Source organism: Lygodium microphyllum, chromosome 13, assembly GCF_053477565.2.
Source record: "Lygodium microphyllum isolate KBCC chromosome 13, Lygodium_microphyllum_v1.1.10, whole genome shotgun sequence".
Classification (NCBI taxonomy): Eukaryota; Viridiplantae; Streptophyta; class Polypodiopsida; order Schizaeales; family Lygodiaceae; genus Lygodium; species Lygodium microphyllum.
Window position 1 is genome coordinate 58,388,470 of NC_141147.1, and position 72,089 is coordinate 58,460,558.

Here is a 72,089-nt window from a genome sequence, read left to right on the forward strand (position 1 = left end):
ATAAAGGCTGTCAGAGATATAATGTGTCAGTAATCATACATCTGGTAGGCATAGACATCATGTGCATAGAAGATCTTAAGGTAAAGAGAGGAGAGTTGCTAAATACATAACCCACTAAGAAAATCTCAATACATAACCCAAAATAATTTAAATATCAGTGACAACACACTAATAGACATAAGTGCCAGGTCCAACATAAGTGATCAAATCAACCCACTATAGGATAACTATATCCAATACATATCAAGAGAGCATGCACATGAAGCATCCAATAGTCTCGGTAAAAGCAAGATCAAGCTCAATTGCATAAATCCAAAGCTCTATGTAGCATCCATAATAGTGCAAGTAACTCCCATTAGAACAAAATTAGATGCCAAATGATGCAAGCTCAAAACCTCAAGTACATGACATCCGAGTATCCAAGATACATAAATATAAGCTAAGACATAAAATCCAATAGTTTCTTCAAGCTCATAATTTCATAAGCCACTGAAGTAAAACCAAGGCATCTAACCACATCCAAGATCATGTAACAAAGCCCAAATCTCAGCTCAAAAGCATGCCATAGTATATTGAGAAGTATACACAACAATTGAAGTAGTGGTACATTCACTAGGTATACACAACAACCGTGGGGCCAGCACCCCAACCCGATAGTAAGGGAAATATTCATTCCTTGGGATATTCCCTAGTTGACTAGGAAAGACTCATAATATGGTTGAACATGTGACATGACTACCTTCCTAGACTATAAAAGAAAGATCCCTCTAAAGCCATCATCAATCCAATCAGAGTTTTTCCAACTATCCTTAAACTCTTTGCCTATCATCTATGCAGATCACCATCTAGGCTTCATTGTGGAAGCGCATGGGTAGACAGAGTCATTTTTGTATCACTTTATTTGAAATTAAAGCAATCTCTATTTTTCTCATATTTGATGTGTGTTCTCTACTCCTTGTTTAGATTTTGTTCATTGTGTCATGTAATTTCTACATGGTATCAGAGCCCATGCAGCTTTGAGAAATGAACAGTACTACACATGAGAGGCAAGGGCTTTAACAACAAAGAGGAGAAATGTTGTCTGCTACATCAAGTAGTGGTGTTGGCACATTGGGTGGTGCTTTTGCTGTACTGGGAATTCAAACATTGAGGATTCATCCACCAGCCTTCAATGAAGGTAAGTTAGATGGTACAAACTATACTTTGTGGAAGTTTAAAATTACAACTATCCTTGATTCTTATGACATTCTGGAGATGGTATTGGGAACTGACCCAGAACCACAACCCATCCTCGACCCATCAAATTTGAGTGACACGGTTCCCCTAAATGTAGATCTTCTATGACCTTGGAAACAAAGAAACACAGATGCATTGTGTGTGGGCCTTAGTTAGAAGTTGTTCTGGCAATGTTTTGACCTTGATTCAGCATACAATCAAGGTATCAGAGGCTTGGAATGTACGAGGAGTTAGTATGAAACACAAAATCAAACAATGATTTAGAACTCGAAGAATCAACTAGCAACAGAGAAGTCTACTGAAGGAGAAATAATTTAAGCATTCATCACTCAGTTGAAGAACCTGTGTGACCAGATTGCTAATGCTAGGATACAAAAGACTAGTGAGGAGCTAGCTCAGAGATATCTTCGGATTTGTCCACCAAAGTTTTATGGTTTGGTAACTACCCTAAACACTGAGATGAGACCCCAAGCTTTGACATTTGAGAAATTTTGTACATTACTAATGGAGGAGGAGTTGAGGCTTAAAGCCCAAGAAGGTAGCAACAGTCGAGATATTACAGTTTTCACCAATGCAAAAGGCAAAGGTGGTTCCTCTACCAATAGTGACAAAAAATAGAAGGGTGATAAGAAAAAGTTTCAAGGAGGGTGCTTCTATTGCAAGAAGAAAGGACATGCAATTGTAGATTATTGTGTCGAAAGGCAAATGAAAAGAATCGTATCATGAAGACTAAACGGAAGGAGATAGCCAATACAATTGAAGCAGAGTTGGAGTTATTCATAGTGACCATTAAGGAAATGTGTTCCTTGGCGTACGAAATATCTAACACTGACTCATGGGTATTGGATAGTGGCTCCTCCCACGAACTATGAAGCCTCTACAAGAATCCATCACTACTGTAATGATTGGGAATGATGCAAAATTCCCCGCCCTGAGGCCACATGTACTATTTCCTTTGTTACTACAAATGGTGAATTCCAAAATCTTTTAAATGTGTTGTATGTTCCAGAGATTAAGAAAAATATGCCATTAGTTGCTTCTATAACTTATCTTGGCCATGAGGTGAGATTCACTAAGATAGGTATAGAAATTATGGACAGTGCTAGCAAAGTTGTGGACAAAGGAAAAAGAAGGAGCAACATGTATGAGCTAAGTTCTTTTACAACCACCATTGGTGTGGGCATAAGTAAACTTCAACATGAAAGATTTGGTCACATTGGTTTTGCAGTGTTGAAGGAGATGCATAAGCAAGGTATGGCTGCTCACCTAACTAAAATGAAGAAGCCATGTGAAGCTTATATGATTGGCAAGTAACAGAGAAAGGCATTTCCACAAGAAAGCAAGAATAGAGCGAAGGCTCCTCTAGAGTTGGTGCATATTGACTTGTGCAGTAAAATGCCTACAAAAGCCTTGGGAGGATCTTCTTATTTTATGTTGATCGTCAATGACTACATTAAGGAAGACATGGATATACTTCCTTCTTGATAAGGCTCAAGCTTTTGGTAAGTTTAAAGAATGGATAAAACTTGTTGAGAATGAAACATGGAAAAGTATCAAGAAGTTTAGAATAGATGGTGGTGGTGAGTTCAACTCAAAGGAGTTTCAAGACTTTTGTAATAGCAAAGGAATTAAGTGTCACGCCTCATATACCTTAGCAGAATGGCATTATTGAACACCAAAATCGTATCATTGTGGAAATAGCAATGTGCATGCTTAAGGGCAAGGGATTGCCTAACCAATTTTGGATAGAAGCTATTAATATTGTAGTCTATATTCTCAATTGGAGTTACACAAAGGCTCTTAAGGACAAAACTCCTCATGAGGCCTATTTTGGTAGGAAACCATGTATCTCACATTTTAAAACTTTTGGATGTAAATGTTATGCACATGTTCCAAAGGATAAGAGAAACAAGTTAAATAAAAAAGCACAAAATGTATCTTCTTGGGTTATAGTGACTAATGAGCAAAAGGCTTACAAATTATATGACCAAGAGGCAAAGAAGATGATAGCAAGCCATGATGTGGTGTTCAAGAGGAGAATATAAGTTCTTCCACTTTATCATCCAGTGAAGTAATCCATTATGAACCTATCCCAAGAGTTGTCCCTACTCTCAAGGAGGAGGAAGCATCATCTTCGGATGATGAGGACAAAGTTCACCAACCTACAAATCATGCCATTGGAAAAGCCATTGCTACGATGGGTGAAGTAGCTCTATGATCACAACAATCCTATGCCTACCACAACTAAGGAAAAGGTAGATGGACCAAAGAGATCAATGAGAATTGATGAGCAAAGAAAGACTTTTTCTCACATAGTCAATACGGCCTTAATGGTGGTTGAGATTATGTGAGAAGTAAAGGAGCCAACAGATGCGGAAGAAGCACTTACCGATCCAGCATGAAGAGGAGCTATGCAAGTTGAGTACGATAGCATAATGAAGAATGATACTTGGGAGCTACTAAATTGACCAAAAAAGAGGAAGATTATTAGCACCGTGGATTTGAAAGGTAAAGTACAAAGCTGACGGTAGCTTAGAAAAGTACAAAGCTAGATTAGTTGCATAGGGATATAGCACCCCTATACTCCACCTTCATACTCGATAATGCAACAATGGGATGTTTCTTAGTAAGTCATAGCTCCACTTTTAAAGGGAAATACACAACCATTGGTGGACTCCCTATTAAATACACTACCTACCTAATCTACATCAATATAACCACATAACTGCACCACCAAGTCAACCTCATAAACGATACCATAATCCAACATGGCCTTAACATACTGCAAGGTATGTCGTCTCACACTATCCAAATGAGGCTTATGAGGGACTTACATAAATTGACTCTCTAAGCTAGCTATGTAGTTACAATCTAGCTGGGCAATGATAGTGAAGGCCAAACTTCCCACCATCTTCTTGTACATTGTGGGATTCTCCAATGTCTCACCTACATTAGTAGTTATTTTTGCATTCTGATCTAATGGCACTGGGATTATATTACAATCAACCATACTATATTTTGTCACCATATCCAAGATATACTACCCTTATGGAAGCCATATCGCCTTAGGTATTTGTATCACCTCAATGCCAAGAAAATACTTCAGCTTTCCAAATCCATCTTGTCAATTTTTTACTTAAGAAGACTTTCATATGCTCCACCTCTTGCACATTATTATGCCCAACAATCATCCAAATACAAGGTAATCACAATAACACCCCTATCACTCTGATGGACATAAAGCAAGTGATCTACATTTTCAACATGGAACTCAAAAGAGATAAGATACTATGATATTTTGTCATGTCATGCTCCTGCTCCTGCTGCTTGTTTTAGTCCATACAAGGATTTGCGTAGTCTACACACATAATCGAGGTAAACCATGCTATCATAAGCATGTAGCTACAACTTGACTTCTTCATATAGCAACAATGCAAGTACCTCGTCCCAATCAAGGGGTTCTAGTCTTATAGAAATAGATGTGTCAAAAGCTTTGTACTCTTTACCTAAACCATTCAAAGTAATTACAACCATATTATCATCCTCGACCTTTCAGTGTTGATTGCTGAAATGACTTGATTTTTTGGCTGATTTTTGTTGTTTTTATGGACTGAATGGTTGGTTTTTGATTGATTTTGTATGTTGATTAGTTAGTTTGGAAGTGTTTGATAGTTAACCCTAAAAATTTATATAAAAGGGATGAAAATGAATAGAAGAGGCTATTTTTTTGTGTGCCAACTTCTTTTACTTTCTTGCCTTTTGTGAGCTAGAGAGAGAGAGAGAGAGAGAGAGAGAGAGAGAGAGAGAGAGAGAGTGTGTGTGTGTGTGTGTGTGTGTGTGTGTGTGTGTGTGTGTGAGAGTGTGTGTGTGTGTGTGTGTGTGTGTGTGTGTGTGTGTGTGTGTGTATGTGTGTGTACAGAGAGGGAGTGAGGGAGAGTGAGGGACCATTGACCTGCCATAGTGGATACATGTCACAATGCCATAGTTCACCATTAGTGTCCTTAAGGTAATTTCTTACTGAAAGGTAAGCATAAATTTATTATGCTTTCTTGGAAAGAATAACATGCTTAAATACAAAAAGAGCATTTTTCCTTCAAGCTGTCCATTCATTCCAAAAACTTTTGACTTGTTCCTCAGTCATGAGTTGACCTTTATCCGCTCCCTTCCACCCTTGGACATTGATGGATGTTTTATTTGTGCGTTTCATTCATCTTGCTTGTTTACATATTTGATTTTACCTTATCATAGAATTTCTCAGTAAGTTGTCTTGGCCTATTTTAGATAAGATTGATTACGTTTGAGAAGCTCATGATAGTTTCTAGAGGAGATATGACGCCCTTTGTGGGTTTTTTTATGTCTTCAAGATCTTCTTTGCTTGATGGATGTGTTTGAGCAACAACTCCTTGTACACATACTTGAGCCAATGGCAAAGCTTGAGTCCCTCTTTTGAATGATGTACCTTTCCATACTTGTAGGTATTATCAATTGGATATCATCTCGATCGATATAGCCATGCTGCCTTATCAAGCTTATATTCCTCCATAGGTTGGTTGGTTGGCACATCACAGTCACCTTCACTCTGTCAAGATCTCCTCAACAACCATGAGCTAGCTCCCCTGCCAAGCAAGACGGCATACCAAGTGTTGTGGACCTTCATGGGACTCCAAGTAACAAGTTTAACAACGGCACATACACACAACGAAAAGGAACATAAAATCTATCAATAAGGAATCTCATATTATTCATAAGAAAGGCATAACATATATAGTGTGCCTCCAAGGCTACACCCTCACAATTATGCATATGAAGGTTCACTACAAAGGGTAGATCATTTGTAAAGTACCTCGCTTGAGCACACTACTATCATATAGGAGCATTTGTATCCAATGCCAAATCATACATATATAGTCCCAAAAGGGAAAGAATAAGAGGTGTGACAAACAATTACCTCTCTTTTGTCACTATATTACTCCCATCTTGCTACCCCTGACCATACCTATCTATTCCTCAAAATTGAGTTTGCAATATGGCAATGATGGTAGCAATAGCTTTGAGATTGATTTTTTAAATTTTGTAAAGCTTCAAGTAGGGGATATAACAGTTCTCACACAATGAGTGAAAATCCAAATTAATATATTACACCAACACCATGGCCAAAATACTAGATCACTTTGTCCTTTTTGTTTAGTCTACAAACACTATTTTCTCATTTTCATTTAGAGCCTATGTCGAATGTATACTTGTATTTTTTTAAATCCCTTTCATTTGATCTCAAGTTTCAATTGAAAAGAGTTAAAACAGACATTGTATTTTCTCATTTTCATTTAGAGCCTATGTTGAATGTATACTTGTATTCTTTTAAATCCCTTTCATTTGGCTCAAGTTTCAACGATTGAAAAGAGTTAAATTCTACACTTTTGCTATGACATGAAAATTAGTTATTTTATACATTAATGCCACTATAGAGATTGCAAATAAGGGATTTGAAAATTGAATTATCAAACATTTTATTTCTTGGAATGAATCAGCCATACATTCTCTCTGCCATTCGGTACCAATTATAGATGACCAACTAACTAGCTTTTCTATTCAAGCAGCAACTCATTACTATGGCAAATTTTTAGCTTACATATCAAAATATTATTTTGGCAATAAAGAGATTTGTTGGTTCAGATCACATTTATCCCATGTTATTGAGTTAATTTCAATCATAAGTTGTTCAATTGTAACATGGCAAAGTGCCTTTGAACCTCTACAACGGGCCCAACCCACATTCTTACAAAAGCAAAGCAAACCATGGTAGTTATAAATTTGCAGTTTACTAGCTGGGCATTTTGCTATACCAAGAATAAATACCTTAATGTGATATGCATAATAGTTAACAGTCGAATTTACAAAACAACTTGAGAATCTTGATGATACGGATGCAATTAAAATTACCAATGTTCAGTATAACACTCACATTCACATTGAAATTTACCAAGATAAGATGTGTTGTATTGGAGCTTTTTGTACAGTAGTAGTTACAAAAGTAGTCAATTACTTTCTCAATGAAAGAAATCAGGCAGAAAATTTCATCCATCCAGTCCACAAGGGAACACATTTGTGATGTACAGAATAGTATACAAAGTAATAAGATCTTTTTACAGTATCTAACAATAATCAGATTAACAGGCTGCTATAAAACCCAAGAATACACTGCCTCTGTCAGACAGCATAACTCGTAGGGCGTAGGGCGTCTCCACATGTTAAACTTCAGAAGAGAGAGAGATGTGCAAAATATCAGAACCCATTCACATAGATTAGACGAGCTTAAACAGATCCTCTAAGCTGCGGTTCTCTGTGCCAGGAACAGAAACCACCTGTCCATATCAAACAGTCCCTTAGATTATATGGGTTTAAACAGATCCTCTAAGCTGCGATTTTCATGTATTAGAATGACTTTAATCATTCAGTAATGCCGTAGAGGGAGAAAGAGACCTCAATAATCTTTTCGGATGCGTCTGATGCTACAAGAGCTGACACACAAACCTCCACAACCTGCAAGAATAATTCATTCTCTTTTTTTTTCCGTGAGTAAGTGTATATTAATGTTGGAATATTTTACATACGACCTTCAGGCCATCCAAACAGAAAGAAAGGATAAATTCCTTCATTCTCTCTCCTTTTTTCCATAATACTCTCTCTCTCTCTCTCTCTCTCTCTCTCTCTCTCTCTCTCTGTGTGCATGCGCATGAGCATGCATGTGTGTGCGCATGTGTGTGTCTCACGTGCTATACACTAATGGGAAGCTGGCACCCCAAAGTGGATAGTAACTAAAACCACGATGTGTGTCTCTCTTTCCTGCCTGCAGGTTTGATGGAACACGTATCCTAAACGTCCAAGTGGTGGTAGTAGACATCCACAAAATTCCCTCCATCAAGATTGTTGCAGGAGATCCATCCACCCAACAGCAACTAATTGTCACTCTGCAACTGAATGAGTGCCTCAGCGTCATCCAATTTGGCCCCCAAGCATTGGATGACCTGCATTTTTGCAAAAACACCACCTGACAAGACACCCACCAGAGTCTACACCTGCACAGATGCTAAGAGCTTCACTAAAGTCTAGTAGTATCAGGGCTAGGGTAGCAGCCTTTCTCAGCCTCAGACCCTCTGGACTACCACAAAGCCCTCTGCATCCATTGTAGGGATAAACTTTGACCTTCTTGCAGCAGCCAGGATCACCTCACACACACCTCCCCCCCCCCCCCCCAACACACGCGCACCCCCACCCACCCCCCTGGGCCCCCATGGCTGCCCCACCCTACTCCAAGAGTTCAAAAAAAGAAAAAAAGATGGCTTGTATTACTGTCTCCAGCACATGACCTGCACACAAGGTCGAGAACTTTTGGACTCCTGCAGAAAAGCAGACGTTAGAGAGGTTGAATATTGGCGGTGCTGAACTCCTCACAAACAGCAGGCAGCCTGCCCATACATTGCGGCATCCATACAGAGTTGTTGGAAGGTTGACCTTGATCCTGACAGTGTTGAACTCTCCAACAAGCAGCAGGCAGCCTGCCCGAATGTTGTGAAATCCATCAAAAAGTTGTCAGCAGGTCAATCTCACTTGCAGCATCACTCTCTATGCCACCAATTGGTAACTTTGGATGGACATGATGCAAGAGTTGACCTCACTTACAACTCCACTGCTCTACACCACCGTGGTAACTAAAGATGGGCATGCGGCATTTCCTCACACTAGTCCTTGGAATGATCCTGCGCATTTCCTCTTACAATGATCCTTGGACCATTCTGTGCATTTCCTTAAGGAGTGGCTCACTACAGTCAAAGTGTTTCGCCAGTAAGGAATGGTTTTGTGCATCATCTTACAAAATTTTCCTTGTTTGCACTCAGCAAGACTCAAATAGAGTAAAGATTTAATAATAGTAACTAATTCTGCTTTGCGCATCAAAAACGTTGTAAGCCAAATAGGGTCGTGGATAACTAGATTAAACAGCTACGTTTGCTTCTTGAAGTAGACTACTAGGTTTTGCAATTGTCTGATCTATCACATTTAGTAGCCATAATCCCACTTGCTTTATGCAAAAACCAATCCAAAAAATGATGGAAAAAATCCCTAAATTTTGGGCTGCTTTTTGAAGTACATGTTTATAAAATCAGCAAGGGGAAAAACAGAGAAATAAACCAAAAATGGACGCTTAAATAAATGAAGGGACTGCATAGATGCAATCAGAACATTGAGAATAGGTTGCTGCCTAAAAACACAATTTCTGAAATTCAGCAGGTGACAAGCAGCACAAGGGGCAGCATGGCAGCTCAACTGCCAACTGAGACAGCAGATTGGGGTCAAAGGTTGGGTTGGTGCCTAGGAAGCCATCCCCAAGGTTCGGAGTCAATCCAATGAAGATTCAATCGGAATTTGAGGATACTTGACAAAAATAGGGAAACTTCGGGGAAATTTTAAGGTGTGTGAAAAGGGGCAAAATGATGAGTGAGAAGTGATAAAATGATAACTAACTGGAGATAAGTGAGATTGGGGATATAAGATAAGTGAGAATTAATCAAAGATAAGTGAGGATTAGAGAAAGCTTATCATCAAACTGCAAGGCGCAGATGTGATGTCATGCACACAATGTTGATGGTAGATGGAATGACCACAACAATGACCAATATGGGACTGATGAGCTGCAACCAGCCTTCCTTCTCAAAGAGGGTGTTAATGACTTGATTAATCAACAATTACAGCAAGCATAAAATTCACATAAGCTGAAAATGCAAATCTTACCGCTTAATCTTGGACAATGGACAACCTATTGGCCCCAAAACATACACACCCCTTGCAGTATTTCTTTATCTTGAATTGCAATCTAGACGGAAGACAACGAGATTCCATAAATCTCCTTTACTCTCCAATTGCCTCTTGCTATCATAAATGACCAACAAGCCTTCAAACCAATTTGCCCCTTGGTTTGTTTAGAAATTGGCCTTCTTCAATTGTGCTCCGTGGGTGACCTAAAATTGCCCTAATTTCAATGACTAAAATTCAAGTCTCTAGGCCTTCAATTTTTGAGCACACTTCCCGAGTGGTGAGGTGACTGTCAAATCCTAATTTCTGCTATAAATTAGGGTTTACAACAAAGATTAGTCAAAATCTCCACCTCCAAAGGCTAATTTTGTTAGAAATTGTTGGGGAAGGATGAGAATAGGCTGAAGGATGAGAGAGGATGCTGAGGGAAGATAAAATTTAGACTTCCGTTGTGAGGAAGGAGAAGAAACCAACTGCTGCCCTGTCCAGTTCTTCTACACTCAACTCTTACTATTCCTCTCTTTCCTTCCTTGGCCTTCAGATTCACTAATTTTTTCAACAGTCCTCTCATCCTAGGGCACAACTCCATTAATTGTGCAAAATATATATCGGCCTTCTTTTCCATCATATCTCTTTTTAGGTATAATCACTTTTCCATTCCCCCAATGGATTGTCGGAAACACGATAATGTTTCCTAGGTGTATATCCTTCTTTGCTCTCTTTCTTCTCTCCTTTATTTATCTTTCTCCCTCTTTCTTCACCAGCCTTACTAGTCTCAGGCTCATCTCTCTCTACATTTCTCCTCCTTTTGGTAGCAGGCAACACATCTACTCTTTTGTTTTCCTGTGGGCATGTCACCAACTCTTGGAGGGTCCCCTCCTCGCTAGAAATGGCCTATCGACTATTGCAACAGCATTGCATGTCCACTGGTCAGGGGAAGCACGACCGCTATAGCAGGGAAACACGTCCACAAGTCCACCATCTCTCTCTTTTTTTTTTCGTAATGGATGTCCACCATCTTTCTCTCTCTCTCCCGTCCCGTCGTTCATTCGTCTCCCATCATTCTCCCCGTTCATCGTTCATTCGTCTCTCGTCCGTTTGTCTCATGTCCGTTCGTTCGTCTCTCGTCCGTTCGTCTCCCATCCGTTCTCTCCCGTCATTCTCTCCCATCGTTTGTTCCTCTCTCTCTCTCTCTCTCTCTCTCTCTCTCTCTCTCTCCCCCCGTCCCGTCGTTCATTCGTCTCCCGTCGTTCTCCCTGTTCGTCGTTCATTCGTCTCTCGTCCGTTTGTCTCATGTCCGTTCGTTCGTCTCTCGTCCATTCGTCTCCCATCCGTTCTCTCCCGTCATTCTCTCCCATCGTTTGTTCCTCTCTCTCTCTCTCTCTCTCTCTCTCTCTCTCTCTCTCTCTCTCTCTCTCTCTCTCTCTCGTCGTTCATTCATCTCCCGTCGTTCTCCCCGTTCGTCGTTCGTTCGTCTCCTGTCCGTTCGTTCATTTTTCGTCCGTTCGTCTCCCATCCGTTCTCTCTCTCTCTCTCTCTCTCTCTCTCTCTCTCTCTCTCTCTCTCTCTCTCTCTCTCTCTCTCTCTCTCTCTCCGTAAACTCTCTCTCTCTCTCTCTCTCTCTCTCTCTCTCTCTCTCTCTCTCTCTCTCTCTCTCTCTCTCTCTCTCTCTCTCTCTCCCCCCCCCCCCGTTCTCCCGTCCGTTCTCCTATCACTGCCCCGCCCGTTATACTTGCTCTCTCTCCCTCCGTTCTCCCATTTGATTGTCTGTTCGTCCTTCTTCCCGTCCGCTCTCCCTTCACTGCCCCATCCTCCGCGCTCTCCCGTCTGCCGCCATTGCCTGTCAGTCAATCACGTCACTCCAGGAAAAGGACGAAGATCACACCAGTCTAGGAAGGGCCGAACAAGAAGGGAGTTAGAGTTATATTCGAAGGCCCTCAATTGTGTTCACACCAGTGGATCAATATGTCGTAATCAACTTGTGCCCGACACAACAAGACAGAGTTCGCCCCCAAAATGGAGAAGATCCAGATAGAGCAGATGATTATCAATGCCATCAACAAAGCCAAGGAGTATGACAACGGACTGAGCGTAGTGAACAGGCAACTGAACGATAAGATTAAAAAGCTGGAATTGAAGATAGAAGCCCAAGATGAGGAGATTCAATCACTTAGGCAGCTACTGACTGACATTCAGCTCAGCCCCAAGCTAGAGGAAGGAGAAATTCAACCTAGCATGACCGAGGAGCTCACCGCATCAAAGAGGAAGTACAACAACTCCAAAAAAAGGAGGAGGAGACGACGAAGGAGGCTGTTTCTTGGGAAGAGATGCTCAAGAAAACCCAACAGCAAGTAGAGGAGGCAGAGCAATGGATTCAAATTGCAAAGAAGGGGAAACACCTAGCACACGCACTTACAACCACCATAATCAATGGCACATTGGAGGAGGAACAAAAAAGGAAAATGTGAGCACCCCATGTTCGGGTGACGGAGCTGAAGATGCATGAAAAAGTGGATGAGGAAACCAAGGTGCTATACACGTTAATGAATATTAAGAAAAACGCGCATGTCTCTGCTTCGAGAGTGGGCAAGAAAAGCACAAAAAGGGATGTTAAGAAGAGTGCTAGGGTTTGGACTGAGGACACACAAAGTGTACGACCACGACAGAAACAAAGACACAGACATAGACACAGAGGGCAAAACTCAAACCTTGAACACAAAACTCAAAACTCAAACACAAACAGAAGAAGGGGGAGAGAGAACACAACTCTGAAGTGAATGAATGCTGTAAATGAATGTAAGAGTGTACAGTGTGCTCAAGGGCAGAGCAATGTCGGAGTGTGACGTCCACCGAAGACGGATCCCAAGTCTGTGACCACCAGTCGGAGTGTAGGAGTGCTGAATAGTCAATGGCAGCAGGCTGGTCACCAAAACGCAGCAGTCTGGAGGCTGGAAACTGGTGAATGCAGCAGTGTACCACCGATCAGGGGCTAGAAACTGTGCACAGTCTGCTGTAAACAGCAGGCTGAAACAGTGTCTGAGAGTGTCAAGGCCTGCAATGCTGAAAACGCAGGCTGACTGACCCTGGAGATGATGGACAGCAGGCTGAACAACAGTCTTGGACAGTTTGGAGCAGTCGCCAGCAGGTAAGAGCTGTCGCCTCCAGCAATGGACATGCTGAAGATGATGTGGCTGCAGTCGATGATGGCTGGACAGCAGATGGAGGCGGGCTGCAGGCTGGAAACTGGGCGCCAACAGCAGCAGAGTGTGTGTGGGCTGGTGTAACCTGCAAACAAGGATCATTGCTGAATGGGGGCAACCTGTCTATTTATATATGTGGAAGGGCGCCCCAAAAATTAGGGTTTCCACTAAACTTTCTCGAACCGCTCCCCGTTTTAGGGTTTCCATTGAACTCTCTCGAACCGCTCCCCGTTTTAGGGTTTTACTCTAAAAGAGCATTTTTAGTGTGTTTTGGGGCTGTTTAAGAGGCTAATCAGCAAGTAATGCATATTTTAGCTCAACAAGGAAGAGCTCAAAAGAGCGTGCACTCATTCTCCGCTTCCCCACCATGGAAGCTAGGAGAGACTTCCTAGCTCAACACCATACATTGAAGGGGACCGGTGTGTTTTTGGGTGACGATCTCACACCAACCCAACTAGCCCACATGAGGGAGTGCATGTCAAAAATTAAGGCAGCCAGGGAGGAGGGCAAACTCGCCTTCTACAAAGGAGGGAGAGTGGTAGTCATGGAGAGGCGCCACAAATGATGGCATGAGACCTATGGGACCTATGGGACCTATGGAACCAGCCTTGCAGTGGCAGTCTGGAACTGTAACGAAGCCCTCCGATTGGATGTGGGAGCTTTTGAGGAGACATTCAGAGGGAGAGATATAGTATTCTACTCAGAGACACATCAGGGACCACATACTACACTTCCACGGGTGATAGGCTATAGGTGGGAGTCAGCTTGCAGGAAGGAGACACGTACAAACCACAGTAATCGCAGGTTGGGAGGAGTGGCAGTGTTATTCAGGGAGGAGCTACAGCAGATGATCCAGGTAGTCCGCAGAGATGAGCAAGCCAGATACATGTGGGTGAGAGTGCGTGGTGAGGAACACACTTTGTATGTTGCCATATGCTATTTTCCCCCTATGACGTCCCAATACGCCCCACCCAAGGGGCAATCACCATATGTGGCTTTAGATGAGGATATTTGGGAGTTCTCGAAGGAGGGAGAGGTTATCTTACTAGGAGACTTTACTGCGAGGACAGCCTCCCATCAGGTGTCTTTCTTTGATGCATCTGAGGAGACGCTATAGGAGCAGGATGTGTCAGAGCTACAGTTGGAGAGGACATCTCACGATATGGGGGAAGTCACCGAATATGGGAGATACCTTGTGGAGATGGGCACAACACACAGGTTGGCCATTCTTAATGGCCTGGCTAGATATCCCCTAGCCGGCATCTTCACATGTTATCCTCACCGACATGGTGCCAGCATAGTAGACTATGTTCTTGCCCCATCGATGCTGATATCTCACATCCAAGACCTCTCAGTATCCCCACGCCTTCTCGGAGTTGCAATGGATCATGCCTATCAATCATTCACCATCGACCTCCAATTCACTGACATATAGACCCATCATGCAACTCACCGGCACTCGAGATACCTCTTTTCCAAAGAGATAAGAGGATACCTATGAGGCGGAGATCCTTAGATTGTTACATGATGCAGACCCCGACGTTCCATTACAAGAGCTGACTCAGCAGTTCAGTAGGCCCTGCATATCGTTGCACCCACACTCACAACCCATACAAAGAGCCTCCACCGGGGTGACACCTCGAAACAGCTGGTATGATGATGAGTGCCGTGAGACCAAAGCATGGCTACAAAGAGAGATAGCACTAGGGTCCACTACCCACAGACAAGCACAAATACTCTTTAGATGCCTCACACGGTGGAAAAAGAGAACATTCTTGGCCCAGCTGGAGCGAGACCTATATCAGTTATTCTTGAGCCAGGACTCTAGAGAGGCTTGGAGGCTTTTTAGAGAGCATTGCCCGACCACACCTATTACGTCCACCGTTATCTGGGAGGAGTATGCAACTAGTCTTTATACTGTGGGGGATTAGCCACCTCTTCCTGACCCACTTGAGCCTTGTCCAGAGACCACCACTTTCTTTACAGAAAGTAGGGTCCGAGAGGCCATTAACAGACTTAGCAAAGGAAAGGCACAAGATCACGATGGATTAGTAGCTGAGCACTTAATCCATGCTAGAGATTTGGTGGCAGGATTCCTAGCTTACATGTTTAACAGAGCCATGTGTGAAGGCCTACCAGAAAGCTGGAGCACGAACACTATTGTGCCTATCCTCAAGTCAGGGGACCCTACTCTACCCAGTAACTATCGGACTATCATGGTTGGGCATACATTGGCTAAGTTATATGCTTCCATCCTTGAGCATAAGTTAAGCAGGTGGGCAGAGATGTGGGGTCTTAGAGCCCAGGGACAGGCTCGCTTTAGGAGAGGCTTCTCCACATTGGATCACATCCTCACACTCAGAGCAATCATTGAGGAGGAAAGGATCCATGGCCGACGGACCTACTGTTGCTTTGTGGACTTCCGCAAAGCCTTTGACATAGTACCGAGAGACAGGCTGATAAATAGATTGCATATCATGGGAGTACCGAAAGAGCTCAGTTGGGGTATTTTGGCACTGTATGAGAGACTTGTGGGCAGAGTCTGGACACCTGAGGGCCTTTCGGCACCTATTTACTCCACCATTGGGGTGAAGCAAGGATGCCCCCTCTCTCCGACATTATTTGGCCTGTACATTGATAGGATTACTGACTACATTTCACAGGAAGAAGATAGAGGAGCTCCACCAGCTGGCACTTGGATACCTCTCCTACTGTATGTAGATGACATTGTATTGATAGCTGACTCTCCAGAGGGTCTACAGAGACACTTCGATGCACTACACTCCTATACTTTGGACAGTGGGCTTTTAGTGAACCTTCGTAAAACCAAGGTGATGGTATTTAATACTACACCACAATGGATCAAGAGATTAGCACCTAAATTCACGTATGGATCTGAGGAGCTGGAGTGTGTGGATTCTTATACATACCTAGGAGTCTTATTCACAGGGCCCACCTTTTCTATAAGAGAGGTAGCAGACACTAGACTGGCTCGCGGATACACAACACTAGGTGGTTTGGAGAGGATGTGCTCACAGGTGCAATTCCAAGAACCCCGTACCAAGCTATGGCTCTTCTATACACTGGTCACATCCACACTACTTTATGGAGTATGGATATGGGGGCCTAGTCTTGACCACCGTAGCAGATTAGGACGCAATTATGACGGATGGAGGTCGATGGAGAAACCCCTAGTGTCCATGATATCTAGGATTATCAGATGTAAGGCCTCAGTGCCACATGAGATCATCAGAGCCGAGCTAGCAGGTACACCGATTGTGATAGAGGCCCTCACCCGATCGGTCACATACATACATAGACTATGGGACTTACCCAGACACAGATATGCACGGTTGGCCCTTGAGTCCTCCAAGCAGCTTGCCAGAGAGGGTGATACTTCATGTTTGTATGCACAAATGTCGGCCTGGTTTGAGCTACATGGCTTTAGCATGAAAAATGGTATTAATTCATTAATTAATGCCAAGTATTTAGTATCACCACTGACATTAATGACTAATTAAATGTTCTAGGCTATGTTTTGACACCGGGTACCACCTAGTACTTGTCAAAACATAACTTGTTACAACTTTTTTCAATGTCACCTACTAATCACTAAGGTTACTAAGGTCTCACTTGTCACTTAATTGACTTGCATTTCACATGTGTACCTCACATGTACACAACTTAATAATGCCAAAGCTACGGACTAAAAATATACATCCTTGTGACATACCTCCCCCTTGAAATCCTTGGAATTATTCTCAATTGCATTGCCTAGTGACAAAAGCAAACTAGTACTAAACTAGAAAAAGCATAGGATCATAGTCACAGAACATCAGTCACTGTTGTTCTACTATGCTACTGCCCAACTCATGCTGAAATTTCCAACCCTCATAACTAAGTTATAACTAACCAAAAAGAAACTCTAATTATTGCCGCCGCCACTGTGAATGCATCCATGAACTTTACCTCAAAAGTGTTTTGATGAAACAACCATAGTAAAGCATAAACTATGGTTGTACAGTGTACTATCAATGGTATTACCTCACATGCTACTATCCATAAAAACCAGCTGAATACAACCAAAAACTAATGACCACAAGTTCAAAACCAACATCTGATAATCAACCTCTAATGATCATAATCTCATGACCATACTCTAATGATCATACGTTGATGCAAATGTACAATTTCAGAGCTAAAGTGAAAACTATATCCATCTACATACCCAAGTATACTAACTAGTACACTAAATAGTGACCTCCTAGTAAACATACAATCAACAAACAGTACCTTGGATGCATGCTGAATACACCCAAGATCCACTATTTAGTAGAATTGTCCATCACTAGAGGAGTGCATGAGCTAGCTCCTCCTCGAGTATCAAGCAATGCTCTAGACCTTCTAAGCTCTACTGAGCCTGACTAAGCCCGATCTAAAGTCAGCTCCAATTGGAAGGCTTCTAGGTAAAGTTGCAACAATTGAGAGTGGTTTGTTGTTAGAGATTAGTCATCCCTAGACTAGCATTTCTCAAGTTACCATTGGTGCAATCAGTTCTCTCGGAGATACTCTCGGAGGACATTATTCATTATTCCTATTAGTTTCGGCATTGTTTCCAGTAGTCATCAATGTTTGGGCAGGTTTCATGGGTAGGACAGTGCCACACCGGCAGGATGTATTTACTGCAGCTGTTCAGTCGGCCATTTTTGGTGGCTTATTTCTCCTCCCTCTTTTTTGGCTATTTATAGCCCATTTTCAGCCTGCCCTCTTCAGTTTATCTTTGCAAGGATTGGTGGGAGAGATCCAGCTCGAGGAGATACATTGATAGCCCTTGTATATCTAACCTCTTCATTTCGGCATTTCATTCACTCCAGATTTCTACATTCTTTTGTCTCTTTTAAAAGAATAAAGAATAAAGTGACAGTGATGGGCACACGCCACTTGCAATGCACACGTGTGTGGTCATAGTGTGTGAAGTAAATACAAGGCAGCATAGGCACAGATATCTTTATCCCCAACAACCTCCCACTTAAAGAGGAATGTGCCTATAGCGAGGAGAGACTAAGAAAATGACAAAGTACAAATGTACATAAAGTACAACAAGATGAGAAATAGACGTCATCTCATCCTACATCCATCATTTTCTTAAGGAAGGAAAAACATTCTGCTAAGAGACTTTTAGTGAGAAAATCTGCAAGATTCTCATCACTCGAGATCTTGACAAGCTCAAGAGACTTGTCCTCTACCACCTCCCTGATGAAGTGATAGTACACCTCAATGTGCTTTGTCTTCATATGAAGACCGGATTCTCACCCAACTGAATAGCACTCATAAAATCCAAATGCAATGTAGAAGTAACAGTAATACCAAAGTCTGTCACCAGACGGCCTAACCATATGGCCTCCTTGCAAGTCTCAATAGCTGCAACATACTCTGCTTCAATAGTAGATAAGGCCATGCATTTCTGCCTCCTAGACATCCAAGAAATAGCATCTCTAGCAAAAGTAAAGATATACCTAAAGGTGAATTTCCTACTATTTACATGTCCTGCATAGTCGAAGTCAGTATAACCCACCACCGTAGTATCTTGACTACAATAGAAAATGCTCATATCTGCAATGCCTTTCAAGTACCTCATGATACCTTTCAAGGTGTAGCCATATAGCGTGCCACAACTCCCACTGCAGATACTATGTCCGGACAAGTGGCTATCATGGCATACATTAAACTACCCACTACGGATGCATAAGGGATCTTGGCCTTTTGCTCATCTCACTAGGAATAATCTGCTTGATTGACCTTCACATGGGAAGGTAAAGAATAGCCAATAGGCTTAGCATCTGGTCTATGAAAGAGCTCAAGGATCTTTTGTATGTAGTCCTTCTATACAAGTAAAGGAGCCCTTTAGAGCAATCACACATGATGCGAATGCCAAGAATATGTGAGGTCTATCCCATGTCCTTCATCTCAAAGCTCTTCTTGAGCTAACTTTTCAAGGTATCCAACTCATCATGAGCTCTGAAACCGGTCTTCCTCCTCGGATAGGGTGGTAAATAACTTGATTAAGCACTATTTACAGCAATTAACAAATTCACAAAACTCAAATGCACACTTCACCATATAATCTTGGACATTGGATACCGTGTTGGTCCCAAAACTGGGCCCCTTTCGGTATTTATTTAACTTAATTAAAGAAGAAGTTGATATACAATGGGATTCTCCCAATCTCTTTCTGTATTCCAACTTCCCTTGCTGTCCAATATGACCAACAAGTCTTCAATCTAATTTGCCCCTTGATTTGGACAATCAATCGGCCTTCATCTCCTTTGATGAAGATGGAAAATTCCCCAAATTCATTGATTTGCTGGTCCCTCCACTTGAATTTGACTAAAAACAACTTCAATCTTGTTGAATCCAAGTCTTGGAGCTTCCAATTTCTGACACACTTCTCGAGGTTGCTACTTGCAGATTAGGGTTTACAACAGAAAAATCTAAAATTTCTTAGCCTCTGGTAATCTCAATGCTATAATCTTTGAAGCAAGGTTGTAGAAAGGCTAGGAGATGAGAGAGAATGTTGAGCAGAGAGCAATGTTGTAATCTTTGGAGCAAGGCTATAGAAAGATTAGGAGATGAGAGAGAATGCTGAGGAGAGAGAAAAATCCGACTTTCTTCGCGAAGAACTGAAGAAAATCTGTCATTTACTGCTACTCAGTATCTAAACAACTTGTAGATACTAAGAACTGAAGAAAATCTGTCATTTACTGTTGCTGCCCTATCTCAACAGCCTGTAGATGCTATCACTTGCTATTGATTGGTCTTCTCCTATCCCTAGCTAATGATGTCACCTCCTGTTGATTGGTCTTCTCTTGTCCCTGACTGCCTTAGAAGGTCCTCCAATGGCTGCAAATCAGACCAGTAGTATCTTCTCCCTCTCTCTTGTAGGCTGAATCCACTCAAATGCCTCTCTCTAACCTCTAAAGACGTTTTTCAATCTTGCATGGACATTTTTGACTAGTGGCAATCTTCCCAAATGGTTTTTCCAGCATTATCTATAATTAAATACTAAATTTCAGTCTTTGAATACTGAAAATTAATCTCATAATTATTTTAGCGCCCTGAAAAATAATCTGACTGACCAATAATTAAGTTGGCTAGGGAACTTTCATTCCTGAGTATCTCTGCGCCATCTTTGACCATCAAATTGGCATTAGGTACCATTAAACGCCACTTCTCTAATATCACCAACTGACAATTATAGCCAAATGAATGACCTAAGCCAATAACTAGCACTAAATACCACCAAGTAAGTGTGCAACATAACTTACAACAACTTTTGCCTTTGACATCCCGTGATTTTCTCAGGTCTCAAGCTTGTAAGTTTACTTTAACCCCAATTATACCTCACATGTGCAACATTTACTTAACCATGTGGATAAAAATTAATCCACATATTAAGTGAGGTTTCAAAAATGCATATCCTCATGACAAGCTCTCCCAGCAACCAACATATCATCCACATAAAATACCAAGATAATAAGGCTACTATACGAGCCTTCTTCTGTAGAGCCACAGATCCATATCACTACATGTATATCCCTGTGAAGGCATAAAAGTATCAAATTTGTGGCATCATTCCCTAGGTGCTTGCTTCAGGCCATAAATGCTCTTTCTCAACTTGCACACTAGGTGTTCCCTGCCTTTTTACAAAGCCCTTAGACTACAGCATATAAATCTCATCATGTAGGTCCCCATGTAAGAAAGCCATCTTTACATCCACCTAATAAAGGTTCAAATCTAACTGCAAAACCAAAGCCAGTACTAAGTAGGGTAGTCATCTTGACTTCAAGAAAGAAGACCTCATCAAAGTCAACACCATGCTCCTGCTTAAAACCCTTTGCAAAAAATCTTGCCTTAATATGCTAGCTTGGGATGTCCAAGGATACTCTTCAACTTGTATACCCACTTACATGGCAAAGCACGCTTTCCACTAAACAAAGGAACCAAATCCCGCATATAATTTTTCTATAATGAGTCATACTCTGACTGCATGGCCCTCTCCCAAGAGTGACTATCACCTCTATGCATGGCCTCATCATAGGTAAGAGGCTCACCAACATCCATCACCATAACATAGTCCATGGAGGGCCAAACCGATCAAGCTTATGTTTATCTCTAGTAGACCGTCACAAAACAAGCTGTGGGACTTGCACATCTTGTCCAGTATCATGATCATGGGCCAATGGAACATCAATTGCATACTGTCTAGCTAGCTATACAGTAACACGAGACGACTCCTGAAATTTTACTTTGCGTATCTCAACTACCAGCTCAAGCTACTTATGCATCTTCTCCTCATGGGAAACAACATCATGGCTACGGATGACCTTCCTAGCCTGCAAATCCCATAGGTGATAGCCCATCTTACCTACATTCCCATAAACAAAAAAGATGCATTTCATTGATGTAGAATCCAACTTATTACGTTTGTCCTCAGAAACATGGCAAAAAGCCTCACATCTAAAGACATGCAAATGAGCATATGATGGAAGTATTTCAAACTATACCTCCTTTGTAATCTGACAACCAATAGCAGTGCATGGGAATCTGTTTATCAAATGTACGGCAGTAGTAACTGCCACAATCTAAAAATGTTGTGCTAAGCCTACCTAGCTAAGCATACTACAAACTCTCTCTTGAATCGTCCTATTCATGCACTTTGCAACAACATTCTGGGGTGAGGCGGGATATAAGGGGCAGTCAACTAACGCTTAATACTTTGCTTATAGCAAAACTACTCAAATGCTTTAGAGACATATTCACTACCATTATCTAACCTTAGGCATTTCAGCCTATACCCAAACTAGTTCTCAACAAAAAAGAGCCAATCCTTAAAAGTAGCCAATACATCTGATTTTTGCTTTATGTGATATGCCCATATCTTATGTGTAAAAACCATCAATGAAAGTCACAAAGTACTTCATGCCACCTAGTGATTGCCAGGGCATAGGACTGTCATAGTGAAGCGGTGCGGAAGCGTATGACCAAGATTGAGAGTGAAGAGAGAGAGAGAGAGAGAGAGATAGTGGAACCCAGAAAATCTGCAATGAAGAATGTTGTATAAGGAAGCAAATATGTACACGGGCGCAGAGTGTATGTCCACATATGTCTATACCTCGAGGATCTCACAAACTATGAACCTCGAAGTAGTCTCCACAATCAGCAATCTAATGATTGAAAGTGTGTGGAGGCTAGGCAAAATAAATAGCCCAAAAGAAATGCTAAAAATAATGCAAGTCAGCTGCAGATTGCACCTGTTGTGCCACGTGGCACCTATGATAACTGCTACCTACTCAACACACAAAACTGCTCACGAATTCATATGACTGCTTGTCCAAGGGATGACAATCTCTAACACCCTCTCTTAGACCCTAGACAAGGCATAAGGTTAAGGGATCTCGAGTGCCGTCGAAGAAAAGCCTGAGGAAGCGCCTTCACAAACAAGTTTACAAGATTGTCCTCTATCTTGCAGTAGACCATATCAACAGTCTCATCCAGAAGCTTCTCCTAAATGAAATAGTACTGGATCTTGATGTGCTTTGTCCTAGCATGAAACACAAGGTTCCAGGCTAAGGCACGGCAAATCTTATTGTCACACTGAAAAACAGTAGAACCTGTCTGCAGGCAACCAAGCTCCTCCAATAACTTGCGAAGCCACACTATCTCACATGTGGTAGAAGAGACACCGCCCGATACTCCACCTCAATCGAAGATGGGACAACCGTGGGCTACTTCTTGCTGCTCCATGAAACAACACCGGCACCCAAGGTAAAGCAATATCCTGTTGCGGATCTCCGATAATCACATCACCAACCCAATCTGAATCACTCCATCTTGTAAGTACCATGCCTGCATCACCTATACTTGCTGGATCATGCTTCCTACAATAATGACATGTAAGAGAGGCCTTACAACCACAGGACTTACTGTGAAACTACCCACAAGACTGAGATCTCTGTGAATCTCTACCATGACGGTCATTACTGCTCTTACCATCACGTCTGCCCATAACAACCAATACATGAGAAGTACGGGCTGTATCCACTCTCTATTTATCTCCTCTGTGAGTAAGGCACCCTTAACATTCTGGAGTTCAAACCATCCTTAGATATATTGGCATACATGGTAGTACGAAAAGTGTTCCATGACTCAAGAAGTGTCACAAGTAAAAACAAGCGAGTAAGATTATCCTTAAACTTAATGCCTTGTGAAATCAATTGGTTGAAAATCAATTGTGAAATCAATTGGTTGAAAATCGAATGAAACTTATTCAAATGTGCAAACACACCCTTCCTTCATGCAAAGATCCATGAGTTGTTTCAATCAATACACTTGTGAAGTAAGACTTTGTTTGTCATAAAGATTACATATCTTCTCCTATCACTACTAAGTATTATTCTTAGGTGCCACAACATTGAAATAAACCTATTTTGACAATGACAATTAATAGTGAATTTACATATATCATCCAACTCATCCCAAGTATCCCAATCAATACCTTCAACCTTTACACTCTTGGTTTTCAATGGCCTAACCTGCTTCCTTTGAACGAATACCTACCATATTTGTATCTTCCAATAGGTGAAATTTGTGCCATCAAGCTTTTCAATATAAAAAATAGCAATATCATTCAAAGAACTAGCCATAATGACAATATACCAGTGTAAAATCCAAGAGAATGGACTGCTGTAAATGACTGCAAATCAGCCCCCAAAACTCAACCAAAACAAAGGCAAAACAAGAGAAAATACCAAAGTATCGAGCTACCCACCAACAGCAAGCAATAAATTGCCAAAGTACAATGTCTACTCTCCAAAACAATACTAAAAATTGTAATTACAGCAATGCTGAAATAAGAACAATAGTATATATCAATCCAACCATGGGCAAGCTCCCACTACCAAGGATATCCAAGTAGCAACCAGGATACAAAGAATGCAATTGGTAGTGACTAAGAATAGACCACCAATACCAAAGACTGTCATGAACTCAAGTGTCAAAGTGTCAGTTAACCATATACATCCCATAAGCATATAAATCACTCACAAACTGCTAACAGAGGTAAGTGCCGGTATTAAAAGCATACAGAATCAAATCAACCCACGAGTGGAGGTAACTACATCCAATAGCATACAAGAGAACATATACATGAACGAAGAGTCCCACTATCTCAAAGAACCAAGCTCTGCTAAGTAAGTACAAGCATCTCCCACTGAAAGCAAATCTGGAATGCAAAGTAAGCAAGTAAAGCTCAAGACATATACATCAAAGCATCCAAAAAGCCCAAGCACATCATAAATACATCCGGGAGCATAAATGTCAAATGAGGCTTCAATACGCATAAGTAACTGACCAAAGCCCTAAGTATATCAAGTATAGCTCAAATCCAAGTACCAAAGCATGTCATAAGCATATCCAGGCTCATACATCAATGCTAGACATTACCGTAGACGAGTGGAGGTAACTACATCCAATAGCATACAAGAGAACATATACATGAACGAAGAGTCCCACTATCTCAAAGAACCAAGCTCTGCTAAGTAAGTACAAGCATCTCCCACTGAAAGCAAATCTGGAATGCAAAGTAAGCAAGTAAAGCTCAAGACATATACATCAAAGCATCCAAAAAGCCCAAGCACATCATAAATACATCCGGGAGCATAAATGTCAAATGAGGCTTCAATACGCATAAGTAACAGACCAAAGCCCTAAGTATATCAAGTATAGCTCAAATCCAAGTACCAAAGCATGTCATAAGCATATCCAGGCTCATACATCAATGCTAGACATTACCGTAGATATGAAGTATACCCAAAATACCATGTAGACACAATAGGCATTCAAATCATGAAGCTCACTATTGTATGCTTGCTATACAAACTATTATGACAGCAATAAACCTTTGCAAAACTGAGCTAATCAAGCTCTAAACAATCCAAGTAGCATCCCAAAGCACAACCATATCATCCAAGCACCAAAATAGCATCCCCAAAGCATCAAACATGCATTATGGAATTCACTATTTGCTGTCCAAACTAAAACTATACTGTTCTGTGTGAAACAAGAACAGAAAATTGCACACAATTAACTCTATAAGTGCTTAGATTTGTAGCTCTTGTCACACTCTTCATTTCTAGCTATAGAACGCTTGAATCCGATATCGTATGCAAAAGCTATGGCCAAAATATGACAATGCTATCAAGCTGCCACACAACTCTCCACAACTTCTACAACATGCTCTGTATCCACTCAAAATGGATAGAATGGCTGCTCCTGAGCTCAATAAACACTCAAAAATGCTTAGCTAAGCCCTGGGAAGCTCCTCCATAAGCCGAGAGCAAGCTAAAATAAGCCAGGAGAAGGGAAGACTCAATGTATACCTCAAGAGGAAGAAACAATGGCTGCCATGAAACCTACACTGAAGCATTGAATCGGGGCTAAAGCAAAGAATGAAAAAGCTCCTCGAATGGTTGGCTCTGATACTAGTTGAAAGGTAGAGCCCAAGTGGAAGCACACAAGTGGAAGCAAAAGCAAAGCAAAAGATATGGTAGATGGAGCAAGAGGGCAAGAGAGAGACACCATATGTGGAAACTCCGATAGTCACAATATATGACCAGCCTTCTCTTATTCAATAGTCACTAAAAGAATAAAGAATAAAGTGACAGTGATAGGCATTCACCACCTGTAGTGCACACATGTGCAGCCGTAGTGTGTGAAGCAAATACAGGGCAACATAGGCATAGGCACCTTTACCCCCAACACTCCTAGGACTCAGTACCAAAGCGTTGAACAATTCTTCTTATAAAGTAGCTTCCATTGATCAAATCCTGACCCCAACCTCTCATAGGAGGTTAATTGGACTCTTAACATCTTGCAGCAAGAGTTTGACATGACAAACCTTGAGATCCTTTTTCTTCCTTGGTTAGAGATCTATCAAATGGCACATGGCATTTTCATCTCCCAGCAGAAGTACATCTTTGACCTTTCACAATTTGGTATAGCTTAGTGTCAGCCTATTTCTTGCCAAGACCCACACAACTACACGTGGACAACCAAAGTGCCTTAGCTGAGAATCCCTATGTTTCATGCTCACACAAAGCACATAGAGGGTTCAATATCACTTTATTCAAGAGCTGGATCATAAATTCCAAGTTAGAGATGGTCTACTATCCCATGGAGGGCAATACAGCAAATCTCTTCACAAGCCTCTTGAAAAAGTAAAACTTTATATCAATGATATGAAAGAGAACATAAATGATGAAAACCAAGAGCAACTTAGACTCTTAGAAAAGTACAATGATTGTTTTTCGAAAAATCTTGCTTATCGACTTCTCCCAGAAAGGCCAAAAGACCACCATATTGATATTATTCCAAGCAGTTCTCTTGATATAGCACCATACCATGTGAGCCACCCTCAACAATAACACATTTAATATATGCATTTATTATCAAGCCCTCAACAAGATCACTACGAAGAGTCGATTTGACAACATTTTAGATCATCTAAGAGGCTCAAAGGCTTTCAGTTGCATTGACCTCAAGAGTGGTTATCACCAGAACAGGGTTATACCACAAGATGTACATAAACTGCTTTCCACACATTTGGTCTTTATGAATTCTTAGTGGTTCCTTTTGGATTAACTAATGCACCAACCACTTTCAACCGAATGATGAAGTGCACTTTTAAACATCATCAACAATATGTCAATACTTTCTTCAATGATATTATTGTTTTTAGCAAGAATAAAGAGCACCGTCAACAAATGGAGATTGTTCTACAACTACTTCGACAAAATCAACTCTTGATGATGGTAAAAAGAGTGAATTCTTCATGCATAAAATAGATTATATTGGGCATCTCATCTCTTTTAAAGAGATTCAAATGGATCCTAAAAATATCAAAATTAATTCAAGAATGTCGTGATCTTCATAATGTTGAGAAACCCATTCATTAACTGCATTTCTTTTCATTAATTCATGTCAGTTTTGCACTTACAGCCCCTAAAAGGGCTGGGCACCCACATTCTGGGGCGCCATTCGAGACTCTCTATGCCTATAAATAGGGCATGGACTCCCCTCATTCCACACACACTCATTCATTCTGTCCCACACTTTCAGTCATCTTCTCTCCATCAGATTGAAGACGAGAACTCTTTCTGTCTAGCACTTGATTATACTACTCACGGGAGTGGTTTGAGTGCTGCCATCTAGAGCTACCTGGCTATCACCCACTGATCCTGGAGCTGTCGCCACCATCAGCTGGCTGTTGCCCAACCTGCCACACAACTCGGGATTTCTGCCCACTTGTGTCCACATCATCCACATCTACGTTTGCATATTCTGATGCAGCTCATGATTGCATTTTGCTGTTTGGACAGGCCACCCTGCTCTGGAGCTGCCATTTTCCACATCAGCATCTGCATTTTGCTGCTCAATCCCTTTCCGGCATCTGTCCCAGGAAAAGGCACAATTCTCTCATTGAGAACCCTATCACTATCTCATTAATTTTGTCTAATCCTCTAATATCAACAACCTCCATCATGGATAAACTCCAAAGATGCAATATGCCAACCATTTGAGTACAACATGCAATCCTGAGCACATGAATGTGCTGCAAGATACATGGAATGGATCCATGAAAGTCGCCAATCAATGGCAAATTGTCAGATATCAACTGATATGGTAGCTCTAGCTGGATGACACGAACTGTGTCACAACCAGCCTCCCATGACCCAAGTCCAAGCTGCAAGAACAAACTGCAGGTGAGACAGATTAAGTCATCCCCTAATGCGTTGAAGGGTCAGGAGTGGCGCTTGGGCGTGTGGTACAACCTGTGAGTCCAAGGTAGGGACAATACATGAACCCAGTTGGATGTCCAAATTACTGCAAGGTCCACCAATAATGCATTACTCCCAAACGCAAAAAAGTCAGGCTATCCTGCAATGGCAGCATTAAAACGCAGTCATATCCTACTGCTTCTTGACATACGAAGTGCCTCTGGACATGAGAAAGTCCTTGGATGTCACTGATGTCACTGCGATTTCAAACAAACACAAAGACACCTGAAGATGGAAGGGGCTGTCCACCAAACAGAAGAGCTCCAGGGCAGAAAGGGGTGTCATAAGCTGCTCTTATGAAGAAAATCCAGCCATCACCACTCCTACATGATGAAAACGCAGGACCACCAGAGACACAGCAGTTGGCAGGCTGAAAGGACCTGCGACAGGCTGAAAAAGCACTGAAATCGCCAGGAAAAGGGCCTTCCATGTCACAAACAGCAGGAAGAAGCAGGTGCAAGGCTGGGGAAGTTGTCATCAAGCTGAGATAAACTTTGACAGTGCAAAACACAGGCTATCAGGTCTGGCTCAACAGCACAACATTAAGAGAGGGACGAGATATCTGTTACAGCAAAACAAAGGGCTGCTACAGCTAACTCAATGCTGGTTAGAGGGAGGAAGGGCTGGAGAAGATGTTGCTCTCTAGCGGCTACGGTACAATGTAGAGACAGTTTCCTTAATCTCGAATTTCAACTGTCAAAAAAACCTATTGTAGGTCAACCTGAAAGGCTTCATCAAGACAGTTAAAGTGGCAGGAAAGTAGTCAATTGCATGTGCCCGCATCCACGAACATTGGGTGGTTCAAGGATCTCATTGAATGTGGCAGAACCAAATTGAAAATAGGATAATCAGACTTTGGTATTTTTACCAACTTATCTCAAAGAAACCAGATATTCACCCATAAAGTAAAGTGAATGAAACTACCTTTTGTCTACTAATGCCACCAAATATCTGAGAATCTGCACTTTGCATCAGAACTTGTTCAGGCTGCACACAAGAAAAACTCCAGTAAGCATGATGTACAAAATCAGAAAAATGAACTTAAAATGCAAAAATGACATCTTAGTCTCATCAACATGTACCTTATCTTTGTTTGTAAGACCTCCAGGTCTAACAATCGTATAATCAAGCCCAGATCTTTGCAGATATAATTCAGCTTGCTTCTTCCTGAAGCCACAATTTGCATTAGGTATCAACTTACAAACCTCTAACACTACATACAAAGCTTGAAATTCTTGTGCAGCTTACCAAAACAGGAGTGGAACCAATTGGAAATATGTAACCCCAATCGTTGAGATCAGAACAAACTGTGAGCCATCAAACAGCACTCAAAACAATTTCCAAATTTCAACATAAATAACCTCATGATTCTGAACTTTAAAAGAAAATTCACCTTCCTTGTGCCATTATTCTTTGCTGCTGAAACTAGATTCAGCACGCCCTCATACTCAACCTATACTTGAAATGCACAGCAAAATAAGTAGGGGAAGATTTCAGAGAAGTAAACCTATAAACTAAGACATATTTCTATGCACATGAAATGGTAACAGCCAAATCTCAACCTGAAAACTATTGAATGGATCGAATGGAAATGACCTCACTCCAATTGCACAGATGACAACATTGCTGCAAAGAATGTAAAGCAGATCAAATGACAGCTTCATATTCAATCCACATCCACAAAATAGGTGCACAAAAACTAGACGACAGAGGGAAAGAAGAGTGCACCAATCTGTCACTGCTTTTTTCAGTGTCTCATACTTGTACAAATCAGCCTCAACAACCTGAAAGAGCGCAATTAAAAGTAGTGATGTAACGATAACCAATACTGCAACATTCATCCTCAAATGCATAACGTTAAAATACATCTTTTAGATGCTACCTGACACTGTTTCAACTCTGGAATTGAGCGTGCTTTGAAAGCATCTCGTACCATAGCTTTCACAGTTGCACCTTTTTCCACCAAATTTTCTGCTATCAATCTACAAAGGCAGAAAAGACAAGCATAGTTCACTGTCAATATTACAAGGAAACCAGTAGCTTATGAGGAAAACTATAGCTGTACTTTCATCCACCACACTCCATATGAATTTTCAGTGTTCAGAAGTCCTATATATATGCATAGATCAACCATGGACATTATCTATTTTTTGTCTTTACCTGTAAGTAAAAAGAAGCAAGACCTGGAAGTTCCTTACCTTAAGATGGAGCAGCACATAGACATCCACTGAAGTTAAAGACCAAGAAGAAAGGTTTGGCAAAGGATCATTCATATTACAAGAAAACCTACAAGTGCACTAGAGATAAAAGAACCAGGATAGAAGAAACAAAGTCTATGACCAAATAAATGTAGCTCAGTTGGTTAAGTTGAACATGTGGTGATCAGAAGGCCTTGGGTTCAATTCCTACATTTTGCAGTCATTTATTATAGCTGTAGAAAAAGAGAGATTTGAACTCGGGTCAATGGGTTAATAAAATAAGTGGCTTACCACTAGGGTAACGAGTTCATTACGGAGGGGAAAAAAAGAGAAACAAAGAATGTGAATGATCATTCGATTTCACAAGAAAACCCAAGTGTGCACTGAGTATGCATAGTAAACTATCAGCCCACACCCCACAGTTTCTTTTCCACTTATTATCATAGTTACAACACATTCACCAAAGTGCATAAAAGATATTCCTCTACTTTAAGAAATGCGAGGCAAGAACCAGAAGATGTCAAAATCAGCAGAAAAGCTGAGGCTGTGTGATAGTGTCTCTGATAGAGAGGAAAACCCCTAGTCCCCAGAATAGTGAATTTAGCCGTCTCCATGTATGCTACCATAACCCACCTAATAAGCTCAAAGTTCATTTTTAAATGCAGTCTAAACCACAAAGTATTGAAAAACTATAACCGGCCTGTTCACTGGAAAGGGCGGTAGTGTACAACCAAAATATATAAATGCTTTCACCCAATTCACAGTCGCCCACTTTACCTGAACTTAAAGACACAAAATCAAGAAGAAAAACAGGAAGCTAGAATGCTCCTGTTGTCACACAGACACCCTGTTGGCCCCTAAGTCAGGTGCCCCTTGCAGTATTTCTTTATTTTTAAAAAGAGAGAAAGTACAATGGGCTGTCTTTCACCTATTCTGGGTGAAATTTGGCAGCATAACAGTACAATTACTGACCCAAAACAAGTTGACCAGGAGGGGAAACTCTGCCCAAGTCTGAAACTTCTGTTTGGCATGCAGAATTGACCATTTCAGCCCACTGTAATTACTGGTTCAGACCTGTTTTGACACCTGTTTTCAGCTCATATTGTTCCCTGCACTGTTCTCCATCAATTGTTCCCTGCACTGTTCTCCATCATTTGTGCCAAGTGCCCCTTGATTCTGACTTCAATTGGGCTCTGAAATAACCTCTGAACAGTCCAAAAACAGTATTGTTTTAGTGCTGTTTCAGACACTTGCTTGGTGAGGTTACCACCCTCACCTGTTCCTGCTTGGGGGCAACAAACAACTGCTCCTGTTCCTGGAGAAAGGAGGCTCTTGCCTCATGCAAAAACAGTATATTCCCACACAACTGTACATGAATCAGAAGAAAGGCCCTTGATTGGGGCATAACCATAACTGTCAGGGAGAGAGAGAGAGAGAGAGAGAGAGAGAAGGGAGCAAGCTCAACCCTCTGTGCATCATAGACAAGGTAGGCAAGGTCTCAATAATTCTCCATCAGCAACTGTCCATCTTTTTCCCTCTTCAAATGAGCCCCCAAAGGCCCAAGAAACTGCATGCTAGCCCCTCTTTAAAGAGGAAAGTGCACAAATTTGTGCCAAAGGGCAGCACTGGAAGGTGTTTCCTGTTCTAGCCTTCCGGTCTAAAATTCTCCATCCTCTGTTCAAAATTTGACGGCACAGACCAGAGGATTAATCCTCGTGCAAAAACGAAGATAATGACGCGAACAGATTCTGAGGTCCAAAAATAGTAACTCCCTAAATTTTAGGAGTTGCTTCCATTGCATCCCACTAGTCTTCTGACCATCTTTGCAGACTATGGCTACATCCAAATTTGTAATGTAGCTCAACTAAAAGTGAATTTCCACTGATGAACCCACATGGACTTAGAGATTTGTCCATCTTCACTTTGAACTAGTTTCTTCCAGGCTAGTTCTTTAGCACACTTGTCCATATACACTTTCACAAGTCTCTTCCAAGCTTGTCAATCTACAGTGCCATCAGTCTCTTCTAGACTTGTACTGGACCTTAACTGTCCAATCTTGACTCACTAGACATTCCTGTCTATTTCACATACTGGCCATGCAACTCAGGCGTTTAGATTTCAAGAGGCATCCTTCCAAAAAGAAAAACCAAATAAAGTAGTAATAAAGAAATCAGCAAAAAGATAATAGTTGTCACAGTCTTGTGACAAAAGCACCTTAGGATAATCACAATACCATAACAAAAAGTGAGAATTAACTGCCTCCACCTACACTCTTCACTGGCTAAGGAGTCAATTTAGACATGTTTCCAGGACAAGGAATCAAGTTCAGATGTGTAAACTATCACCCAGCATTGGATCTGTTATCTGTACTATCAACTGTAGTTCCCATCTGCTAAGAGTCGTTCCTTGGACACCACATCAGCAGTGCCACGTGGCAGGCTGCCATGTGAGCAGCAGTCCAACTGCATTAGTCGGATGCATTTAATGCACCGACCTGATCATTTATGGGCATTATTTCAGCCTATAAATTGGCAGAGTTTCCAATAGTCTTTGTACATTATCTCTGACAGATTTCAGCCTGCTGACTGCCGAGATTGCTCTCGGGGCTGACAGAGATTGACATCCTTGAGGTGGAGAGATATGCAGATATTCTCTCTGCACCCGTGTATAATTCTGCATCCTTATACACTGCAGATTTTCTGCGTTTCACTATCTCTTTCTCTCTCTCTGTTCACTCTTTGTCACGGTCATTCGCTTCCCGATTGCTTCACTCTGATATGGTATCAAAGCATTGAAGGACTGACCTAGGGTGAACCTATCTGAACAGGAGTTTTCAGTGCGACACAAGGCTGCGTTTTCAGCGTTCAAGTGCGAGCAGGTGGGCTGCGCATCAAAACAAGGCTGAGGCGGGCATGGGTGTGCGAGAAAAGAGAAGATTTGCTGAAGCTGCTGCTGTTTTTGCTGTTAGAGAAGGAAGAAGGCTGAGTTCTTTGGTCTTCAAGTGCAGATTTCACCTTTTCATCACCTCTGGCGGGTGAAGAAGGAACGGGACGAGCAAACCTCAGCCCTAGCAAGCTATATTTTCACAGTCAGAGGGGGCTGCTTTTTGTGTTTTGTGCACGCATTGTAGGTCACGATGTCTTCTGAGGCCTAGACAAAGTTTCAGGCGATTATGGACTGGAAGGTGCCCGTCCTACCGGCTCTTCCTTCAGATCAAAAGCTCGATGGTGAGAACTACCACATCTGGCGGGTTATGATGCTTGCCATATTGGAGTCCTATGATTTGGCGGAGCTTGTTACAGAGGCTATTAATCCTTCTTCGTGAGACGAGTCCAGACTCTCTTCCAATGAGAAGGCGGAGTTGGCAAAGGCTCAGGCACATTGGGATAAACTCAATGCACGCATTCGCTCATTTTTATTTCTCATGTACTACAGCTGTTCTCTCTCATATAGAGCATTTGACAGTAGCTAGGGAGATATGGCTAGAGTTGCATCAGATGTATAATCGGATGAGTGTCATGAAGCAAGTTTCTTTGGAAGTGCAAATGAGGACTATGAATATCAACAAGTCATCATCCATGCGGGAGCATATCAACAAGCTAAGGCAGCTTCAGATATAGGTTCAAAACACAGGGAACGTGATCTGTAATATTCCGATTTGCTAAAAGAAATACACGCGTGAACTGCCTCAAATGAAAATGAAAATTGGATAAATGAAAAAAAAAAATTCTTCCCCCTTATCCCCCCAGCCGACTGACGAGCTGGAGGGGGAGGGAAATAGAAGGAGCAATTAAGCTCCTTGGTGGAGCTTGGAATGAGGGGGGGAAGCATGCGTGAGGACACGCAGGGGAGGGAAGATCCCCCTCCCCTCCCCTATATAATTGAGGGGCCGCAGGCTGAAAAGGCGACGGGCCAGAGATGGGGATGAAGACGGAAGGATGCTGCCATGACGCTGTGCACGTGAGGGAAGAGAAGAGGCTGGCACACTGGGGAAGATCATTGTGTGGAGGAAGGAAGACTGTGACGTGCCGTGCCGTGTGGAGGAAGGGGAAGAGAGCCGCGCTGTGCCAGCTGCCACCAATCCTGATCGCCGCCGCCTGGGCTTGTTTGGCCACCGCCAGCAAGTCTCCAAGTCGCCACGTGCTGAAGCTTCTTAGAAGCTTCTCTAGGAAGCTTCTAAGGGGGCTTTTATAAGCCCCCTTCCCATTGGATCCTACACAAGCAGTCTTTACACCACCCCCCCCCCCCCCGGGAATTTAAGCCCCCTTTCCCCTTGCATCCCCCCAGAAATCCATTTTACTCCGGTTGTAAAGCCTTCCCGTGGATTTTCATAAAGCCCTTTTTACCCCTCCTCCCCCCCCCCCTCCCCCCCCCCCCCCCCCCGTGTTTTATTTCCCTAAGCCCCTTTTCACCCCCTTATAAACCTTTTAACCCTTTTTTTCGTCCCCCTCATAACTCTTTTATTTCCACAAACCCCTAAGCTTTTTCTTAATTCCCCATATCCCCATTATTATCAAAATCCAAATCATCATCATGGCCTCGGATGATATCCCGTAAGGAAAAAGGTAGCCGTGAGATAAAAGATAGGGAGGGAAAGTAAAGGAAGTGAAAAGAAGGAGTGAAGGAGGAAGAGTGGGAAAAAGAAAAAAGATAGGGAAGGAAAGTAGAGGATAAGGAAGTGAAGTAAAATATAAGGAAGGGAAGTAGGGAGGAGTGAAGGAAAAAAGGGAGTAGTGAAGTAGAGGGTGAGGAAAAGATAAAGAAGAGTAAAAAAGGAGTAAAAGAGTTAGAAAAGAGAAGGAATAGAGGAAGGGCAAGGAAAGAGAATAAGTGCCTTCTATTCCTTTAACCCAAGTCAAAGTCCTCCAAGGGTTCCTGTGGTTGCAAAACCACACTCACCCATAAACTTTTTTTTTTCCAAAGAAACGGTGGAATTCCAGAAGAAAGAGAAAAAGGCTATCTCACATTCGAACTACGATGCCACCCAAGAAAGTCCAAGGTGTAGCTGCGGGAGGATCATCTCCCGGTATCCATGTGGATATCTCACCCCAAAACCAGGTTTTTCTTCTTGGCTTTTAATTCGGTTTTAAGTCGATCATGCAAAGAGAAATTGTTAGGGATAGGATATATTTGTCCGAGTTATTTGTAATAAAGAAGTTTAGCTTATTTGAATGAATGATAATGAATAGAACTTAGTTTCCTTCGAGTTGCGTCAAGCATTATAAATTACGAGCGAGATTATCCATTTATTATAGAAGTATATTTTAGTTAAATCCTAAAGGTGTAGAAATTATATATTGCACCATTAGTCTTATTCCTTTCGCAACGAATCATTGTAAATGGTTAAATTCATAAAAGGTTTCTTTCGATGCTCAAATTACCAGGAAGTTATCTTTGCTAATTGCACATCTTAGCAAGGCAAATGTTGTATTTGGCATGAGTTCATCTGAAAAGAAAACGGAAGTAAATTGTCACAAGGATAGCAAAACCGTGACAAGACGATTAATATTACCTCCCAAAAATTATCCAAACCAATCTAAACATAGAAATATTCATACCCTAAGCGCTTGACTATTTTCCTTATTGTAGGGTCAAACAAATTCGTAAAGATAAAGAACTAGGGCTGTCCCCGAGATCCTTAAAAAGAAACCCTAGGCCCGACATACGTCAGCTTAAAGGATCTAAAACGGATTACTCCATCGTAGGACTTGCGCAGCAAGTACGAAATCATTTAGTCTTGTGATTAATTCACAAGGAGAAAGGGTAAAAACCCTCATCAAGGATGGCAGATCCCTACGCAAGTTATCTTGAAAAAGGACGTATTTTTGGATATCCTTCGAATTAAGGAAAGTTGTAAACCGGAAACTAGCATATCTAAGGAACTTTAGGGTTGACCAAGTTGGGTTAATAAGGTACGCCCTACACCAGAATGTAAAGGATCTTGCCAATTTACAAGACACCTTGGAAACGAGTGCTGATACACTCAAAAGGAAAGAACACTTCCTTAGCAGTTTGCCAAACAACACGGTTGATTAATGGAGATGTTTGTGCTTGCTAGAGATTTTAGGGCTCTGTTTGAATTATGAATTACAAATTAAATGAGTACCTATACTTCAGGTTAAAGGCCTGAAGGAAGAGGCAGTTTCAGTTACCCCCGACTACCTGCCTAACCCTAACCAAGAGGGTTGTTCACCGCGCCGGGAACGTGGACCGAACCCGCCGCGAGAGGCTGAGCTCTACTTGGAGTAGGAGGACGCTTGGGTGCTAGGGGGGGCTCTGGCCGTAAATCCCTCGCCTTTCGGGTCCTGCACAAGAGGCTAACGTGACTCGGGATTGGATCTCGAGGCCCGCATACTAGTCTACGGGCAGAAGCTTGGAATAGTGATCACTATGGATTACTGGATAGCCTTCGGGCGGATTTTGGACAAGCCTACGGGCGGAACTCCTTGTATTTCAAAGATAAAATGATGAAATGTTAAAAAAGAACTTGCTTGATATTGTTTTTCTATGTCACGTGATAAGATTACGTGAAGGAACCAGTGCTTAACAGGATTAATTAAAGAAGCTGATTGTTATATGTCAAATTAATGTGTTAGATAATTACATAACTAAAACAAACCGAGGAAAGTGCGGAGGATAGACCATGGGTCCGTCCTACGGTTGGGTGGTCCCGGTTAGCCGGGAACTTTTCTCAAAAATCTCGAAGAACAGCGGGATGATCATCATCATCAAAACGAATAACGAGAACGATGACCTAGAGTTACGTCTTACCCGATTTACGTTGTTTTAGGGGAACGGAATGGGACTATGCCTTATGGCAGAGAGGTTGAGCTTTGCATCCCTCTCGTTTCCCATTCTCCTTGAACCAAGTGCAACGTGAATCCGCTTCGGACCTGGCGTTTCTGCGTAAAGTAGTTCGCTCGGGTCTGACGCTAGTTACTGTTAGATAATGACCAATCAGGAAAACCCTAATTCCGGTCGATCCTAAGTGGGAACGGCCAGGATACTTCCGTTACGTGGCAGACGCGGAAAGACCTAGATCGCAAAACCCGTAACATTCCATGCGAGTGCCGGGCGGAGTTTTCTAGACATCCTTTCCGATGGACTGCTAAGACGTGTCCTGGATGATACTAGTGGACACGTTACATGATCACTTCTGAAGACATGGCAATAACTCTTCTTTCTCAGTTACCGCCTCGCTTCAGTGGTTTTTATTCCGCCTTGATTGCCTCAAGGTGGTCTGAGACTCTTCAATGGGAAGGGTTGGTTCCTATGGTCTTGGACCAAGAGCAGCAACTGAAAGGAACCAATGCTTTGAAATCTGAAGCTTTGGTTGGTCAATCCTCTCAAAAGAAGGGGAAGGACCAAAAGAATAAGAAGGAAGACAAATCTTAAGAAGGACAAAGACAAGGAGACTACTTGTCACATTTGTGGCAAAACAGGTCACTGGAAGAAGGATTGCCCCGAGAAGGAGAAATCTTCAAAGGATTCCGGAGCAGTGGCTACTCCCTCATCAGCTGTTTTCCTCCATTTGGAGGTGGTTGAGGATTCAACGCTATGGGCTTCTGATGCTGCATTGACGGCCCCATTTACTCAGGAGTGGATTGTTGATAGTGGTGCCTTTAGGCACATGACTCCTCCTTCTACAGATGTTACTCATTTGTGGCCTTCTCATGGTCAGATTCTTATTGGAGATAATTCGTCTCTTTCTATTCAAGGACGAAACAACATGCATCTTATTCTAGACAGGCGTGGTGGTGCCCATGCATCTAAGGTACTTTATGTGCCGGCTTTGGGATATCATCTTCTCTCGATGCACAAGATTTGTGCCCTCAACCTCTTGGTTGAATTTGATGTGGATTCTTTTCGGATTCTTGATCGAGGATCGAGAGCGGTTCTTTCTTCAGGTTATGAGGAGAATGGAGTCTACAAGTTGCAATCTTCTTCTGCCTTGACTTCTCTTCTTCTTACCTCTCAAACTCATTCCGAGCTTTGGCATGCTCTGTTTGGTCACCTCAATTGTGAATACCTTCGGAAGGCGTCTAAGGTTTGTTCAAGGTTTGCCAGATATTGTGGCGAGTCAACAGCCTTGTGTATCTTGCATCCGTGGGAAGCAGACTCGTGATGTTGTTCCTAGCAAGGCTTCGAGACGGTCTTTAGTACCCTTGGAGCTTATTTCCACCGATCTTTGTGGACCAATGAGGACGGAATCCCTTTAAGGGAGTTTGTATTTCATGCTCATTGTAGATGATTACAACAAGATGACATGGGTCTATTTCTTGAAGCTGAAGTCCGAGGCTTTCTCCAACTTCAAGGATTGGTTGCTCTTTGAGGAGAACCGATCGGGGCGGAAGTTGAAGACCTTATGACCAAATGAGGGCGGAGAATTTGTTTCTAATGAGTTTACTCGATTTTGTGCAGATCGTGGCATACACCAGAAGAATGGCATTCTGGAGCAGAAGAATCGCAGTGTAATCAAGATAGCCCATACCATGATGGAGCATCATCAGACACCTCAATGTCTATGGGCTAAGACTATGGCTACTTCAACACCTGGGCGCTATGCAAAATCTTTAGCAACAAGGCGAGCCTTTTACTTGTCCTAAGAGCCATCACTATGGGACTTGGTTTTGAAGACCCATTTGACATCAATCACCTTCTTATGAGAGAGACGAGGCACAAGGTACCAAGTGCCATTCCGCTCAATAGCCTCCAACTTGGCTTCCATCACTTTCCGCCAATGATCAGACTGTAAAGCCTCCTTTACTGATGTAGGCTCTTTGTCTTGCATAACACGAGACATCAAACAATAGTTAGAGGAAACAAGCTCCATAGTATGTGCCTGGTACCACAATGACATCTACGGTTCATCCTGCAGTTGCCACTTCTTAGGGATTCCCTCGATCCTTGAATCTCGGAGCATGTCACGGGCCCAACGAGGAGGAGGCTGAATATCGCCGCTCTTTATCTGCTGAAGTTTCTGGAAGGTCCATCGTCAATGGAGGACCAATTGGTGAATTCAGTGGCTGGGAAGTAGGCTCCTCATCCGAAGAAGAGTCCTTAAGAGACGTAGGCTCTAGAGAAACAGTTGTCGGGCCCAGGTATCACTGGGATCTCCAAGTACAGGGTGACCCTCACCCCCCTCTGGGGCTGGAACCTCAACAAACCGAATATCATGTAGACATCCCGCTTAACAGGATCCTACAATCGGTAGTCTTGAGATTGTGAGCTATAGCCCACAAACACCTGTCTTCTAGAAGTCGCTTCAAATTTGTTACGTTGTGTTTTCGGGATGTGAATATAAGCATTATACCCAAAAACCTTGAAGTAAGAAACATCGGGCTTTGATCCAAAGTACGCCTCGAAAGGAGTCGTACCACCAACGACGGAAGTAGGGGAACGATTCGCACAGCAACTATTCGTGCTGTTCTTGCCTTGGTTGGTCATAGGAGATGGCTTGTCTTTCAATTGGATGTGAAGTCTGCCTTCTTGAATGGTGATTTGAAGGAGGAGCTCTATGTAGTGCAGCCTCCTGGCTTTGGTTCCTCAAATGGAAAGGTTTACAGGTTGAAGAAGGCCTTGTATGGCCTAAAGTAGGCTCCGCGTGCTTGGAAAACGAGAGGATTGATTCATTCCTCTAAGCCAAGTTGGGATATCGCCGCTCTAGAGCCGATCCGCAACTTTATGTGCATACTTCCGAGGGTGGTCATGTGTTGTTTGGTTTGTATGTTGATGACTTGATTGTTACAAGTAATCATGCCCAACAGGTCGCTAAGACGAAGGCAGTCCTATATTAAAAAGTTCGAGATGACGAATTTAGGACTTCTCCATTTCTTTTTAGGCCACGAGATTTATCAGTCTCAGAGGGGGATTTTCATCTCTCAATAGAGATATGTACAGGAGCTCTTGGTGACTTTTGAGATGGAGGATTATCAGTCCATTTCTACTCCTATGGATCCGAACTGAAAGGCCACTTCACACGCAGATTCTCCTTTGGCGGATGCTACCCACTACTGTCAGCTGATTGGATCATTGATTTCGCTCCTCAACACCTCAACACACAGGTTGATCTATGTTTTGTTGTGGGTCTCTTGGCTGGGTTCATGAGTACACCTCAACAGGTGCATTGGCAAGCTGCTCGGAGGATACTTCGGTTTCTAAAGAGGGCCTCCGACCTCGGAATTTCCTATCTAGCAGGTATAGATGTTTCTGGTCTTGTTCTTACAAGTTAGAGTAATTAGGATTAGGCAGGCGACGTGGACTAAAGGCGGTCTACTACATGTTATTATTTTACCTTGGGTGCTGGTGCTATCTCTTGGAGTAGCAAGAAGCAGCCCACGGTAGCCCTAAGTATCAAGTTGCGTCTTCTACCACATGTGAGACTACGTGGCTTCGGCGTTTGTTGGAGAAGCTTGGCTGCCCCCAAACTCGTCCTACTATTTTGTGGTGCAACGATGAGAGTTGCATTGTCTTGGCACAAAATCCCGTATTCCATGCCCAGACGAAGCACATAGAGATCCAGTATCACTTCATCAAGGAGAAGCTTCTGGATGAGACCATCGATGTGGAATACTGTAAGACCGAAGACAATCTTGCAGATTTGTTTACGAAGGCACTTCCCCAGGCTTTACTTCACCGACATTCCAAATCCCTCTATCTACTACCTTGTCCAGGATCTGAGAGGGGGTGTTAAGAGTCATTCCCCGGACGCCACGTGGCAGCAATCAGACTGCAGCAGCAGTCCACCGACTGCATCAGCAGCCGACCTGATCATTTATGGGCATTATTTCAACCTATAAATAGGGTGAGTTTCCAGCAGTCTTTGTACATTGTCTCTAACAAATTTCAGCCTGCTGGCTGCAGAGATTGCTCTTGGGGCTGACAGAGATCGAGATCCTCGAGGTGGAGACATACACAGATATTCTCTGCACCCATGTATAATTCTGCCTCCTGATATAGCATTCTTCACTGCATATTTTCTGTGTTTCACTGTCTCTTTCTCTCTCTCTCTCTCTCTCTTCTCTCTCTGTTCACTCTTTGTCACAGTCATTCACTTCCGCATTGCTTCACTCTGACACCATCATCTCCTCCTGCACCAGTATGTGTTACAGACACAAACTCTTACCAATATACAAATCCTATCTACGAAACAGACCACTATGTCAGTGCTGCCAGTGGTGTGGTAAAGCTTCCTGGACTATGGCCAACATTAAAAGTAGAGTCCCAACCTAGAAGGCACACCTCCAGACAGATTCTTCAAACTCAAGGTACCACATGAAATTATGAATAAGATTTCAAAGGCCAAGCACTTCAAGAGTTCAGATGATGTTTACAAACTTGGGACACAAAGATTGTGCTCAAACTTCTCAACTATGTCAACATCCCTCTCACTGCTCTTTAGCCCATAGAATGTCGTGACACTTCATCTCCAGCATCCAGTCATCTGATTAGCTATTACAATTGGCAGACTTAGCCAGCTATTATGCTCAGCTGAAGGGTTTAAAGCCAATCAGTCCTTCCGCTTTCACATACAAACCTCTGTAAAGGCACATGTAAGACTCACTGTTCAGCTTCCTTGGTGCAGAGAAAGCACCAGAATAAATTTGGAATGATTTCTTGGGCTTTCACACCTAAATTTCTATAAAAGCAAATCCAAGCATCACGCACAGCACCATTGGCCCAGAAAAAGCACCACCATCACAGCATCTTTGGCCCAGAAAAAGCACCACCATCACAATTTTCAGACCTCCTTAAACGATGCCTTTGATACAGATTCCAGGGGTTTTAAACCTCAAGCCTGGACCATGGTTGAGCCATGTACTATCTAAAAGCCAATCATTTGCACATTCTAAATCAGGCAAACACTCACAAGCTGCCATCAACTACTATCTGTACCTTTAGATAGAGGTAATAAACCACCAACATAGTACATAGTCAAGCAGATAATATCCACACCATAGATCAGCCCAGTGCATAAAATCAGTAACTATAAATCCTTATGTATCTTTAGATGTTTAATGGCTTATTAGTATGAGAACATGAAAACTTGAAATAAATTGGGGGAACATGGAAGGATCAGAAAATGCAGGGGGAGGGAATCAAAAGACATGCAACATTGATGTAGTGTTGATGTACCAAACCTGCCAGTTCGTCCTGTAGCGCCTGCTATTAAAACCTTAAAACTGGTGTATGGATTTGGTTTGTTTTCTTCAGGCTTCTCAGACTTCTCTCTTTCACCTGTAGGCTGGTCATTTTGTCTCAAACCTTGGCTTTCACTGGGAAGTTCGATTCCTTTGTTGTCATCAAATGGGTTCGGACTGGACTTAAAAGTTTCTATAGCAGTATCCAAGAGAACTTCACCAAATCCAAATGCCTCCTTCCTAATGCTTTCTGCAGCTTTTGTGGATTCCTGCGCTACTCTCTGAACAGAATCCTGCACTTGATTGAGTGACTTGTTTGCTTCATTTCTTAATCTACCATACCCCTGTTCAAGTACCACACTTTCTTCTTGCAAAGCTTCCCCTGCTTGTGATTGAACCTGATCAAGTTGCCCACTGACGACCTCACTTGCATCCTCCAAAAGACTTCTTCCTGCTGCTGCAGCTTCAGCAGCATCCTTTCCGAGCTGCTGCTGTGTTTCCTGAAATTTTCTTGCTGTGTCAGACCCAATATCCATTGCAACATTTGCAACAGCACTCAATGAAGCTTCAGCTTCATTAGTCCTCTCTTGACACCCTGAGATAGCATCATCGACCCCTCGGGCTAGGGTCTCACGAGCAGTATTTGCAACAGTTTGCACTCCCTCCATAACATTATTGACTACTACTTCTTGAGTTTCCATGCCTTTACTTACTGTATCTGAAACAACGTCTTCTGTTACCGTGGACAGCCTGTTGCTTGTGGACTCTAGATCAGTAGTTGTGGCCTGAGACATATTACTACTAATCAAGCCTTGGTCTGTTTTCACATGGTCTGGAATACGAATGCTGCCATCTGCAGAAATAGTTGACCCATTCGAACCTTCATCTGATGGAATTTCTTCAGCTTGTGCGAATTGGCTTTCAGCTGGATCAACGGTATCAATCTCATCGTGACTAGATGATGAGGGATCTTGATAAGCAAGCCGAGCTAACATGTCAATATCCTCTTCAGTCTCCTCCTCTTCCTGCAATTCGTTCAGCAATTCAGATTTGGTAGGGGTCATTCCTTTCCTGTGCCCTGCATCAATAGGGTTCTACCAATCATCAGATGCAGCCAAAAGAAACTTTCCAACCACACCAATATTTCTTCTCACTCCAAATACTTGAGGCTATTGTTATCTGCATATGAAAGTGCAATTCTCAGAAAAGCAAACTCAACGTCCTGCTGAACTACAGGGCATAAAAACCAGAGGGCTAGTCTAACGCTTTACAAAAGCTCAAGCCAGCACAAGGGGCTTTTATCCCCGATAGAGCAGAGTATTCAAAACACATGATGAACTCCGACTCTTCGTCAAAGCTGCAGTCAGCACAAAAGGCTGTCTTCCTAGATAAAGCAAAGCATCATAGAGGCAAGATGAACATCACGAGTACCTCACAGGTAAGTGATAGCTCCATTGCAGAAGCTCAATACGCTGTCAGTGTTCTTCAACCTCAAGAAATGGTCGCCTATAATAGTGTCCAAAACTTTGTGTCTGCATGCGTCCAGACACAGAAGTTTTTGACTGGGCCTCTTTGCCCTTGTTTTCCCCTAAAATGTTGAACATCATGAGCTTCTGCTTGGCAAGCAGACGTGATTCAGGAGCTAGGTATGCAGTTCCTCCCTCACAAAAGCTCATGATGTTGTTGTAATTCACAGTGTAGGAATTCTAGTGGGAATCTATTCAAAACTTCTTGTGAGAAGGTCTGAGCTCAACTTACTAGGTCGACGGTGCTGAGTTTTGGCTATCAGCTTCTCTACATCTCTTCTAGATCCTCCGGTGACTGCCGCACAACGCAAACTTCTCCTGCAGCGGCTGCCTGTTCTGCTAACTGATGGCTGAGAATGATCAACCAAACGGAGCTTGCGGAGCAAATGAGAGGGGACAGAAGCTTTGCATCGAGCTCCATGAGAATGGTTGATGTGATGATCGGGCAGAATCGGCTGTGAAGATACGAGGTTCACGGCCATTCTTCTTACCTGTTCTTCTTCTTTGATCTTCTGCTTCTTTTGACGCTTCGACTGTTCGAGAGGAAAACAGAACTAACCGAGAAGGCTCTCAAGAAAAGCCCTAACTCCTGCGGCCCTTGGCAGTAACAAGAACCTGGCTCGTGAGAAGATTGTGCGCAGCGAGAAGCTATTGACTGTCTTCTTCACCCGCACCACAACCTCTTATGCAGAATTCGAGACATTTGGAGCATGTATTCGTCCTCCACGTGGATGCGTGCGTCTTCATGGTCGTCAGGTCGCGAAGTAGGCTATTGATTCGTCGAAGATCATTCACGGGCCTTGTCACACGAGGCCACACAGGCCCGCCACGTCCCTGGTCACAGGTCGACCGCGAAGCGAACGAATATGCGCCTCCATATCTCTCCTCTCTCTTCCCGATTGCCAACCAAGTCAGCTGCGTGAACTAGGTAGACAGACGCAGAGCATGCTGCTAAAGAGCAACTCTTAAACCTTGAGCAATGAGTATTAGCACTCCACTCTAGGACCCACACAAACAGAGGTCATTAAAATGATGGTGCTTAAACTCTTGGTGGATTTGATAGACTCAGGAGGAGATACTCTACACTCTTTTTAATCTTTTTTAACTTAATTTTTCCATGTTTTTTCAATTTTTCCATACTTCTCGTTCCAATCTACCATGTAGACCTACACATAAATTTTCTCTCTTCTCCTCTCATGAGAGATGATGATACCAATTGTATTGGTTATGGTCTCATAGGCCATTATGGCCTTTTAGAGAGACGTTAATAAATCTCTCTCTCTCTCTCTCTCTCCACACACACAAGCAACATATTCCCTATTAATTCTACCTTAGAAATTTCAAACCTACTTCTTGTAATAAATAAATAACACACTTGTATCAAGTTTATGCAGGTGTGGGTGTCAAGGTGCTTATATAGTATAGATGCATCCCCCTCTAAATAGTATCACATGGTCATGAAATGTATTGTAAACAACACAATGCATATCTATGAGACAATAAGAGAAGCATCAAAATATCATATTAGATCATCCATATACACAAACAAAGAACACAAATGATTAACTTATCATTCAAACTTTGATATTATCAAAGAACATAAACAATGAATTATGTGCTTAGGTTAAGCAAATATATATGCTCATACATATGAGATCTTTTTAAAAGAAACATGTAACTATCTAGGATGCTTGATAGGCAGTTCAAAAACCGCCAATGCAAGTGGATATTTATGGTATTTAACTACCAAGGTCCCTCCCCCCTTATCTCCTCTGTGCGTGTGCACGCACATGAGTGCATATGCATGTGTGAGTAATGTGTATAGTGAGCCCTAATACATGTTTTAAGCTCCAAATACTACATCATAGCTTGCTAAACCTATTTTGGTCACAACTTACTTGCTATGCTTGACAACCTATTCACAAATATTCGAATCTCTCTCTTAGATATGCAAAATGGATGAATAATACATGGGATTAAAAAGCATTACATCTACATGTTTGTATGTTTGTGTGGATGTTAGGAATGAGAGAGATAGAGAGAAAATAGGTATTAAGTTTTGATTGTGCATTTGTGTCTATGTGTGCTTACACACACACGTGTGTATATGTGGTTTTATGTGTGTATGTGGTTTTATGCTTTATGGGATGGGATGCATGTGATAGTCTAGGTGTATGGGTGTGTGATAGATGTAGTATTTGAGAAATGTAATTAGGGAGTGCCAATGTGGATTTCAAAAGTGTATGTGTATATGTGTCATTTTATAGATGTATAAGTAGTTTTATGTTTTATGGGGTGCATGTGGTAGTCTAGGCTTATGACTATGTGATAGGTTTAGTATTCAAAATATGTAATTAGGTGTGCCAAAGAGTGCAAATGTGTTCAAATATGTAACTTGAGATTTAAGTATAAAGGAGAGGGTCATATGAAGAAGATCTAAAGCGAGTCTCAATTGTGGGTGTACATTAGAGAGAGATTGATAGAGAGAGGAAGAGAGAAAGGAATTATTATTTAATAATGTAGAGCAAAGTAAAATAAAAAATATATAAAAGAGTTAATTAAAAAAGTTTGGAATGCATGCATTGCATGCCACATTGGCTTGGGGTTTTTGTTTGGTAAGTTAGGTAGCTTCAAAAAAAAGTAGTATAGATTCATGAGATCGTACAATGTATTGTACCGATTGTGGTGGCCTTTTAAGACTGCGCCATGCACAAGTTGATTGACTTATGCGTACTTGGCAAATTTAGTTGGTACACTGCAAGCTTATTTTAGTGATAGGGTCATGCCAAAGTATAACTAATGGCGTGGCATTGACAATAATGAGGAGAGAGAGGGAGAGAAGGAAAGGTCTGTTGTGAGAAGAGAGAGAAAGGTCTCAATTGCATTGCTCCTCCAGTCATTTGTTGCCACGTATGTAAACTACAAGAAATTGAGATAGTATTAGAGGGTAACACCTCAACTTTGTAGATTTCCATGGAAGCCATCATCAATGGGGCCAATTGCTTGCACACGTCGAAGTAACTTTATCACACGACTGTTTATTTTTAGTTAGCCAAGTCTATTAATGCATTGAGAAGGCCACCACCAAGAGACGAGTGTGTGAGTAATAGGAGGCCATGAGTACAAAGCCTACAATTGAGCAAGCTCTATGGTGTGTTACTGTTAGGGATGCAATGATTGGGAGGGAGCCCAATCGCAAATAGTTCAAAATAGTTGCATTTTTTAAAAGAGAGTATGTAATGCTATTAGAATAGTCGTCGTTCACTGTAAATTTAGGGTAGGTTCAGATTACACAAACAACAATTTAAAATGCATTTGGTACAATGGCATCTCAATGACATGGTAGATTCAAATTGCTTGATATTGTGTCCATAGTGTACTTCAGATTTCGACCCCGACATGAGCATTCAAAATTTTATTCATGAGATTTGAGCTCATGTCCTCCCACAACCAACCCACTTTTACCTCCTAAGCCACAAGTGTATGATGTTACTACATTTGTCCACTGCTAAATTCACACATAAGCACAATCACATACCAATCAATAAGGCATCTAAATGCATTTGTCTAAACCCACTCTTAAAAGAAAGTGGTAAGAATGTAGACTCTATACTATACTAGATTGGTTGGAAAAGTACCAACATCAAAGTCATATTGCAAGTCCATACCTCACATAACACATGATACATCAACAAAGAATGTTGAAGAGTATTGTGATAAAACAACATTATTGCAAGGAAGATGCATGTAGCACCATGACATACACAACCCTTGAATAAACATGAACAAAATACCATGCCTAGCATGGCAAAGAGTTGGCACCCCATCGACATAAATGCTCTTCAAGAATTAATAATCAAAGGGGACAATACACTTTCCATTCAAGCTTTTATAGTAATGCATCAATCTATATTGCAATTTGTTGGCCTATATTGTAAGAACAAGTGAAAGCAATGCAAGATTATCTACCACACAAATTATGTGTATATTAAAATGCACATAACAACCATGGTGCAAAATGTTTGCCAAAGTTTCCTATTACCTATGCTCACTCCAGTTTTGATTGTCCAATCAGTAAATTATAGCAAAATTGAGCACCTCTATATCTTTGCATATACTGTGTAAATATATCTCATTGAGGAATTTCTTATAGTTTTCTACCACATCACTTGAGTTATGAGGTGCAATCCCTTATGCTATATTGTGCATTTTTATGTGGAGTCCACATCCATAATAGATAACGAATAATACTAGAGAGACTTCTCATAACATCACATGGTCAAATGCAAGTCCTACGTGCCACAGAGAAAACAACAATCTAACTTGCTCTACACCTAAACTGGACTTACTTGACCTAGATATAGTGTAACATTTTGTTAAATCAAATCGCTTCCTAGTCAATCAATATTCACTTCATAAAACTATCCTATAGTGTATTTTCAATGGCCTAATTATCAAAACCCTAGCTATCTTTGTTTGTCTCGTCATTTGTGTTTGAATATATCAAAAGAGGTAGCCATGCCTAGAGCTTACATGCTTCACAATATGGATGGAAGCTTGCACAAGTGGGAGATTGAGGGTTATGTTTTAAAGTACAAGATTTGTTGGTGGTAGCTACATTTACACAATGCCAACTAGCATGATAGTCAAATGGGTGCAAGGCTACAAGCTAAAGCCAATCCATACACTAGTGCAAAGCTCTATCGGAACACAAGCATGCTACATGCTAGGCCTAAGGGGGAGAAGCCACAAGATTCAAAGTCATAAGGCATGCCACGGTCATGTTGGATGATCATTAGAAGAGTCCAAAATTTCATGCTCTCCCATATAAGGCCTCACTCTTTTGTATGATCCTAATTGACTCCAAACTATTAGTCAAAAGCAAAGTTGCTAATGCATAATTCATGGAAAGTTAGAGATCACCAATTGGGGTCATAGTCTAATGGCTTGAGTATTGTAGGTATGTGAGCTTAAACCCTTGATTTCACTTCCTTAGTGGCACAAATCATTACACATCTAAAAGTGGAAGACAAGCAACACTTCAAGCTCTAAGTTCTTTATTTTAGTAAGGCCAAAGAGAAATTATCAAAAGCAAGCTTCAAAAAGCATGAACAATAAGTGTGTCACACACCTTGCCTACCATACACAAAAAATGCATTTGGCAAGTAGTGGGTGCTATATATGTATGAATACCACAAACATTTGAACTACTTCTGAATGGCCTAGTGGTAGTTGTGGACCATTGAAAACATGATAATTATAGTTACAAACCTCCCACTTGTCAATAAGGTAGATAGCTTTTCACAATTGGGCATGGCAGAATTATTTGGGCAACCATCTTCCTCTTCCCATAAATGATTGAGGAGCATAAGGTGTGTTACAAATATTTTTTCAATGCATGGCAAGAGAAACATGTGGTAGGCAACACTTTTTTGTTTGTAACAAGCCTAAGTTATACCATGCATGTTTTGTTTTAAAGACTAGAAAAAGAAGAAAAAAACTTTGTAGCCAAAATGTAGTATTAATTTGCATGTGTAACTAGTTCAACCACTAGCCATGCTTCATGTAGCATCGCATCATTGAAAAGTTGGCAAGGTTTCTCCTCATCAACTTCACAATTTGCTCACAAAAATGATAGGGGATTTTCTTGCACATGATAGTGCACTATGTGCATGACAAACAATGTATGATCTTTTTATGAAACTAGGGTGGAGATGCTAGTATTTGAACAAACAAGAAACATCTCAATGGGCATGAAATTTTGGTGCTTTATCCCTCTATAGATGATAAACTAGCGAAAGCCCATCAAGAAAACAATTTTCAACATTTACAATTACCATTTGGAGCATCAAGTCAACACATTTTAGAAGCACATGTAAAAAGTTTAGCCTTCTTATCAAATACAAGCAAAGGCAATGTTAAAAGGGCACAAGTTCCAATGACAAAATAGGCATTTTAACCTATGTCATTGTGTAAAGTTGCCACATAACTCACTAGCCCACTAGCCCAACCAATGTTTGTTGTAAAAGATGCATTCTTGTTTCATTAATATCCCCTATAGTGTTGAGACAAATGATGCATTCTTGTTTCATCATTAGCCCTTACTAGTGTTGAGCCAATATTTTATCACTAGATCGTGCTAGTGTTGAGCCAATGTTCTATCGCTAGACCCTATTCAACTCTATTGGCCCTTCTAAACTTGCTTCTCAATTTGAGAGAAACACATGTTTTGGGAGTTAATGAAGGTGTGCATGTCTAGGGGGTTGAGTTGTGTGCACACATACATGTAAGTGTGATTTTGAAACTCGAGTCAATCTTTTGGTAAGTTTGAGACACTTTGGATTTTTATTTCCATGCTTCTTATTAAACAAAAATTAAAAATAAGGCAAGCTTAAAAACATGCTATTGACCATATAGGATTGGCATAATGTTAAAATAAATAATTGACCTAAAATCACAATGTAAAGCATATTTTAGTTTGAAGTACACCCATCATGTAAATCCTTGAAAGCATTTCCCACTTCAGAAGTTGCCTTAATACTACACTTGCTGCTTTATTATTATGTTTGCCAAGTTTTACTAAAGTCTAAGTAGCATTCTCTCTTTGTTGGATCAAAGTTTGGGATACCAATCTAAATGATAACCTGGAGATTTTAGTGAAATGTACAAACATAGACAACCATGATTTTGATTCTTGAATGCAAAAATATGATACTCAAAAAAATATTTGCAATGCCATGTCAGACTATGACTATTGTGCAAGTGCGAGTGCAACTGGGAGATGGGTTGAACCCCAAGCAACCTTTGCTCCACACTTGACGACCCCATTGATACTAGAGGGGAGGTGTAGTACAAAGCTTATTTTGGCAAGTGTACCGATGCTCTTGAATGTCTTGCTCTTGAGGTGCCCTAAGTTTGTGGGGCAGGAGGGAAGGGCTATGAGGTTGGATCCTTATTTTGACTGACTGGTTGGAGAAGTGACCTTAAGTAGTTGCACATGGTCTAAAAGCATGGTCTGGACAAGCTAGAAGTCCTTCACAAACCATTTGAAAAAGGAAATCAAGTACTTCTCGTGGAACTTGAGAGGTTATCTTCCGGTTTATTTGCATTGATGCTAAAAATTAGGGGAAAATCATACATGCCATGCTTTTTGAAGTCATAGTCAACTTTGTGCCTCCTAGGATAAGGCATGTAATTGGGATTCCCACGTGCAAAGGGCATTGTAGAATGCTATCTATGCTCCCATGTTGTCATCCAAGAAGACCTTCTCCAAGTTGGTTAGAAATCATAGCCCTTCATGATCTTTGGTACCTCAGACACTTTATCGTGCCAATGGTCAACTACTTCTTGCTGCCACATTTTGAGATCTTAAGTTTTTTGCTCCACCCACTTCTTTCCTAGTCATGAGGATATTGAAATTACCTTTTGCATTACGATGAGTAGTAGCACCTCCTTTTTTAAGTCTACGAGGAAAGTTGAAAAAGAATTGCACGGGGAATTCTCAACCCTCCCATTGCTCCCACATATTGAGTTCCCTATCCCAACTAACTTAGATGTATTTTCCTATTTGGGGAAGGGGCACATATGATATTGGTTGGGGTGTGACAATGAGCCTTCTACCTCTCTCCACCCTCTCCCTTCTTCTTTGCATGGCTTTGGTAATTCCTTCAGAAGAAGAGGGTGCTCTTTCGGCTTTTATGGCAATTTTTGGTTTTGGGGATAACCATTTCTCAGGTTCTTCTTGTTCCCAACCTAACTTAGATGGAGGGGGTGATGGTGGTTATTGTTCCATGGTTGGAGTGGTTTCTTCACTAGGTACCAACCCAATCATCCTTAGACCTTTTTTTAAGAGTCTAGTTTCCCTAAGTCGTAGCATGTTATCCTATATTCCAACTAGGGAACTTATGTTTCCAAGCTATGCTTGAGTGCTTGCTTGATGAGTTGTAGCTTCCATTGTGTCCTCCTCACATGGCTCCCATACTTTAAGCAACATATTGGTGAAGATTTATTGTTGTGCTCACATCACTTCTTCTATTGCTTTAGTCCTCTCAACCTCCCATAGAATCTATGGGAGGATAGTGCCCAAATCTTGCATGGCATTGGTATTTCTCTCCTCCCATAGATTCTCATTTGCATGCTCTATCCTTTTGTTTTGCCACTTCATGAGGACTGTATGGTTTGTTATTCCCTCCAAGTTTGGGTCAAGATTTTCTTAGTCGTAGCACATGCTATTCCTTCATCATCCTATATTCCAATTAGGACACTCATGTTTCCAATCTATGCTTGAGTGCATGTATGATGAGTTGTAGCTTCATCCATTGTGTCTTCCTCACATGGCTCCCATACTTCAAGCAGTATGTTGGTGAAGATTTGTTGTTGTGCTTGAATCACTTCTTCCATCGCTCTAGATCTCTCAACTACCAAGTTCTCTTCCCACTTAGCTTGAGCTAAGCAAGTGCCCAGATCTCGCATGGCATTGACGTTTCTCTCCTCCCACTCATTCTCATTCGTGTGCTCTATCCTTTTGTTTTTCCATTTCATGAGTACTTGTAGCGTGGTTTGTTGTTCCCTCCAAGTTTGGCTCAAGATTTTCCTTTAGTACACTTCATAGTCTACTTGTCTTTGGAGTTGAGTATAGCTATGCATGGTTTTTCCTATCTCATTCTCTACAACTTATAAGTTGTCTAGTTTAATGCTATGTCTTCTATCTTTTTTGCTTTGCTTTCTCCAACTCTTTCACTAATCATCCTTTTTGTTGTTCCAATTCTCCAGCTCTCCTTCTACCTTGCCTTCTCCTTCATTGCTTGGGTATATTGACTTTCGACTTGCATATAGTTTTCTCTTTTGACAATGTTCTTACAACTCTTCATATCCTTCCCACATCGCCATTACTCTCTTTAGCACGACCTATATCTTTCTCTCCTCATCTAACTAGTCCCTCTATTCTTTTAATTTCTTTAGTAGTAGGAATGAAAGTTGATGATCCTTCCATTGAGAGACCAAACTCCGCATCCTACTATAAATATTTTGATGCATGTGGTTGTGGCTCCTTCTAATTTAGCTTAAGAAAGTGCAGAAACTTGTAGAGCAACCTTGTAGACCTACTCTCTAGTCTACTTCTCGCTAGGTCTTCTATTGCAGAAATTATGATAGGAGATGTGGTATTGATGGAAGGGGTGTTAGTGGAGCCTTGCCTTTGCCTATTATTGGCAGCCTTGTTAAAGGTCTTGTTGCATTGGTGCCTACTTTTGATGGACTTCCAAGGTTAAGGCTCATTAATGTTACTTCCTTTGCTTTCGAGGGTTGTTCCATTTGCCTTTTGATGGCCAGAGCTATGTCCTCTTGTTTTTTGAGTTGCTCCTTCTTCTCCTCTTACTCCATCCTCTATTTCTCTTCTTCCTTATTGGATTTTTCTTTGGCTCTTTCTAATTCTTTCTTTTCTTTAGTCGTGCTATTTTGTCATTTGGTCAACACTTTATTGACAAACTTTTTCCTTTCTTCCTTTTTGGATGTGACTCGTTTTGGCTCTTCCAGTTGTGGCTTTTGTAGTTGTTGTTGAGTCTCTAGGCTCACGTATTATCGGTCATGGAATTCTAGCAATTGCTCCAATGTGCAAATGAGCTTGAGCTTGAGCCTAAAGAGTAGTTGTTGTGAGATCTCTTACTTATCAATTCTAGCAATTGCTCCAATGTGCAAATGAGCTTGAGGCTAAAGAGTAGTTGTTGTGAGATCTAGTTGATTTAGTTCTTATTCTCTAGTTGGGCTTGTCATCATGGGAACTTCTGTTTTGATGCTCTCCTATAGGGTGCTTGCATAGTCTTGAGATTTTGTCTCATTGTTATGAGCCTTCTAGTAGTTTTATATGCTTCTAGCTACAACTTCCTAATTTCCTATTCTTCCAGGTCTCCTAATGGTTTGTGCTCCAATGTTCCTATGTGTTTGGATGACATCTCTGTCATTGGCATGGTTGGGGTTATCTAGGATGGTTGTTCCTTTCCTATATGCAAACCCTTGATGACCTCTTGTATGATTGATGTTACCACACATTCGAATCCTCTACAAGTGTGGCTTTGGTTGCAACTTTTTACCTCTCTAGTTCTTTGCTTGCTACCAACATGGATCTTGATCTTTCAGAGTCTGGTGCACTGTATCCAAGCACCTTTACTACATCATGAATGGTCTTAATAAAAAAAGTGTTGAGGTTATTCACTATATGTGTAGCCATGCTTTCTCGCATCGCCACTTGGATCTTGCTTATCATAGAATTGTACTGATTACCAAAGGATAGAGTGTATTTACTTTGCTTGATTTCTCATAGCAAGGTTTGAAATTTCCACCAAGCTTACAATGTCATTGGTGGCAAATACATTTTGTTTGTCCATCCCAATCATTAAATATACATCCATTTTTGTTCTCTTTTACTTATTGTCTAGTAGGCCTAGGACTTTATGGACCACTTCTAAAATGAGAAGGATCTACACCCATCGTTGCCTTCTAAGAGGGATTGTCTCTTGTAAGTAGGTCATAGGCTTGGGGGTGGATTTTGCTTCATTGGGTTGATGTAGTTGATAGATATAGCTAGTTGAGTCTTATCCATGATTGAATTTGGGATGACGGTGGCATTAGAGTCATATGAATTTCATGTGCTTACTTGTTGGTCTTTGGCTTGAGGATTAGGATAGGGCACAACGTTAGCAACTATTGGTTTTGCCTCACTATCAAGGGTGGTTGGTGGTGGAGCAATTTGAACTAGACAGATCAGTGGATCTATGGCTCCTTCTAGTTCACTCAATAGAGTTTAGAGTTTGAACTCTTTCTGGGGTTAATCGTTGACAAGTGCAGTTCTTTCCTCTTGTAGACTGGTTGAGGTGTAGCACATGTGATGATGCTTGTGGTGCTTCTTTTTCTGGCTATGGAAATTAGGTCCTTTGACTTTAGATGGTTGGGATACCATGGGAGTAGTGTGTGAGAATTTTGACAACCATATCCATTTATTGCCAGCATAATAACCGTGTGCCTTAAGTAGGGCCTTAAGGACTCATCGAGCTTGGTTATGGTTGCGATGTTGATATTGCTACCTTGCTTGGCTAGGGGTTGATTTTTGTGAATTATTAGTATGTGATTGGACCTCTCCTTTTGGTGTGGCATCTTTGGAATCCACTTTTGTTGGTCCACATTTGGTTTAGGTGTGTGGCTAATTGGCCTATTGTGGGTTGCTTGAACTTTGAGTAGTTCTTTGAGGAGAATATAGCTATCCTCCTTAGAAGGTGTACTAAAAGATGTTGAATGCATTGATGGCACTACTTTCCTTGTTGAAGCACAAGAACCCTTGCTAAAAGTTGTAAGAATCTTAACATTGGGAAACTCCACATAAATGCATTCCATTTTGAAATTGACCACATACTTGGTTTGTTGCTTCATTGTATGGCCCAATAGTATCTCATTTCCAACTCCTTTGGTGTTAGGCAACATGTAGAAGATAGTTGATAGACTTTCAATGTCAATGGTCAACATGATTTTTGGCATTTTCCCAACAATGCATAAGGAGTTCCTTTGTATGGATTCACCTTTGATGTTGTGTCAGAGTTAGCAAGGGTTTCCTTATGCTCTTCTAATAATTATATGTCATTACATTACAACAATCAACATCCTCATCGATTAAGAGATTGATTGTGTGCGATTTCTTTGCCATCAAGCTGACCCAAAGGTAAGCAATGGGTATCGAATCTTCATCTTCGTGGCCAAGCTCTCACTAATTCTAACATCCCTTATGGAAATAAGTAATAGTGCATTTAGGGATTTGTAAAGTGGGTGGATTGATGGGCAATATCGTTTGATTCAACTACCATTGAAAAGCCTATGCCTTCACCATCAAGAGTCTCAAGTTTCACATTATTGGTTCTATTGATTGATCATACATGGAAAGGACTTAGATCCCTAAACTTAAGTTTTTGTTTATGGCCTTTTATGGAATAAAGCAACACTAACCCACTTTTTTGGAAATCTCTTTGTTTGACATGCTTGTCAAACTAGGTATTTTGTCGAGCTTTCTTATAGATTAGAGCATGAGTTGCTAGTAATCTAGTTTCGAATAGTCATTCAAACTCTACTAAGTAGTTGGTTGAAGCTTCTCAATCTTTGTAGCTCTCACATGCAACTACTCTTAAGCTTGGGTCAAAGATTTCAACTAGCATGATGGCATCAATGTTGTATGTCAACTTAAATGGAGCTTACCTACTTGGAGTTTTGTAGACTATACGATACACCCATAAATATTGCCATGAGTTTATTATCCTAGTCAATTTGAGAAGCTATGACTATTTTGGTTAGCATGTTGATTAGGGTTTTATTGGTAACTTCCCCTTGGCCATTTGCTTGGGTAGCAGGGGGACCATTTTTAGTGACTAGTCATGAATGTGAATAGTAGATGCAAAATCATCTCATTAATGAAGTGCATGTCTTGGTTGCTCATAATCTCCATAGGGTAGCCAATTTGAGAGATCACCTGCTACAATTAGAATTTTAAATTTGTAAGTGCATCATTTTTCCATGTAGCTCTTGCCTTAACCCACTTGGTTGGGTAATCCGTTGTAATAATGATATATTTAGCTTGTGAATATTGGGCTATATGACTTATAGGCCTGATAAAATCTATTCCCCATTTTTTAAAGGGTTGGTTTGTGATTACCAGCATAAGATCCATCTTGTCCTTTCTAATGGGCACTTTTGTGTGTTGTCATTCATCATAGTGTTTTACAAACTTAACAACATTGTGGAAAAGGGTGGGCCATCACAATTGAGATTGCACGACCTTTTGGGTTGTGGAATTGCTACTGAAATGACCTCCTACAACTCCTACATGTGCATGCTCACAGACATACCATCTTAGTAAGCCATCTTGGTCTAGTTGGTATAATTGTCTTAAGCTAATAGGGTTGCACTTTGATTATGAGATAAGACGCTGAGCCTTTTCAATTGGGCAATTTGTCATCCCTTTTTCTATGATCTTGACAACCTTGTTTACCTAATAGGGAATAAGGTCTACTTTAACAAAACTCTTTCTAGTAGGATCACCATTGGGGACTCGAGATATATGATCAACCATGTAGTGTTGTTTTCCTTTCCTCACTACTGATGAGAAATCAAATTTGAGCATGAGTAGCAACTACATACCTATGCATCTTCTGGTGCATGACTTATTTACAAGGTATAGCAAGGCTTAGTGGTCCACATAGAAAAATTAAACAATGTTGTTAATAAATAATGGCAAATTTTCTTTATGATAAATACCATTGCCAATCCTTTTCTCTCGATGGTAAAGTAGTCTCTCTTAGTATCGATGAGTTGGCAACTTAGTGAAGCTCATTGTGGATAGTCTAGATTGTGTTCTCTAGGTTGGCACAAAACTGCCCCCATGGCAAACTTTGAAGCATCAATGTGTCCATGCAAGGCCACATTCCACACTGGGGCTCATAAAATTGGTGTTGTTGTTAGAGCCTTTTTTAGGGCCTCGTAGGCATATTAGCATTTCTTAGTCCATTTGAAAATGATCAATAATTTGTAAAATGGTCAAGCAATCATGGCTGAATTGAACACAAATCTTCAATAATATCCTGTATGGCCAAGAATTCCCTTGTAGTTCATTGGGGATGGTAGATCGACAATGATCCTAACCTTTGAAAATTCAATTGAAATATCATTCTTAGAAATTATGTGCACTAGTATACAACTAGGTTTGAACCCAACAACACCGCTATCCAATCTCCTTTTTTAAACTTTGTGAAGCGGTTAGGGAGATCTTGTGGTTTGTTTTGTGCTTCAATATTAGAGCTTTTGGCAGTCCTTTTTCTTTGGTCCTTTAATCTTTTACACCGAAAGTGAATTAGAAGATCCCATTTACTGCATTGATTTTGAGATAATGAAGAAATTTTGGGGTCATTATCAAAGCAGTTGACCTCCGATTTGAAGTTAAAGTTGTAGCCTTTGTTAGATGAGGGTGTCTCTCTAAGTGGTTGTAACTGAGAGGTAGAGCCAAATTCATATAATGTTATTGACTTAGTTCGATTGAGTCCAAATTGCTCATAATCTACCACCTCTAGATACTTGAGCCATGTCATCCTGCCACAATCCATTTTGACTATCCCATCAATGAGAGCAATGCTTGTGTTTTCCTAGTCTTGGAGTCAATGATGATTTTTCTATTGCTTGCTCATCAATGTCATAGTCAATCATTTCAAGCTCCATAGGTGAGGCTTCTTCTATCAATTCATAGTCACTATAGGTGCTTCCTGTATCTTATGTATTCAAAAACTTATCATTGGTCATTGCTTCTTCATTTGACTTGACACTCCTCTCAAGAAGCACCCAATTATGGAGTAAATTGAGATTAGGCACCTTTGTCCCTTTCCATATTTGAGCTTCCAAGATCTCCTTAAGTGGTTTCAGGTTTGCATTTGGATTTTGTTGCAATTTATTTCTCAAAAACCCTAGAATTTTGATTAGCTCCATTCTATTTGTAGGCATGCGATAGATCACACTAGGAGATGTGAGCATGTTTCTTGCCACCATACAAATTGGAAGGAAATGTAGGTTTTTGTTTTGTGTTAGTCTTGCTTCTTCTTGTCCTCTTGCATTACGCATTCTATTAGCTACCCTCACATAGTCATCCTCATCATTCAAGAATATGCATCGAATCTCGCTCATCATCAGGACAAGGTATGCATTTTGTGAGTGGGCCATAGTTTGTTGTAGTTTTAAAATTGCCTTGTAGAGCAAGGTAGAGATGGCATTTGAGTTGATTGGCAAGGTTTTTCATGTGTCCATCTCAATCCTAACTAGTTTTGTGCAGTTTTTGAAGAACATTAAGTTGTTACCCTAGTCCTTGATTTCTCGTGCACTCCTCATCTAGGGTCAAGCAGGTAGCATATTATAGTCCACTCCCTTCACAAAAATGAAGTTCACTAAAAATCTAATACCTACAAATTTAATAGGCCAATCCTTTAGCACACCTAATGGTTGGATCTTTGTTCCACTCACCAGTGTGACATTGAAATGTGCAAGAAAACATGTGGATTGCCCCAAGTCTACATAAATGTATGGCTAAGGATACTACCTCATGCTCACATGTCAACGGTCCTCTTTTTGGTGGTGTCCCCTAATGCAACAACAAGAAGGACTACATAGATCTTTGTCCTCATAGAATTATAGGTTTTCAATCATGTGGTTTAGGGTTAGGCTAGTATGTGCATGTCAACATTGTGGTCTTGTAGAGTTTTTATTTTTGGTTGCATTGGTCCCTCTATCCACATTTTCAATGCATTCCAGAGTGATGGGCTTTACTTCAGTAGTTGTCCTAGTGGCAAGGAGACCAATGTTGAAGTTAAAGAGAATGGCAAGCTAACACTTGGTTTCTCGTGCTTGTATCTCTCAATGGTTTGTTTACAGTGGTCATGCTTTGGCTGGTGTTTCTATTGTAGTGCCATTTTTATCTAGACGAGATGCATCTAGCATTTGGTTTTCTTCTTGCCCTTTGCAAATAGGAGAAGTGAGTGAACTCACAATTGGACAAATTGTGCAACTCTTCTTGTACTATTGATCCTTGCCTCCTTCATCAAGCTTCTCACCTTGTCTATTATGTTAAACTATTGCTTGGGATTGGTGTATTCTACACCTCTAGCACTCCCCTTCTCATTCATTTTCCGAGCAAATGTTTCTACTTCCTCATCAAGAACTTATCTTCCTTTCATCATCATTATGGAACTATGTGTTTTTAGCATCAATTTTGCTACGGTTCTCTTCTTTCTTTTCTTGCAATTATTTTAACTTATGGACAATCCATCCAAGTCACTAGTTCAAGGCACTAAAATGTCAGTATGTTTTGCTTGAGCTTTAGTCTTAACCTTTAAGGAAATTGGGTGGCATCATCATCAAGTGTTTCAATACTAAAGAGTCCAAGCAGCACTAATGGTATGATTGCCATGCTAATGGAGGGTCTCTTCTTAGGGAAATTAGCATCATACAAGTATGTGACACCACATTTTGGACATCTCAAGTTGGCCTTATCTTTATTTACTTGTTATTTTTCAGAGAAACTAGATGATATGTGTCTTGGGTCACCGCATGTCCAACATATTAGAAAGTCACAAAGTACTTTGCACCACCAAGTGATTGATAGGGCATGGGACCACATACATTAGAATGAACAAGAGCCAGAGACTCACCCATGCATGTAATGCTAGACTTCTTATGAGAATTGTGTGTGTAACTACCATAAAGATAATGATCACATGAATCAAAATATTTTTAGTCAAGGGGTAAAAGATACTACAAACGAGAAAGCAATTTCATTCCTTTTAAGGACATGTGCCCACATACGGTGTCGTGATGTTATGAGGACACAGTGTGAAAAAGTATGGAATGCATCATCATCCGACTTCTCTATTGATCTAGAGAGTTAATGTGATCTGAGCCATTAGTACTAGTGTGAGTTGCATGGATTATTCGAAAATACTAGATTTTTAGATAATTTTAGCCTATTTTTGATATTATATATTATAAAAATCCAAAAAAGTTAGAAAAAGCTTCTAGATTAGGATGTCATGCAAAAAGCTAGTCGTTTTTTCAGCCAATTAGGAGATCTTTCATAAAAAAGATAGATGGACGAAATTGTGCGTGTCGCGATTGCTATAAACAGGCTAAAAACTATAGATTGAACTGAAGGAAGAAGAAGGAGTGATCTGGGAGATCCGTGATCAGGTGTCCTCGAGTTTTACCCCCCTTTCGGAGCCAACGGAGCCATCAGATTTGGGTTCTGGGCAGCAGAGAAAGAGCTGATTTTTTTATCCACGTTTTTGGTCTACGAAGGAGCTCCAGGAGAACTAATGCCTGGAGATTGCTTCTGAGTAGTGCAAAGATTCCAGGTTCTTTCAATACATATTGATTCAATTCATTGTGATTTGTTTTTGTCGTGTTTACCACTTGGGTATTCTCTATCTTCTCTTGCATCTCCTATCTCTACTTCCTTCTACTTCTGATCCCCAGTGGATTCGACCTTTCGACAAAAACCCCTCTGACATTGGTGAATCCGATGTGAAAGGTCGTCACAGAAGAATGAAAGATAAGATGGGAGAACCTTCGAATACAATCTCCAATGATGTTTTGCAACAATTGGTGCAAAATATGAATATACTTATGCAGGTACAACAACAACAATAGGTGATGCAAGCTTCAGCTCAAACAGGAAGTGTTGTGATGATTGCTTTGCAAGCAGTTGAGCGTGAGGTGAAGTTATTCAATGGCAGGAATGTATCTGCATATGTACATACCTATGCTCAGAAGATGGAATTCTTTGGAGTGGCTCAATCTGCATGGAGCCGGTATTTTGTACGTATTATTGTTCATGAACTGAAAGCACGGATTATTGAATTATACTTGCAGGATGCAGACTGGGTAGCCTTCAAGAAGACACTCAGGGAAGAATTTTACATTGAGGACACTAGTTTGATTACACGCAAGACTTTTTAGGAGTGGGTTATACAACCCAATAAGGGTCTTGTGGCTACAGAATTGTTAAGAGAATTTGAAAGTAGATTTAAGCAGTTGGATCTTGTAGAACAACAAGCTCTTGCAAGTCAGAAAATTGAATTGTTTCTACAGGCAGTTGATCCTAAGCTTCAAGAGAAGCTTAATGATTTGTTGGAGGATCAGACTACAGAGACTAGTTTGAAAATAGAGTGGAGACATGTCAAGGAAGCTGTTACTGCACTTGTGAAGAAGCATAGAAGAAGAGAAAGATTGCATGTCTCTAGCTTGCCCGTTGTTACAGGTAAGACAGTTGAAGTATCCAGTAAGCCACCCACTTCTGTGGCTAACCCTATGGCTATACCTGCTATTGTTCCCTCTGTTAGGGAAGATGTCTTAGATGAATTGGTCAAAGGGATATGGGAGCTTCAATTGAAGGTTGCAAAATTGGATGAAAAAGGACAAGAGGAAAAGGGACAGGCAGCAACCCCTAAGGCTGGAAAAAGATGTATGTGGTGTGACAGTTTGTAGCACGAGAGAAAGGATTGTGCTGCCTATCAGGAGGCCTTAGCACAATAGCTTATCTTTTGGAAAGATGGCAAGATCCATGCACAAGAAACGGGATTGCCTCTTGCTTTGAATTTTGGAAAGGGAGGTATGCAGAAGTTGTTGGAAGACTTGGCTGTCCGAAATGCTTATGCGGCAGTACATGCTTCTACTTTTGGTCTATAGTTGGATAGAATGCATGGCCAAGTGATGGTTGGTCCAAAGGCTGAAATATGGACACATGCTTTACATGTAGCTGAAAATAGAAAGGTCACTGATAGTGAAATGTCTCATGCAGGGCAAGACATTCGTGGCATAATTGGTTGGGAATCACCGGTAGATACATATTCAGTGTATGCATATTTAGCAAAGGTACAAAACACGGATGTACTTGTGGAAGAAAAACAAAAAAGAGATGAAGATATTGCAGGGACATCTAAAAGAATGACAAGAAGAAGTATGGATTAGCCTAAAGCTACAAATCAGCTACCTCTCGAGCATGTTATGGAAGAGGTCAGTCAGGAGCAAAAACAAGATAACAAACAAGAGGGCAAAAAGAAGGAAAAGTAGCCAGGATATAAGTTGCAATCTAACATTGAGACAACCACAAATCTTAAGAAGGTTCTTGGAGAATAGATCTTAAACAGTCGGGTGGAATTTACCTTGGGAGAGGTGCTTGGCATTGCCAAGCGAGAATTTCATGATGAGATCATTGACATAATTAAAAGGAAGCTTCAGTTTCTTGGTGATACCACTAATGCATTGCTATAATTTTGGTTTGTTGGGTATTCGGGCTGAATATGAGCATGAAGTAAGTACAAGATTGTCTATGCAGGATGCTTCCAAGCAATGGACAACATGTGGAAAATAGAAGAAAGTGGTTGAAAATGCATTGTCTTGTAGCAATATGCATGGTGGAGTAAGGCAAATGCAACAATATGGAAAAGAGACACTAGGATTTATTCCTCACAATCACTACACAAGAAATCATTGGGCTAGAGCTACCACTGAAACAATAGTGAAAATAGGGGAACGTGAAACTCCTTGTGTTGCTTTACTTGACTATGGATCTGAGATAAATGTCATTGAGCGGGGATTGTATGAAAATGGTGCATGGCCTGTGGACACTGATCATGGTTGGCATATGAGGGCTGCAAATAATTCTTCAGGGGAGCTCTATGCTGCATGTGCTAATGTAAAAGTGACGATTGGTGATGTACAGGAAGAGCAACACTTCTTTGTGTAAGATAATTCCTCATATGCAATGATTTTGGGATAGCCATATATTACAGGTATGCATATGGAAACAAAGGTGCTTGATGATGGTTCTGTTTATGCAAGAGTCAGAAGTAAGGATGGGAGAAAATCAGTCCAATTTCTTACTGTTTGTGTTAATCATCCTAGAAATCATGATACGCTTCGAGAGTCTCAGCTATGGTCTTAATCTCCATGGTATACACCTGGATGCTCCTGCCATTCCTAGACATGTTGTTGAACTGCTGTTTCAACTGGATCTTTCGTGCATGTGTCATGGTTCCATAGTTTTTCATCAGTATGTCCCAAGCATCCTTTGAAGTCTCACATCCAGTGATTTGAATTACCATAGCATCAGATATACATAGAGAAAACCAATGCAGCACCTTGCATGCTCTCTCATTCCATAGCCTATAAGCTCTTTTCTGTTCATTAGTTGGATTCATTGCAGGCAACTCAGGAGCAGCCTCATCTCCTGTACATAGGTCCCAATAACCTCTGCCAACTAGAAAGTTTTTCATCCCGAATTTCCATAATGCAAAGTTCTTGTTGTCTAACTTTTCTCCAACTATCTGAGTGATATTGTCAGTCCCATGTGCATTAGCCATGATGCAAGAGACTGTCTATCAAGTGTCTGACTCCCTGCAAGTCGATAAGTATCACTGACCAAGTTCAATCCACAACAGTTTATGATAGTTTTCTGCAATTAATTGCAGTAAAAAAACCAGGGTATTTCAGCCCACTGATAACCCAAAACAGCCTACAAACAAGTGGTCTCAGCTGTAGGTATAATTGTCAATACATAAGCTATACACTTGCTTAAGCTTAAGCTTCTGCAACCTCACTGCCAAGGTGAATACATGCAGTCTAAAAACTGTAAACTGTGAGTAACCAGCAGCAATTCCAAGGTCAAAACTGAGTGGTATTCATGTCATACATGTCCCAAAACTTCCCAGATAGCTGCTAGTACATTTGGCAGTTAAGACATAAGCACAGAGGCACAAAACAGTGCATAACCAGCAAGTATAAGTGACATAAATTTGCTTACAGATCACCAACAACCAATATTCTAGCAACCAAGATGTATTTCAGCTTCAAAAGTCCTCAAGACATGTCATACATTTACTTTGTAGTGGCAAGTTCAATACATGAGCATTTGAGTAGGCATAGACAACCCGTCTTCATTAATCAATGTCAAAGAGTACATGACTGTTCATAACCATGACTATTCACAACTAGCCCAAGCACTGTCAAGGGACTTATTTCAGGTTCAGATTTGAATATTCAGCAGCATCCAATGCTTTCCTCAATCCTCCATACATTCAGCATGCATATGTCAGTTCATATAGGTGATAGAAGCTCCAAAGTGACATGTATTGCTTCAGCAAGATACAATGCTTGTCATTCATTGTGTATGACAGTTTTCAGCCATTAACATATTTCATATCTGAATGATTTCAGTGAACAACTTCAGCTCAAATGCATTTCATCAAGTACGTATGTCCTCCTGGCATATACCTTTGCTCCATCGATGCTTCTGGGTATGTTTGAGGGCTCCAGATTCATGTCATAAATGCATACATGCTTTGTAATGCCTGTATACAACAAGCCACTGTTTGTTGCAGACCTACAGTCTCTGTTCTCAGCTCATAGGCGAGCTCTCACATAAGCATTTACACCTTGTACTCTTCAAGAACCTTCCACTAGTCTCTGTCAGGCATTTAGCCACTTCATATCACTTGCGTATGATGTTTTTCAGCCACAAAAATGTCTGCAGAATACAGGCGTAGTTTGCGCAAATCTATCCTCTGCTCTAGCAGCTCGATTTGATGATGGTGATGATGATGAAGCACACACTAGAGCTTAATACCCCCTTCACAAGGCTCTAAACAAGCCATAGACAGTAGCTTGAACCATAGAGTAAGCAATCACACAATGCCTACCTTCCATCACAATGACAGCTTGTTTGATCTTTGAGAACCCTTGATCTTCCACTCCGGCAAGTCTTCTTGACTTCCTCCTACTCCAGAGAGCTCAACCTGGCAACGCTCTGATACTATGTTCAAAGATGAGAGAGAGAGAGAGAGAGGGAAACTCAATCTCCATGAACCTTCAGGTTCCCATAGCTTTCTTCATTATTTCACACTAACTGAGAAGCACACAAATACAATGTAAAGTAACCTAGTGTTAGTGTTGACTAGATTGACTAACTCTAGTTAGGTCACCTACTAACACAAACCCGACTTATTCAATGTAGTCACATGGAGACAGCACACACCTAGCTGTCACAGATGTTGGTCACACATAAAGACGTACCTACTGAGCTTGACTTCTAACGAGAGAGAGAGAGAGAGAGAGAGAGAGAGAGAGAGAGAGAGAGAGAGAGAGAGAGAGAGAGAGAGAGAGAGAGAGAGACCATAAGAGGAAGTCGCCCCTCTGTTTGGTGTTTTGTGCTCCCCTCAGTTCCCTCTAGGAAAACATCAGTTTTCCCCTATTGTTGCCCACATGGTGCTTAGGTGGGAGAGAGAGAGAGAGAGAGAGAGAGAGAGAGAGAGAGAGAGAGAGAGAGAGAGAGAGAGAGAGAGAGAGAGAGAGAGAGAGAGAGAGAGAGAGAGAGAGAGAGAGAGGAGTGGCATCTCTCGATATGGGTTTGAGAGGGAGAGGGAGAGAAGGAGAGAGAAAAATGTTTAGAATAGGGCACCCTTAAAGATCTTGTAATTATAAATCCCTTAGTTCAATTCTCTTAGTTCCTTCCCCTTCTTCCTCTCATGCCCATCCCACATGGAGAGCTATGGCAACAACAATTTTCACAAAGAGAGAGAGAGAGAGAGAGAGAGAGAGAGAGAGAGAGAGAGAGAGAGAGAGAGAGAGAGAGAGAGAGAGAGAGAGAGAGAGAGAGAGAGAGAGAGAGAGAGAGAGGGGGGAGGGAGGCAAGGATCGTAGATTTGGGTATGTGTTGACCTCCTAGTCCAATCATTACTCACCCTTGAAGCGATACAACTATACATTACGTTGAGGAGCCAAATGCCCCTTAACAAAATGGTATAGTTATTTTGAAAACTATTAAAGGGTCATTACTTGTATTGGGGAGGTTGTCTTCATAAAATCCATGATCATTAGTTAGTTTCTTAGGAGTAAATTATTCTTTAATTGTAACTTGTGATTAGTATGACTATTTTTTATATATCAATGGTACACACATAGCACCATGTAGTGTTACTTAGCATACAAGGGTAAGTTGCAAGTAGCTTTGCTCATTTTGCTAGCTAAATCCATCCATGTTTGCCTTGATAAATGTATTATTATAATGCTTTAATCTCCTAGTTGTTTGAGTGCAAGTGATAGTTTTTTTATGCAACTATGAATGTGTGATTGGACATGATTGTTTGGTGAATGTTATATATTCAATAAATAATAGTTTGTATTTTCCTTGAGTATTGGTCATCACATTTTTATTGAAGGGGATATTTTTGTTTGGTGAATGTTATATATTCATTCAATGGTAGTTTGTGTTTTCCTCTAGTATTGGTCATCGCATTTTGTAATTGTTAGGCCTTCTATAATTTTGGAGCCCTAGGTAATGATTGATACTTTTCTAAGGGTGAATGATGACACAAATATCAAACATCAAACTTTATTATTGGTCCATCTATTTTGAGATTGATCGGCTTTCTATCGTGAGATATTTAAAAGTGGATTCACCATGTCTATTTTAAGCAACTTTTTAAACTCTATTCTTAACTTATGGTCCATGCAACCACCTTGAGCCATAGATAAGGAGAGTTCATTAGATTGCCTTAGGACTTAACCATAAGATTGACTTCCACACAAAAGCTTGTGTCATCTTAGACCTTCGAAAGAAAAAATCACTTCTCTCCTCACTTCTAGAGGATCACGTTTCTCGTTTTTCTTAGTGAGAGAATTACCTCTCTTGTCTTTCTTAGTGAAAGAATTACTTCTCTCCTTAATTCATTAAGAGCGAAAAGACCTTAAACCTTGACTTATAAGGGAGAAGATGACCCCAAATGAATGCAATGCTCATTACACACAAGTAAACGTTCCCAGGCATCCCCGGATGCACACATAAATACATATACACAATGCTAATGCACTTCCTCTTCTTAGAACTCAATCCATCTTCATTTATGTGTAATTCCTTGGTTCTTGTATACACTCTTACACTTGGTAGACACTTCCTTCCCCCTTCATAACTTATATTGACTGTAGTATCAGATATTCCCATCACAGTGCTCTGATCACCCCATTAAGTGCACCCCATTAAGTGATGCACTAGGAATACTGGTCTCTTTAAATGGTCTCATGGCCATGCTAGATCATAATCAACACTTAAAAAAAGTGAGTCATTAATTTATTGACATAAATTTATTAAATAGAGAATGTGTAATAAGCGATTAATTTAGTAACATCCCTCTGGCTTCTAAACAATTCACCTCAATTGTAGAGGGGATACATAGTCCTTAAGAAGATATGGAAAGTCTTGTAGTTCTCTCTCAGTCAAAAACTGAGCGTCCAATGGGGGATAATTCTTAAACTTAACCAGATACTTCCGTAATACCTTACATAACCTTAGAGTATTGTCCTAATGGTGTAAAATTCTTTTAGGCACAAGGAACTCTTCTGTTTCTTCTATGTCAGGTAAATCTTCCTTGATTGGTTCCATTGGAGGTTCTCCAATATAGGGACGTAGCAAACTTATATGGAAAGCATTATGAATGTTCCAATGACTTGGTAGATCCAAACAAAAATTCAGATAATTTATCTTATCCTTCGTAAGAAGAATGGGTGGTAAATGAGGCTTACCATAGATGATCTCAAAGGGTGCCTTACCAGTACTAGAGTGCACTGTGTTATTGTATGCAAACTCTACTAAAGGCAAACATTTTTTCCATTCTCTTTGATTATCAAAGATATAGGATTTCAAAAGGTCAAGAACAGTAGAATTAGCACTTTCACTCTCCCCATTCATTTGAGGATGATAAGAGGATGAAAACTTTAACCGAGTCCTGAAATTCTCAAAGAGAGCTTGCCAAAAGAGACTAGTCATGCGGGGATCTCAATCACTTATAATGGACTTAGGCATGCCATGATGCTTGAAAATATGAGCAATGAATAGCTTAGCCATATGATCGGCTTTGATTGTCTTTTGCACAGGTATAAAGTGTGCTTGCTTATTGAATCTATCAATGATAGTCCAGATTGCATCGTTGCGTGCTTGTGTGCAAGAAAGCTCCATGTTAAAGTCCATGGCTATACTTTCCCAAGGCTCATTGGGAATAGATAATGTCTTGAGTAGACCAGGTGGTTTATGCCTGTCATACTTTGTGAGAACATTGAGAATGCATGCTATGGAGGATCATTGATGAGAAAATAGACAATCATAATGAGGCATAAGCATTGACAAAGAAGAACAACTAACATTATCCAAGCATAATGCAAGTACAACTGAATGATAATGACTGATGAAATGAGTGTGGGGAGGATGAGTGCCTTTTATAAGCTTACAAAGGGTGGTATTGGTAGGTGGAGAAAGGTGGAAAGTGATCATGGTATTCACCAACTATGGTTTTAATAAACCATGCATACATGACCTAGTTTAAGGCTTTATTTGCAACGTGTTTCTTTGCCTTGTTTGTTCCTTACATAGAGGCTATGGTGGAAGTGATTGCACATTTCTCAACATCCCTCCTCAATCACAACCAAGAAAGACACTGAGTATACATGGGCTGTCATGAGTAGAACCTTGCTAAGTGTAGACATGGAAAGAACCAACCATCCAAAGCTAGAGGCTGTCACAAGGCCTCACTAAGTGTGTAGAGGCTGTAGTGTATAGAGGTTACATGAGGAGTATAGGAGCTTATGGTGGGAACATTAGGCAAGTCTACATTTTAACCTTAAAAAAGTCTATCAGAAAATGAGCTACAAAAGAGGAACTGGTGATTCCTATCCTTTTGTTCTTGGGGTTCTTCTTCTTCATCATCATCATCATCATCATCATCGTTGTCTTCATCTTCTTTGACTATAGCAAGATATGCTCTTTGAGACCTTTTCTTAGCATAGTAAAATTTCTCAATATGCCCATTATTCTTACAAAAGTTGTAGACTATGCCCTTCTTCCCTTTCACATAGAGGAGTTGTTGGTCTCCTCTTGGGATGCTTGTTTCTCCCTTGCTCTTGATCTTCTTTTCCTCTTCCAAGAGAGAGGTTTTGATATCCACAAGCTTCGGCTTTGGCATGTTTATTAATGTGGTAGACACATTATCAAACTTGGGTGGAAGACTCTTGAGAAGCACTCCAATGCAAATGTCTTCATCCATCTTCAAGTTGATTTCTGCAAGTTGTGTCAACAAGCTTTCCATATAATTCAAATGAGTTGCAAGTGAGGTACTACTTTTCATGTCAAGCCTAAAAAATCCAATCAGTAAACCATATTTGGAGGATTTTGAATGAGCTCCAAACAGGGTTTCTAATCTATCCCACATCGCTTGAGAGGTTTCACAATCATCAACATGATGAATGTAGCTGTCGTCAAGTTCGAGCTTGATAATAGCTTGAGCCTTATCATCATTTTTATCCCATATGACTAAAAGTGCAGCTTCCCTTGGTTTCTTCTCTTGACCACTTGTGATTGACCACAAGCCTTTCTTCATCATGATTAGTTTGATCCTAAATTGCCATGTATGGAATTTGACATCGTCGAATCGAGTTGTCGGTGAGTCCTTGCCCATGTTGAGGTTGCACGATTAGCATAAAATCAGCTCCAAAAATGTTAGATTTCAACAACAGAAGAGTTGAGCACAAGTGCCAAGAAGCACTAGGTGATTAGTATTAAGAGATACTAGGTGACTAGGTGACCAGTATGCCCTCTAAACTTGGGATCTTCAAGGTCTTGCAAGTCTTCCTCTCCTTGATTTGATGCTGGAGTAGCACAAAAAACTTAGATTTGATTAGAGCCAAAGCTGATTATGTTAGATAACATAAGTGCTAAAAGCACTAGATGAGTGCCAATGGACACTGTGCTTGTATCTTCTTGGATTGAACTTGAATCTTCCACAATGTCCCCTTCTTGCTGGTTTGATGCCTCAAGTGTTATTGAAAACTCAATGAAAATTCTAGCCCGAGTGGCAAAAACTCTAAATGACTGAAAAGAGTGAGAAATGAAGTGAAATATAAGCTTGAAGTTTGATGGCTATGGAGTCTGCATTAGGGTTTTTGGGGGCAGCCTGATTTTTCAGCTCGTGTGAATAGAATAGTTGATCATTTTCAAAACTTTTTTTTAAATAGAAATGAAGCTTGTAGATAGGCTAGCAAAGCCCCATGATGATCGTTGGCATCGCGACGTGTGCAGGTGGATTAACGGTATGAATAGAAATGATGCAGATTTGGGCAATGTTGGGCTTTGAAGTGACAGGGAGGGGTGCTAGAGTCAAGGAAGATTTTCCCAAAAGGAAGCACAAGCAAAAATGGCCTGGGAAGAGAGATTCATGTACTCCATTGAAGGTGGGTAGCTATGGAGGTAGGTGAGAGATTCATGGGAAAGTGGAGGGAGCCAAAATTTCAAATTGAAGTGACCCAATTAGTGGCCTAATGACTCATTACCTTGGAACCCGCTTTGATACCATGTGAAAATATTGAGAATGCATGCTATGGAGGGTCATTGATGACCAAGTAGACAATCATAATGAGGCATAAGCATTGACAAAGAAGAACAACTCATATTATCTAAGCATAATGCAAGTACAATTGAATGATAATGATTGATGAAATGAGTGTAGGGAGGATGAGTGCCTTTTATAGGCTTATAGTAGGTGGTATTGGTAGGTGGAGAAAGGTGGAAAGTGATCATGATATTCACCAACTGTGGATTTAATAAACCATGTATACATGACCTAGTTTAAGGCTTTGTTTGCAATGTGTTTCTTTGCCTTGTTTGTTCCTTACATAGAGGCTATGGTGGATGTGATTGCACATTTCTCAACATACTTTACTTTTTGGCATATCTTGCACTCACAGACATATCTTTCAATGTCAGCTCTAAGAGTGGGCCAAAAGAAATATATTTTCAATGCTTGAGTAGTGTGTAGAATACCCCTATGTCCAGCATATGGAGATGCATGTGCTTCATCCATTACCTTGTGTTGCAATGGTAATGCTACAAACATTGCTTGATGATGATACAAATAGCCATCTCAAACCAAGTAAGGTGTAATCAACTGAGTTAAGTTGATCCCATATGGTTGAGAAGTCAGAATTAGTTGCATACATTTTAGGTAAATCCATGAACTCGTTATGGTAAACAGTTGTGATTGCATTCACTCGAAGTCGGCGTGATAGAGCATCTGCTACCATATTCTTAGTTCCAGATGTGTGAAGGATTTGAAAGTGAAACATAGATAAAAAATCTGCCCAATGCATATGTTTCTCTGAGAGCTTCTTTTAAGTGAGGAAGTATCTTAGACTTTGGTGATTTGTTTTAATAACAAAATTTGCACCATGTAAATAGCATTTCCATACTTGAACAGCATGTACCACCGCCATAAGCTCTTTCTCATATACTGAAGCATGTAGCTCATGATTCTTACAAGAGCAAGTCTCAAGTCACCTGATTAACAGAACAAGCCACCTAATTTCTTTGCAAAATCATTATCATCATTGAATTCATGTTCTTCAACCAATGTTCCATCACCACCTTCTATACATACTTCTCATGTATCATCAAAGTAACACCATCATCTACTCATCTTTAAGA

At 41.0% G+C, this 72,089-nt stretch overlaps 1 protein-coding gene across 2 annotated transcripts; it reads right to left on the minus strand.

Moving 5' to 3' along the window:
* Positions 1–7,338: 7,338 nt before the first annotated feature.
* Positions 7,339–45,037, minus strand: LOC148026663 (uncharacterized). Of its 2 annotated transcripts, XM_087691142.1 has the most exons (11): positions 44,235–45,036; positions 42,477–43,554; positions 30,021–30,120; positions 29,867–29,922; positions 29,701–29,764; positions 29,532–29,591; positions 29,387–29,445; positions 29,221–29,305; positions 29,063–29,125; positions 7,717–7,776; positions 7,339–7,598 (listed from the first exon to the last, which is right to left on the minus strand). In XM_087691142.1, the coding sequence occupies exons 1-11, from the start codon at positions 44,482–44,484 to the stop codon at positions 7,539–7,541; spliced, it is 1,935 nt and encodes a 644-aa protein (XP_087547268.1). In that variant the 5' UTR covers positions 44,485–45,036; the 3' UTR covers positions 7,339–7,538. The 2 variants fall into 2 exon arrangements, with proteins under 2 accessions (XP_087547268.1, XP_087547269.1); XM_087691143.1 differs by lacking the exon at positions 7,339–7,598 and having other exon boundaries at positions 7,756–7,798; positions 44,235–45,037.
* Between the last annotated feature and the right edge of the window lie 27,052 nt (positions 45,038–72,089).

Bases quoted from the DNA above. Each gene is read 5' to 3' on its own strand.
- LOC148026663 (XM_087691142.1), bottom strand. From the start codon at position 44,484: ATGGCCGTGAACCTCGTATCTTCACAGCCGATTCTGCCCGATCATCAC. The intron at 30,121-42,476 runs GTTTGGTACATC...CTGCCTTTGTAG, and splicing joins GCTACAGGACGAACTGGCAG to ATTGATAGCAGAAAATTTGG. The intron at 29,923-30,020 runs GTAGCATCTAAA...GCGCTCTTTCAG, and splicing joins CAGAGTTGAAACAGTGTCAG to GTTGTTGAGGCTGATTTGTA.